The sequence below is a fragment of the Eriocheir sinensis genome, chromosome 7 (assembly GCF_024679095.1).
Source record: "Eriocheir sinensis breed Jianghai 21 chromosome 7, ASM2467909v1, whole genome shotgun sequence".
NCBI lineage: Eukaryota > Metazoa > Arthropoda > Malacostraca > Decapoda > Varunidae > Eriocheir > Eriocheir sinensis.
The window spans coordinates 13776316-13848404 of record NC_066515.1 but is presented as its reverse complement, the minus strand read 5'-3'; the positions used below and the strand labels follow the sequence as shown (position 1 = coordinate 13848404).

At 43.6% G+C, this 72089-nt stretch overlaps 1 protein-coding gene across 4 annotated transcripts; it reads right to left on the bottom strand.

Annotated features, from left to right (window-relative positions):
* Positions 1-19042: 19042 nt before the first annotated feature.
* LOC126992715 (uncharacterized) lies at positions 19043-66723 on the bottom strand. 4 transcript variants are annotated; one of them, XM_050851537.1, is made up of 6 exons: positions 66356-66723; positions 46930-47670; positions 39819-39974; positions 27000-27182; positions 25877-26156; positions 19043-19734 (listed from the first exon to the last, which is right to left on the bottom strand). In XM_050851537.1, the coding sequence occupies exons 1-6, from the start codon at positions 66356-66358 to the stop codon at positions 19559-19561; spliced, it is 1539 nt and encodes a 512-aa protein (XP_050707494.1). In that variant the 5' UTR covers positions 66359-66723; the 3' UTR covers positions 19043-19558. The 4 variants fall into 4 exon arrangements, with proteins under 4 accessions (XP_050707494.1, XP_050707498.1, XP_050707484.1 ...); XM_050851541.1 differs by lacking the exon at positions 19043-19734 and adding an exon at positions 53626-53739 and having other exon boundaries at positions 25150-26156; positions 66356-66722; XM_050851527.1 differs by lacking the exon at positions 19043-19734 and having other exon boundaries at positions 25150-26156; positions 66356-66721.
* Positions 66724-72089: the final 5366 nt, after the last annotated feature.

Genomic DNA, 72089 nt, shown 5'->3' with positions numbered 1-72089 from the left:
GCGAATTTTTCATGCAACATGAAACTTGCGTGGCGGTCGTGACCAACTGTCAATAGTCGCGTGGTGGACGCAGACATGTCCCCGAACGGCCAAGAAGAGGCAAGAAATATGCCGAACTTGTCCGCGACACAGGATGACTTGCATATTCGCGCACATTCGTGAACCAAAATTCGGCAGTGTATTTGGGGCTTTAGGAAGATACTCGGCTGATTGGCTTGGTTTAAGGTGATTAGGATTCGCTCAATACGACTATTGGGCGTTATCGATAGCTGTGCGGACAAAGATTCAAATGTTTGAATGTTCCCTGTCTTACTGTATGTGTGTGGGACATGGACACGCACTTGAGGCTTTGGAGAGGCGTGTCGATGCCTTTGGTACCAAGGGCCTTCGCATGACCGATGGAACTTTCCGTCAAATTAGTTTGTGATTCGGGAAAGTTTTGCGCTTTTTCTTGCTTCTATGACATACACTCACTCACACACACACACACACACACACACACACACACGCGCAGAGTGAGTGAGGGAAAGACAAAGAGAAAAAAGAAAGAGAGACAGGGGGGGGGGAACAGAGAGAGAGAGAGAGAGAGAGAGAGAGAGAGAGAGAGAGAGAGAGAGAGAGAGAGAAGGGAAGAGAGGACTAAAGTGAGTGTGTGTGTGTGTGTGTGTGTGTAATTTCCACCACGGCCTGATTGCGAGTTGGACTCGCTTTCGCCAGCAAGTACCCTCCCGACACGAACAAGAGCATGCTCATTATCGTCGATCTCTGGGTACTGCCAGGACCTCACACACCACACCCCCCATCCCCCTTGCTCAAGGCGGGACAGTAACCACTCCTAATCAACGGAAAGAATCCGGCTTGAGCGGGGTTCGAACCGCCGCCTGTTTGACCGTGAAGCCTTGCAGTGCGGCGCTCTAGCCGATTGAGCTACCGGAGCGGTGTGTGTGTGTGTGTGTGTGTGTGTGTGTGTGTGTGTGTGTGTGTGTGTGTGTGTGTGTGTGTGTTTGAGTGAGTGTGTGTGTGTGTGTGTGTGTGTGTGTGTGTGTGTGTGTGTGTGTGTGTGTGTGTGTGTGAGTGGGTGGCTGTGTGTGTGTGTGTGTGTGTGTGTGTGTGTGTGTGTGTGTGTGTGTGTGTTAGACAAGCAGAGAGACAAACATCCACACAGATGAACACAGATAATTATAATTGATTAGGATATGGAAAAAAATATATAATATAAACATTTTGACGTTATATGTTGTTTCTAAAGACAATACAAAGCATACATATATGAGAAGCCAGGAAATGGTGATAAAGGAGGAGGAAGAAAGTGTGGAAGACTGGTAGGTAGTGGAAGACGCCCCTCACCTGGCTGACAAATGAACGTGTGGGGCCCTAAGGCAGGTGTCGCGGGAACAATGGAGCTCTGGAACCCACGCCACGCACCTGGTGACACACTTAATTATCTTTTCTTATCCTCTGTGGTCCTTTCTACCCTAAAACCCCACCTCCTGCAGCACGGGAGACAGCGGTGCCCTGAGGTGTCCTGTCGGGCTACATTTGACGTAAAAAAAGACCAGTCGTGTTTGGTCATTGTGGCTTTTGTTGGCATGCCAGAGAGATTTATTAATAAATGTATTTTTTGTTCTGACTGTTTGGCTTTCCGCCTGTGTGAGTATATGTTTTCCTACACCCATTAAATTAATTTGTTTCTTTGTCTCTCATCTCGCTTGCCTGTTTCATGTTTTTTTTTTGTGTATTTATGTTTCTATGCCTCTCTCTCTCTCTCTCTCTCTCTCTCTCTCTCTCTCTCTCTCTCTCTCTCTCTCTCTCTCTATCTATATATCTATATATCTCTATATATATATATATATATATATATATAAATATATAAATATATATATATATATATATATATAGCCACAAAGTGACCAAATTTACCTTGTCCATCCAAGTTGAACACAATTTCACCTCTCCCACTGACTGCTATTAGGCCTTGGCAGGAAAGTACCAGACAGCATGTCTGGGATTCCTCTCTCCCTCTGACCTGTTCAATACTTGTTGAGACACGTCAGCGGACGGTCCCTCACACATCACAATGGGCATGGTTTTACTTGTTTTTTTTCTTGACCGCCTCTGTCACCCCATTACCCCACAGAAAAGAATAAATTACCCCGCAGGGGTAATTTGCCCCTAACTGTATATATATATATATATATATATATATATATATATATATATATATATATATATATATATATATATATATATATATATATCCGTAATGTCGTGATTAATTCGCCGCTATGTTCGCCGAATAGTCTTGGCCATTTGGCGACATGTCGGCGACAAATTTAATAAAATTTAAATTCCAACGGTCAGGAAAATTCGGCGACAATTCGCCCGAACACCGCGAATCGGACGCCGAATGGTCTGCAACATGTCGGCGACATGTCGGAACAATTCGATGTCCATTTTGCATTCGTGCACATTCGGCGAAGGGCCGCGAATTTTTCATGCAACATGAAACTTTCGTGGCGGTCGTACCAACTGTCAAGAAAGTCGCGAGGTGGACGCAGACATGTCCCCGAACGGCCAAGAACAGGCAAGAAAGATGCCGAACTTGTTCGCGACACAGGATGACTTGCAGTATTCCCGCACATTCGTGAGCCAAAATTCGGCAGTGTATTTGGGGCTTAATGCAAAATGGACGCCGAATTGTCGCCGAAATGTCGCCGACATGTCCCGGACAATTGGGCGTCAATACTTCGTATTCGGCGAATTGTCGCCGAATTTTGACCGTTGAAGTTTTAATTTTGTTGACGAATTTGCCGCCGACATGTCTAAGGACTATTCGAGACATGTCGCCGAATAGCCAAGACTATTCGGGGACATGTCCGCGAATATTCGGCGAACATTCGGCGAATTAATCAGACACGGCAATCAGGGTCGCGGTGGAGAAGGTGTACAGGGGTTCTATATCATCTATCTATCTATATCTATATCTATCTATCTATCTATCTATATCTATCTGTATCTATCTATCCATCTATCTATCTATCTATCTATCTATCTATCTATATATATATATATATATATATATATATATATATATATATATATATATATATATATATATTTTTTTTTTTCAGTGGAGTAGGTAGGAAGACACCTACCGAACATGCAACCACTCCCGGTGAGGTATATATGGGAGGTGAGAAGGAGCTGAAGCCTCCAAAGACCCTTCCCATGTCCTCACTAACCGTTTCCTATTGTCTCACCAACACCGGAGAGTAGTTCAGCATGCTCTCTAAAGACAGATCCTCTCTATCCACACCACACTACATTCACAACATATACACCTTTTCAAATTCAAATTTCAAAATGGCACACCCATCATGCCTCAGGACCACAAATTGGAGGATTCCCCTTCTGGCTGCCGAAGAGGTGTCTTGATAACTCCTCGAACCTCTTTCTTCTCAATTTCTGCAACATTCGCGGTCTTCGTTCTAATTTTCATTCTGTGGAACCTCTCTTCCTCTAAACCCACCTTCTCTTCTCACCGAAACACAGTTTTCTGAGGCTACTGACAGCAATCTCTACTCTGTTCCCTCCTACTATCTCTATCCTAAATTTCAAAAGCTGGATGACGTGCGCAACGACGCTCTCGTGCCCCCTTGATTCTTCAGAATTTTCCACCATCTGGCTAAGACTTCATTGCCATTCTATTACTAAATACAGCTGTGGTGTTTACCTCTCACCTAACTCTACTAACTATGTAAAATTCTTTGACTATTTGAACTCTAATGTGGAGCACATCTTGTTTTCACTGAAATCTCATCCTAGGAGATTTATGTTCTCAATCCTGATGATACTCAACGATCTAGAGCAGCTTCTATCGATATTTCCACGCTGACTGCTCTTCTGAACTTGCTAACTGCATGCCTCCCCCCCTCCCGCGGCCCCGCTGCACACGTCTTTCTACTCATACTCATCCCTATACTGTCCAAACCCCTTATGCAAGAGTTAACCAGCATCTTCACTCTTTTATCCCTCACGCTGGTAAACTCTGGAACAATCTTCCTTCATCTGTATTTCCTCCTGCTTACGACTTGAACTCTTTCAAGAGAAGGGTATCAGGACACCTCTCACACCTCCTAAATTGTTGATTCTTTTTTTATGAGCAGCGAGTAGCAGGCTTTTATTATTATTGTTTCCTTTTTTTGTGTGCCCTTGAGCTGCCTCATTTGTTGTTAATAACAAAAAAAAAAAAAACAGGAACTAAATGATTCCAGGCTGGAGGCGGCAGAACGTTTAGCCTCAGACCTTACTATTATTTCTGATTGGGGCAAAAAGAACTTGGTATCCTTCAATGCCTAAAAAAACACAGTTTCTCCACCTATCCACTCGACACAGTCTCCCAAACAACTATCCCCTATTCTTTGACAACACTCAGATATCACCTTCTTCAACACTAAACATCCTCGGTCTATCCTTAACTCAAAATCTCAACTGGAAACTTCATATCTCTTCTCTTACTAAATCAGCTTCCTCATGGCTGGGCGTTCTGTACCGTCTCCGCCAGTTCTTCCCCGCACAGTTGTTATCCATTTACTTTTGCCTTGTCCGCCCTCGTATGGAGTATGCATCTCACGTGTGGGCTCTTCGTCTCATCATCTCTCCTCCTCTTACTAATAGTCTTCTACCTCTTAAATTTCGCTGCCATGTTGCCTCTCTTTCTATCTTCAATCGATATTTTCATGCTGACTGCTCTTCCGAACATGCTAACTGCATGCCTCCCCCCCTCCCGCGGCCTCGCCACACACGACTTTCTACTCAAGCTCATCCCTTACGCAAGAGTTAACCAGGATCTTCACTCTTTATCCCTCACGCTGGTAAACTCTGGAACAATCTTCCTTCATCTGTATTTCCTCCTGCCTACGACGTGAACCCTTTCAAGAGAAGGGTATCAGGACACCTCTCCTCCCGAAATTGACCTATCTTTCGGCCACTCCTCTAACTCTTTTTAGGAGCAGTGAGTATCGGACTATTTTTTTTTAATATCTGTTACCTTTTTTTTTATGCCCCTGAACTGACTCCTCTGTTTAAAAAAAAAAAAAAAAAAAATATATATATATATATATATATATATATATATATATATATATATATATATATATAGATATATATATATATATATATATATATATATATATATATATATATATATATATATATATATATATATATACACACACACACACACATATATATATATATATATATATATATATATATATATATATATATATATATATATATATATATATATATATATATATATATATATATATATATATATATATATATATATATATATATATATATATATATATATATATATATATATATATATATATATATATATATATATATATATATATATATATATATATATATATATATATATATATATATATATATATATATGTCTTTCCGGTAGGTCCTGATGGTCACCCAGCCTATCTTGGCGCAGGCTGAGTGTTTATAGTGGCGCCATCTTGCATTGGCTCATGCTGCCTCCCAGAGCTCATCTTTGATCCTAGAATCTAGAGTCCCTGATAGGAGGTCTTCTGGACAGCATGGGTAGTTTTAAGCCACTCGGCGGCGGCTGAAAATCCCAGCACTTGGTAAGACCAATGATTGAACTCATGTCCTCCTGAACACGAGGCCGTTATATCTGACGACTCAGCCACTGCCTCTATATATATATATATATATATATATATATATATATATATATATATATATATATATATATATATATATATATATATATATATATATATATATATATATATATATATATATATATATATATATATATATATATATATATATATATATATATATATATATATATATATATATATATATATATATATATATATATATATATATATATATATATATATATATATATATATATATATATATATATATATATATATATATATATATATATATATATATATATATATATATATATATATATATATATATATATATATATATATATATATATATATATATATATATATATATATATATATATATATATATATATATATATATATATATATATATATATATATATATATATATATATATATATATATATATATATATATATATACATATATATATATATAATGAAAAAAGCCCGCTATTTGCTGCTCCTGAAAAGAATGACAGAGTGGCCAAAAGAGAGGTCGATTCGGGAGGAGAGGTGTCCTGATACCCTCCTCTCGAAAGAGTTCAAGTCGTAGGCAGAAGGAAATACAGATGAAGGAAGATTGTTCCAGAGTTTAACAGTGTAAGGGATAAAAGAATGAAGATGCTGGTTAACTCTTGCTTAAGGGGTTTGGACATTATAGGGATGAGCATGAGTAGCAGTCGTTATATGATAGGGGGGGAGGGGGAGTGCAGTTAGCAAGTTCAGAAGAGCAGTCAGCATGAAAATATCGATAGAAGATAGAAAGAGAGGCAACATGGCGGCGGAATTTAAGAGGTAGAAGACTTTCAGTATGAGGAGGAGAGCTGATGAGACGAAGAGCCTTAGACTCCACTCTGTCCAGAAGAACTGTGTGAGTGGAGCCCCCCCACACGTGAGATGCATACTCCATACGAGGGCGGACAAGGCCCCTGTAAATGGATAGCAACTGTGCAGGGGAAAAGAACTGTCGGCGACGGTACAGAACGCCCAGCCTCGAGGAAGCTGATTTAGTAAGAGAAGAGATATGAAGTTTCCAGTTGAGATTTTGAGTTAAGGATAGACCGAGGATGTTTAGTGTTGAAGGTGATAGCTGAGTGTTGTCAAAGAATAGGGGATAGTTGTTTGGAAGATTGTGTCGAGTGGATAGGTGGATAAACTGTGTTTTTGAGGCGTTGAAGGACTCCAGGTTCTTCTTGCCCCAATCGGAAATAATAACAAGTTCTGAGGCGAAGCGTTCTGTTGCCTCCAGCCATGACTCGTTTAGTTCCTGTTGGGTGGGTCTTCTATTAAAAGAAGTTGAGTAATGCAGAGCAGAGTCATCGGCGTAAGAATGGAAAGAACAGTTCGTTTGGGAAAGAAGATCATCAATGAACAACAGAATGAGAGTGGGAGATAGGACAGAACCCTGCGGGACACCACTGTTAATAGGTTTAGGGGAAGAACAGTGACCGTCTACCTGGTGACCCTGCAGTGTTGCTATTGTTCAAGGTGGCTTTTAACCGGTGCCGTTTTTAGGGCACTCTCTCCCAGAGTGGAGAACCTGGGCAGGGAACTTGTCCATTCGTCCGCCCTCTCCTGGGGCAATAAACCTCACCACCCCTCGGGGTTCGTGAGGTTGAGCCCCAGGTCAGGAGAAACATTACGCCCTTATGGCGTAATTGCCACCTCCAGGGTTTGTCCCCCGCCCTCCCCCAGGCAGCCTCTGTGCCCTCCTCCAGGCGCCTTCTGCGCCTCCTCCAGGCACCCTCTGTGACTCGTCCAGGCACCCTCTGTGCCTCCTCCAGGCACCCTCTGTGCCTCCTCCTGGCATCTTCTGTGCTCCGTCCCCAGGCGCCTTCTGCGCCTCCTCCAGGCACCTGTGCCCCCTGGTGCTCCTCCCAGCGCTCACCCACCCACCCACCCCCACCCCTCCTCCTCCCTGCACTCCCGCTGGTACGGCGACTGAGACACGCACACCGTGTGACACTACACAGACTCAGTGAACACTCAAACACAGTGCGACACATTACTGAGACACACAGTGACACACAGACTCAGTGCATACGCCACCACACGCCACACACAGACTTAGTGAGACAAGTACACTATGACACCCTACTGGGATTACTAGCTGCCCCCTGGATTAGCCACCGCCTCCTGGATTTACCACCGCCCTCTTGGATTACCGTACGCCTGTGGATCCTTATGTACAGTGCAGTGTGATCATTAACAGTTCAGTGCAGTGAATTCCCATCAACAGTCTGTGTCACAATGCCTACTAAGCGTGCAGTGTTGTGTTACAGTGCCTTCTTGGACACTGTGGTTCGCTCCCAGAGCCACTGAGGCCCCTAGCACGCGCCGGCGCCGATAATACGCAGTTCGACGCTTTCACGGACTGCCGAGGCCCCTGGCACGCGGGCAGCTAGCGCCTTCACACGCAGTTCCCTCGACGCTCTCTCGAACTGCCGTGGCCCCTGGCCCGTTTTACGCCAGCGCCCTTGTCAATCTGCTCCACACTGTTCACCTTCACCATGCCTAACGACGACAACTCTTCCGCTGCGGCGGCGGTGTCCTTCAAAGCGCTGCCCTTCTGCTTACAGGACCCGTCCATCTGGTTCGCGATTTTGGAGTGCGGATTCAAGACTTCCAAAATTATTATAACAGCCTTACTCAATTCACTCACGCTGTTAGCCTCCTGCCCGCCGACGTCCTCCCACAAGTCTCCGACGTCATCGCCTCAGCCTCCAACTCCGACCATGCCTATGAAGACCTGAAGACTGCCCTACTCCAACCCCTTCAGTCCTCTGTTGCCACCCGCCTCCGTGAACTTCTCTCCAAGGAAGAGCTGGGTAACAAGAAACCGACAGACTTCCTACGCCGCATGAAACAGCTGCTCGGCGACAAGCACCAGTCTTTCGACCCCGACTTGTTCAAACAGCTGTTTTACCAACGTCTGCCCCCTGCTGTCCAGCGCAGCCTCTTCAACGTTAAGGACGACCTGAAGCCTGACGCCATCGCCAAGTTACCAGACGAATTCATGGCGACTCTACTTGAACCGCTAGCTTCTTTAGTGTCTTCCGTCACTTCCCAGGGGACCACTCAACTTGACAAACTCATCAAACAAGTTTCTCTGCTCGCGACCAAGGTCACCTCTCTTGAGGAGTGGCTAGACCGCCACCGCTCTCGCTCCCCCACCCCTCACCGACGCCAGCGCCGATCCAGTTCGAGGAGCCCAGGACTCTGTTAGTACCACCACAACTTCGGCGAGAAAGCCACGATGTGTACCACCCCGTGCACTTACAAGGCGTCAAACTCCAAAGGGCGAGCATAAGGCGTCAAACTCCAAGGGCGAACATTAGTGCAGCATAGTGCTCGTCACCAACCCTCAGCGCTGCTCCACCTCCACGAATGCCGTTCCAATACTAAGTTCCTGATTGACACCGGCGCTGACGTCAGTATTATCCCAGCAACCGCCAGTCAGCGAACTCTACCTCCACTCTTGCACCTGAACGCCAACAACGGTACCAAAATACCTGTCTACACGCGACGCACCATGCAAGTGGACCTTTACCTACGACGTTGCTTCGAATGGACCTTCTACGTCGGGAACGTCTCGCAGGCAATCCTCGGAGCAGACTTCCTAAGGCACTCCAACCTCTTAGGGTTCGTTCACACAACAAGCAGAGCAGGGCAGAGCAGAGCAGAGCGGAGCGGAGCGGGGCGGTTAGGTGTTCACATAATAAGCAGAGCAGGGCGACCTGCACACGAATCATTCGCAGGCAACAGTCCGAAAAAAACTCCTTGGTGTTTATCTGGAAGGATGATGAAAAATGTAACGATTTACAATGGAACATGAAATTTCGTTGTTAAAGCCAGGTCCCATGGCTGTGTGGGTCACTGATGATTGAGTATAGGATCAGAATATCACCAAATTACCTTTTCTAAACATACGGCTATTATATATCGTTAAATTGTACCTCAACAATGCACAATCTGGTCAGTTTTTGTAATTTTGGCTTCAGCCTAAAAATTCACCTATGCAGATAGCTTCTTGGCCATGTTGATTGAAGGGTGGAGCCTTGGAGGGTCGCTAGCTGCGAGCAGCAAAAAATACGACCAAATTTCCCGAGCGTGCCGCTCCGCTCCGCGCTGCGCCGCTCTGCTTGTGGTGTGAACAACTGAGCGTCTGTACATTAAAAACTATGTAAAAATTAATGCCGCCATTAACTGTTCTGTTCTTGTTTCTGCTTAGGTGAACGAACCCCATAGTTCGTTCACACTACAAGCAGAGCAGAGCAGACCGGAGCGGAGCGGGGCGGTTAGGTGTTCACATATAAGCAGAGCAGGGCGACCTGCACAAGAATCATTCGCAGGCAACAGCCCGATAAACTCCTCGGTGTTTATCTGGAAGGATGATGAAAATGTAACGATTTACGAAGGAACATGGAATTTTGTTGTTAAAGCCAAGTTCCATGGCTGTGTGGGTCACTGATGATTGGGTATAGGATCAGAATATCACCAAATTAGCTTTTCTCAACATACGGCTATTATATATCATTAAATTGTACCTCAACTATGCACAATCTGGTCATTTTTTTTGTAATTTTGGCTTCAGCAATAAAAATTCACCTCTGTAGATAGCTTTTTGGCCATGTTGATGGAAGGGTGGAGCTGTGGAGGACCGCTAGCTGCGAGCAGCAAAAAATACGACCAAATTTCCCGAGCGTGCCGCTCTGCTTCGCGCTGCGCCGCTCTGGTTGCGGTGTGAACACCTGAGCGTCTGTACATTCAAAACTATCCAAAAATTAATGCCGCTACTAACCGCTCTGCCCTGCTCTGCTTGTAGTGTGAACGAGCCCTTAGTCGACGTTAAAGGACGGAGGTTGGTTGACCCGCTCACCTCCATTTTCTCCAATGCACAGCCAGCACCAGGCGACAGCTCGCAACTCGCCGTCGTTCATAATGACCACCAGTTCGCTGCCCTGCTCAAGTCCTTCCCCACTCTGACTGTGAGGGCAACTACCAACTTAGCAGGCGAACGACCGGGGCACTCCTGCCGCCCGCCCGCATCTTGCCGTTCGAAGCCGTTCAACTACCGAGGCGCAGCACACCTCCTGCTACACTCCCGCTGCTCGTTCGGCTGACGCCGTTCGACGCCTTCGGTCGACTGAACGCCGAGGCTTCTCAACCCGCTATGGGAGGCGACTTGGTGGGCGCCAGCGCCTTCCTCGTCAGACAGCGGCCGGGCCTCGCTCTGAACACTTGATTCTACTCCGGTTCCAAGCCCTGCTCTCACTCGGGTTAACTCAGATACCGTGGTCTCGTTCTGGGTGCCTTACTTCTCCCCTCTCCACGCCCTGGACTCCCGTTACTGTCGTGAACCTGACGCTCCTTCTCCTCCTGCGCCTCCCTCGTCTACACCACTTCAAGGACGAAGCTGTGCTGCCTCGTCATTGCCACTCTGGACGGGACGCCCAGAAGAGGAAGAAGCCGTGCAACGGGTCATTGCTGAGTCCGGCGTGCTGAAGCCTTTGTGTTGGAGACTTCAGATTGTGAGGCTGTTTGGGGGTTTCTACTTTATTTAAAGTAAACTGGTGTCTAACCATTTATCTTGTTGTTTGTTATCCCTTCCGATTACATCACCCAACTCTGGAACCTTGACACTGACGCAGCCCTATTCAGCCAGCGTGCCCGTCATACACCACGTCACGCATCACATCGAGAATACAGGACCTCCAGTGCACGCCAAGGCCCGTCGCTTAGCTCCTGAACGCTACCGTCAAGCCAAGGCCGAGTTCGAGTCTCTGTTGCGTCAAGGTATTTTACGGCCCAGCAGCAGCAACTGGTCATCAGCCCTCCACGTCGTCCCCAAGAAGAACGGCGACATACGTCCCTGTGGAGACTACCGTGCCCTTAACTCACGCACTAAGATGGACAGACACCCGGTGCCAAACATCCAAGAATTCTCGTCCCAACTTGCTGGCTCCACCATCTTCTCACGTGTAGACCTCGTCAAGGCCTTTCACCAGATTCCACTCCATCCTGATGACATATCGAAGACCGCCATCATCACGCCCTTCGATCTCTTTGAATATGTCAGGATGCCGTTTGGACTCATGAACGAAGCCCAGACCTTTCAACGCTTCATCGACGAAATTCTCACCGGCTTACCCTTCCGCTTCGCCTACATAGACGATTTACTCATCGCTAGCCCGGATGAAGCTTCTCACAAACAAACCTTCACCAAGTCCTCACCCGCTTGCAAGACTACGGAGTACAGATCAACGTGGACAAGTCTGAGCTCGGTGTTACTTCCCTCACCATCCTTGGCGACTCTGTAACTCCAGAGGGCATCGCTCCACTCAACTCGAGGACTGAAGCCATCCAGCAGCTCCCGAAGCCGTCCACCCAGCGCCAACTCAAGGAATTCCTTGGTGTGGTTAACTTCGACAACCGCTTCGTCCCACACTGCTCCCTCATGCTTCAGCCTCTCTACGCCATGGTGAAGCCCTGCAAGCGTGGCCAGTCTGTCACTCTCGTCTGGACTCCGGACGCTGACGCCGCCTTTCTCGCTGCTAAGAAGGCCCTCAGTGACACGGTTATGCTGTCCTTCCCTGCCCATGACGCGGAGATCTCCATAGCAACAGACGCCTCCGACACTGGGACTGGTGCTGTCCTACAACAGTTCGTCGACAACGCCTGGAAGCCGATTGCCTTCTTCTCCCGTAAGCTCACCAAGTCTGAAGCCAAGTACAGCGCTTACGACCGGGAACAACTCACCATCTCCAAGGCTGTCAAGCGTTTCCGCGACTTCATTGAAGGCCGTCGTTTCCGTGTTCGCCGACCACAAGCCCCTCACCACTACCTTCCTGAGGAACAAAGACTCCTACACACCACGTCAACTTCGCCACATGGACTACATCTCGCAGTTCACCACCGACATCCGTTACATCAAAGGTGCAGACAACGCTCCAGCTGACGCCCTCTCCCGCAACATTACCGCTGTGACGTCCTCTTCACTCGATTACGCCGCCATAACCGCCGATCAGTCCGGCGACGCAGAGCTGGAAAAGCTTCTGAACAACCCGGCGCTTCAAATGAAGAGAATCACACTCCCAGGCACCAAGGTCACTCTCTACGCTGACATCTCCGCGGCCACCGTCCGTCTCTACCTGCCACAGCGACACCGCTACCAGGCCTTCCGTTAGCTTCACGATCTCTCTTACCCTGGCATTCGAGCCTCGCAGCGCCTGAGGACGTCCCGCTTCATCTGGGAGGGAATTAACAAAGACGTCAGACTGTGGACCAAATCCTACACCGACTGCCAAGCCTCCAAGGTGACGCGACACACTCACTCTCCACTCGGCATCTTCACCCCCGTCACGGAGAGGTTCGACCACGTCCACATAGACCTTGTCGGTCCCCTGCCACCCTCCGCAGGCCACCGCTACATCTTCACCTGCGTGGATCTTTGCACACGCTGGCCCTAGGCCGCCCCTGTCGCTGACATCACTACGGACACCGTCGGCCACGCCTTCATCGCTACTTGGGTCTCCAGGTTCGGCGTCCCTCTCAGCCTCACCTCAGACCGCGGCGGCCAGTTCGAGGCTAACGTGTGGAACAAAATTATGACCCTCCTCGGCATCCGCCGCTACAGAACTTCAAGATATCACCCGCAGGCTAACGGTATGGTCGAGGGCTTCCATCGGCAGCTGAAGTCCTCCCTCATGGCCTCCACCCAACGCGACAACTGGTCCCTGGCTCTTCCCTTGTTCCTCCTCGGGATCAGGTCCTCCCTGAAGGAAGACCTGCACCACTCCTCGGCTGAACTAGTTTACGGCACCAACCTCCGGCTCCCAGGCGAACTTCTAGCGCCCACACCTGACACCGCCCCCTGCGGCGTCCAGGACTTCGCCGCCCGCCTCAAAGGTGCCATGAGGAGCCTTCAGCCGGTGCAACCTCGCTCTTCCCCGAGGAAGACCTTCGTCAACCAGGACCTCGACACTTGCACCCACGTCTTCGTGCGCGTGAATGCCGTTCGGCGGCCCCTGCAGCAGCCCTACCAAGGACCCTACCGCGTCCTGAGACGGACCAGAAAGACTGTCACGATCGACAAACATGGTGCTCAGGACGCGGTCTCCATAGACAGAGTCAGGCCGGCATACCTGCTGGCCCCAGACCAGACGCCCCAACTCTCCGTAGCCGAAGCAACACCGTCTGTGTCACAACATCCCCGCACCAGGAAGATTTCGTTCCTTCTCTGAAGTCACTGGGAGGGGAGTGCTGTAGCGGGCGAGTCCCCGCTCAAAGCACTTACCAGTCACCAAGGAAAATTGAATGCTGCAGCATAGACTGTATTTTTGTCATTTATGTTTCTCTCGTCGCGCTCCCTGTTGTCCGTGTTGCGTCTCAATTGTTTATCTATTGTTAATCTTCCACTGTCTGTCCTCGTCCTCCTATTGTTAACTCATACATATTGTTCTTCATTCACACCGATACATAAATGTTATCAACACTAAACAACATTCACATACAAGCACGTACACTTTAACAACGTCTCGTTTGTGTTGTGTTTGTCTTAGTGACCTGTATGATTTTTTATCAATAAAGTAACCCTGACGGATATTGCATTTCTCTATCCGTGAACCAGTTAGCCTTAGAACACTCGCTACCGCCAACAGCCCTACGCCATGGCGTTCTTGGCGTATAGGATGATCCGTCCCTGAAAAAGACAGGAAAGTAAAGTAGTTTGAGGGACTGGATCGGTCACCCTTCTTTGGCACAGGCTATATGTAGGCGTACTTCCAGCAGGCGGAAAAGGTAGATGTTGAAAGGGAAAGACGAAAGAGTTTGACCAGGCAGGGTGTCACCACGGAAGCACAGTTTTTAAGGACAATAGAAGGCACTCCATCAGGCCCATAAGCCTTCTGAGGCGGAAAAGAGGGAAAATAGAGGGCATAGTAAACATCAATCTTAAGAATCTTAATAACATGCATAGTGGTGTCAGAGGGGAGTTGAGTCTGAGCGAAGAGTTCAGCCTTAAAGACAACCTTAAAGGCAGATGTAACGGAGGTGCTGCTGTCAGGATTAAGTAGAGAAGAGAAAGATGAAGAAGTGAAATTGGAGGAGATACTTTTTGGCTAGGTGCCCGAATTCTCTGGAAGAATTAGAGAAAGCAAGGTCGCGGCACTTTCTATTGAGGAAAAAGGTTTTGCTTGGTCGGAGAATAGATTTGGCACGATTCTGGGCGGAAATGTAAAGATCATGATTAGCAGGAGTGCGAAGGCTCTGGTATCATTTGTAGGCCGCCTCTCTATCTTTAATGGCAGGAGAACAAGCGTGATTGAAAGAACGTGGAATATGTGCCCCCATTCCAGAGACAATCACCTCAGTGATGCGCTGGGCACACACAGAGGGATCTCTCACCTGTAAGTAGTAATTACTCCACGGGAAATATGAAAAGTATATCCTCAGGTCATCCTATCGAGCTCAAGCAAAATGCCAGAAGTATGACCTCTTTGGTGGGTCCAGAGGCTGTACAGAAGCGAGAGGACAAAATAAAGAATAAGATTGTGATCGGAGGAGCCAAACGGAGAGAACAGTTCAGCAGAGTAAGCCGAATAGTTAGAGGTTAGGAAAAGATCAAGAATGTTGGGTGTGTCTCCATGGCGGTCGGGAATACAAGTAGGGTGCTGAACCAACTGCTCTAGATCACTGAGGAGAGGAACGTTGTCGGCTTGTTCAGCATGCTGGTCAGTGAAGGAGGATAAAGGCCAAAGTTGGTGATGAACATGGAAATCTAAGATGGAGATTTCAGTGATTGGAAAGTGCGTCAAGATTTGTTCTACTTTAGAATGTAAGTAGTAAAAAAAAAATACATAGTTGGCAGAGTTAGGTGAGAGATATACAGCACAGACGTATTTAGTAATAGAATAACAAGTCTTAGCCCAATGGTAGGAAACCCTGAAGAATCAAGGTCGTAGGCACAAGAGCAAGTGATGTCGTTGTGTACGTAGACGCAACATTCAGCTTTGGTTTGAAATTTAGGATAGAGATAGTAAGAGAAAACAGAGTAGGTCAGTGTAGTGCTGACTTGCCTGATGGGCGAGCCTCCCATAACCCACTTAGCCAGGGGGGTACCTCTTTGGCAGACTGGTAAAGGAGTGGCTCTTCCGTTACGCTGGTCGCGGGTTCGATCCCCGGCGCCGGCAAACCTTTCCTTGTCTGGATTAATTTCTCGTGTGTTTCGTTACACGCAGAGGACGTGTGGGAGTGTAGTAAAGAGTAAAAAAAAAATTCAGGCATTTCACTGGTGGCTTAAGCGGTGGGCATCCTCTCCTGTGGTTCTGTTGTGTCACCCCGAGAGGGTAAGAGGTAGAGTGATGGTCCATGTTCTCCGAAGTTCATAGGAAATGGGAACTCAACACACATAAATTAATCTGAATGGGAATGGGGAGACGTGTAGTGCTGACTTGCCTGATGGGCGAGCCTCCTATAACCCACTTAACCAGGGGGGTACTTCTTTGGCAGATTGGTAAAGGAGTTGCTCTCCCGTTACGCTGGTCGCGGGTTCGATCCCCGGCGCCGGCAAACCTTTCCTTGTCTGGATTAATTTCTCGTGTGTTTCGTTACACGCGATGGTCGTGTGTGAGTGTAGTAAAGAAAAAAACTCTGGTATTTCATCAGTAGCCTCAAAAATTTGTGTTTCGGTGAGGAAGAGGTGAGGTTTAGAGAAGAAATGGTGTTCCACAATTAAAATTGGAACGAATGCGAATGTTGCAAAAGTTGATGAAGAACAAGTCTGAAGAGTTATCAAGACAACTCTCTGGTATAGAGCCAAAAAGGGAGTCCTCTCTGGGAGCATTTTGCCCCCCCCTCCGCCACCGCCCCAGATGGGGAATCCGGGGCAGTAATAGTATTATTCGCCATTTTGAATTTTGAAATTTCTTGCAGACATGGTGTGTGTGTTGCATGCATAGTGTGTGGTGTGGAAAGTAAAAGTATTTGTCTTTAGAGAGCATGCTGCACTACTCTGGTGTCGATAACACAATAGGGAAACGGAAAGTGAGGACTCGGGAAGGGTCTTTGATAAGCTAGCAGCTCCCTCTTCGCTTTCCGTATATTCACCGGGGGTAACTTACGCCTGTTATGCATATCAATAACAAATATAATATGACCATGTTAAATACCTACCATGGGTAGGTTAGGTTAGGTACCTTTAAAGGTATTATAGGTACTACCATTTCATTTTTATTTTCAGTTATACTGGTATTTGTTTTTTTTTAATGACAATTCCAATTATTTTAGTTTAGTTTTAAGCCCCTTTGAGTGCTTTCAGGCATCAATTATTTTGCAAAAAATAACCACCATAATACAACCACATCAAATACTTACCATGGGTAGGTTAGGTCCGTTAGGTTAGGTGGGTTATCTTTGAGCAGAGCTACTCAACTGGCGGCTCGCGATACGAATCCGGGCCTTTGAGTGTTGTAGCTGGACTCCAAGCTCCAAGAGTGGAAAAGTAAATATCATTTAGGTCTTGGCGATGGATTCTTGCAAGTGTATTTCCTCAACTGACCGTAGGACCTACAGTCATCGAGGAAATACACTTGCAAAAAAACATCGCCTAGAACCTAGAACTTCATTATATTTAGTTATATTTTTCCACTCCTGGAGCCAGGTGCCCAGCAATAATATTTATCCGGACCTCTGCATACATTTGAACTTGTCTATTTGGACCTTTGCTCATAATACTAGAGTAGTCATGTCCATGAGGTTACCTTAAAGTTTATCATAGAGGAAGATTACCAAAAATGATTCTCACCCGGTGGTAGATTAGTCGGTTTTCTGAGGGCAAAGTACAGACACAGCAGGAACAGGATAAAGAGGAGCAACCCAGTCAGCATCTCGACGGCTTGTGAGAGACTGTCCGTTTATCTATCATAGCAGCGCACGCACATGGAATCAAGGTCGACTTAATCACTACAATTCTTACTTCGTCACGGTGAGGGGTCTCCCTTTTCTACTCTCATTTTTATTTCATTTACAATCTGCTATATCTCACTCGACCTCAAATCTAGGGCAACTGTTCTATCTTGTAGAGCCTCACATAAAACATATGAAAGACATGAAAAGTTAAATAAATAATTGGTAAATTATTAAGGCGACATAATTTTCAATAAAATTTGTATAAAAGAATACTTGCTCCCTAGTAACACACACACACACACACACACACACACACACACACACACACACACACACACACACACACACACACACACACACACACACACGTGTGTGTATATATATATATATATATATATATATATATATATATATATATATATATATATATATATATATATATATATATATATATATATATATATATATATATATATATATATATATATATATATATATATATATATATATATATATATATATATATATATATATATATATATATATATATATATATATATATATATATATATATATATATATATATACATATATATATATATATATATATATATATGCTGGTGACCACTTAGGAAGTCAAGGAAACAAGAGGATCCCGAGCGCTTTTGTGTATTACATCATTAGGGGAAAGATACAGAAGTGGGGGGGGGGGGGGGGGCGATTGTTCCCTCTTGCACGAGGGAGCACGGGCCTTTGCCAAAGGCGGCCCTTAGCAGGGAGCCGACAGACCGACTCTATCGGCGATCGAAATCTAGCCGACCAAGTCGGTCTGCCGACGAGGACTGGCGTGTCTCTACCATGGAGGTAGGATTAGGAGGAGGCGGCGCGCGGTGGGAAAATGTGAAGTAGAGTCCGCCATCTTGGGATTGGCAAGAAGCAGGTGTCTGCCGCTCCCAGCCTCACCTAGGCATAGGTTTGACCTGACTACGCCCTACCTAGACCTCACTATAGACATGAATCACTGCATTCAGTCATTCGTCAAAGTCAATGGACTGTGTGGACGTGCCTCGCGGGCTGCTCACGATGCCAGTGTCCTGTGGTGCACGCGGCTGCAGCGCGAGGTTTGATAAGGAAAAATACCCTACACTTACATTTCACAAGTAAGTAATATTACTAGTAGGTGTAATCTGAAACTAAACTGAGTTGAAGATAAACTACGCAGTAACTGATAAATGGAGTAAGATTTCATTATTAAACTATACAGACTTCAGCCTACTGAGTGTGGTGTTATAGCTTCTTATTAGGTCTTAAGGAATGAAATCTTCTTAAAAGTAGTTGTCTTAGCAATGGTGAATATAGATAAAAAATAAACTTCTATCGTCAATATAGGTTAACATTTATTATAAAATCTTAGTTATATGCGACAAGTGAAAGTTGATCCGAAATTCATGACACAAGTAACGCTTAATAATAAATTAGCAAGTAATATTAAGGTAAGGAGCCGTCAGTTGTACACGAAACTTATTAAATTTAGTGGCCAATAAATACAAACCAAACCTACTTCCAATTTCTCTTGCTAAATTTAGGATGGATAATTGTATAATAGTGTACTTAAGATTATGTACTTTACAATTAACTAATAAATCAGGTAATATTAGTTGTGCTATGAATATTTATTATCCACAAAAGATATAAAATCAGGGTTTAGGTTACTTGACAAATGGTCGTTAATGCATGTACGTATATTTGTATTTCTAGTATGTAGCTCATCGCACTGAAAATACTTATTTTCGCGCATGAGTACTTGTTTTAATACAATTAAATATTAATTTGAAAAGTACTTGAAATAATAATAAAAATGTCTTAGTCTAAAAGCAAGAAAAAAATTGTAGTACCTTAGCAGATAGCGAAATAATTGATAAAAAAACATTTAATAAAGCTACTGACATTTAGGGTTGGCGCGGCCATCCTGCCAGTCCAGGGCGTTGGCCAGCGCGGGGAAACTGGCTTCACTTTCCTGGGATACCTCACCCAGCTCGCGCCGTCTCCTCCTAATCCTACCTTCATGGTCTCTACAGAAGTGGAGAGTACAAGAGCTTGAATACAAAAAGAAAAACATTTGCCTGGTTCCTATATGGCAACTCCGCCTAATCCTATGGTTTCCTGTTTTTATTTAATGGAACAAAATCTAGTACAGTTTATTTCGCAGGATACTAGAGAATAGTAGAATATTACTTTAATATACTTATAAAATTATAATAACAATGCCACAAGGTAGAATATTAAATTGTTTAAATATATAGGCTAGACTACCAGTTCATCACCTGACAGTCCAGAAATATGGGCGTAGAAAATCTTTAGGGACAAGTGAGGTCAGATGGTGATCCCAGATGTGTCTGTTTGTACGTATGCATGTATGTATGTGTAATAATAATAATAATAATAATAATAATAATAATAATAATAATAATAATAATAAAAGGTTTATTAATGTATGGCAGCCGTTTGGCTGAAAATATACCAAAAATTAAAAATACAATAAACTAATGGTAAATAGGCCACACTAGAGGGAGGGAGAGGGTGGGAGGTGGTTTGGGAGAGCTAAAAATAGAGACAAAAGGGAGAGCGATGGTGGTGTGAAGGGGGCACCTAGAGGGTGGCGGCGAGGTGATAATCTGCACCGCGGCCCTTTGGGTTTGACTATCACTGCTGGACATTGTTTATCATCCGCACTATCGCTGGCACTGCGCTTCGTTTGTAACGGTCAGTTCGCGGCGCTCTGAAGGGGGTGAGTTTGTTGTGGTGTCTGGTGAAGCGGGTGGGGGGAGGCGCGTCGGGTTTTAGGAGGTGGCGGTGGCGAGGATGGTGAAGCAGGGAGATGCCGAATTTACTGAGGGCGTCCTGGTGCCTGTCAGAGAGCCTCGGGAGATTCAGGGTGGTCAGGGCAATGTCGTAGGTGTGGTAGTCATGGCCTAAAATGACTCTGAATGCTCTCTTTTGAACCCTCTCAAGCTGCTGTTGTTGGGTGAGGGTAAGTGACGATGACCTCGCTGGGGAGGCATACATGAGTTTTGGCAGTATGAATGATGTGTATATACTGCACAGCTCAGCAGCCGATGCCCCCAGCGTCCTGAGTTTACGCAACATGTACAGCTTGTAGGAGGCTGCTCTGACGGTGTTGGAGACGTGGAGCTTCCAGTTGAGTAGGTTATTCACAGTGATGCAGAGTAGTTTGGTGGACTGGACAACCTGGAGGTGGTGGGAGCCAATTGGCAGCAGCGGAGGTGGCACATCTCTTTTGGACGCGCAAACTTGCATCACCACGGTCTTGGTGTGGTTGATTGTGGCACTGTTGTCAACCGTCCATGCCTGAAGGTTGTCGAGCGACGCTTGAAGAGGTGCATAGTCTGGATCCCTGTTGTTGACGGGGACGCCCAAGGTGCTGTCGTCAACATATTTCCAGCGATGTGGTGTGTCCATGAGGGAGTTGTTAATGAGCACCAAGAAGCAAAGCGGACCAATTTTAGTGTCTTGCGGGACGCCACACGTCATTTGAAGAGGAGGGGAGACAGAGCCCTGGGAGCGAACTATTTGCTGGCGTACGCTGAGGAAATCAGTCAGCCACGATACAATATTAGGGTGAAGCCCCAGCTCAATGGCCTTAGTAATGGCAACCGTGTGGACTACAAGGTCAAATGCTTTGCTGAAGTCGACAAAAGCAACGGCAAGGGAGGTGTCTTGTTTGTCCAGGTGGCTGGGTATGAAATCTAGAAAGCTGACCAGGCAATGAGTGGTTGAGGAGTGCTTCATGTTGCTAAATTGTTGGATGTCTATGAGGTTACTAATATCATCATAAGCCCAGTTAAAAATAAAATCCTCACAAATGAAGCTGGGAATGGGCGTGATGGCGATTGGCCTTAGGTCATTAAGGGACTGTGGGCTGGAAGTTTTGGAGATGGGAGTGACATAGGACGTTTTCCAGTCGCTTGGGCAGGTGTTTTGTTCAAGTGAAGCATTTATTATGGAGCAAATGGGGGTGGCAAGTTCAGGGACAAATTCCTTATAGATTTTGATTGAGAGGTCAGTGGGCGTGGTAGGTGTGTGCGTCCTTAATTTCTTTAATTTATTGAAAACATCAACCTCCTGGACGAAGGGGGGTGGGGAGGGGAATGGTAGGTATGTGGGGAGGGCGGTGAGATCAAGTTTTGGGAGGCTTTGACAGATACCCGCGAAATGGGTATTTATCTCCTCGGCCGCTCGGTCAGGTGATAAATGTGAAATGCAAGGGAAGGACGGTGAATGTTTGCCGAGTCCACAAAGAGACCTGACCTTGTGATACTACTTCTGTTGTTGGCCTGTTTAAGATGGTGTATTTTATCTGGATAATAGTTTGCTCTGGTAGTTTTGATCTCCCTGATGACGCTGTTCCTGAGCTGTCTATAGCGGGCAGGGTCTGTGTTGTGAGCCCGTTTTCTCTGCGAGATGAGCCTCTTGACGGTGGGGTTAATCCAGGGGGCGTCAGATGGATGGACTGGGAATGTCTTGACGGGGAAGAAGGTGTGGTAGGCGCTGGTAATTGTGTGCTGGTACTGCTCCCATTTGTGGTTGACGTCTGCCTCATTTGTCACCTCAGTCCAGGGGTGTTGAGTAATCCACTGCCCGAAACGTCTGATGGCCGAGTCGGTCAGGTTGATTGGGAGGTCAGTGGGCGTGGTAGCTCTGTGCGTCCTTAATTTCTTTAATTTATTGAAAACATCAACCTCCTAGACGGAGGGGGGTGGGGAGGGGGATGGTAGGTATGTGGGGAGGGCGGTGAGATCAAGTTTTGTGTATGTGTGTGTGTGTGTGTGTGTGTGTGTGTGCACACACACACACACTGCCTTAGCAAGAGAGGAGATATGAAGCTTCCAATTCAAAAATTTTGAGTTAAGGATAGGCCGAGGATGTTTAGTGTAGAAGAAGGTGACAACCGAGTGTTATCAAGGAATAGGGGATAGGTATTTTGAAGATTGTATCGAATTGACAGGTGGAGAAATTGAGTTTCTGAGGCACTGAAGGACACCAAATTAATTGGAAATGATAGCAAGGTCCGAAGTTAAGCGCTTTGCAACCTCCAGTCTAGAGTCTTGTAGTTCCTGTTGGGATCTATATTAAATGGCATCTCCCATCTAGCAAACCAAGCTGATTCTTTTTGCAAATCTTCTTGAAATCTTTGTCTACGACAGAGAGGACATACTTTGTGTCGTCAGGAAATTTGCTAATAAGATTATCAGGTCCAACGTCAATGTCATTGATGCAAATTGTAAACAAAACTTAGCCCTGAGGTACACCACTAGTGACAGGGAACCACTCTAAGTTAAATCCATTGCTTACCACTCTTTTTCTGCCTGTTGGTCAACCAGTTTGCGAACTATTGGTGTACTTTACCTTCAATACCTAGCTGCTTGATTTTATAAAGTAATGTATTGTGTGGAATTTTATCAAACGATTTCTGAAAATCAAGATAAACTACGTCCAGTTATAAACTGAAAGTAGGTCGTTATAAAGTGTCAGTAAGTTTGACAAGCAGGATCTCTTGTTACGGAAACCATGTTATGAATTCTCAATCAATGCGATGCTTTCAAGTTAATTAACAATTTTGTTTCTACTGTAATTATGCTCTCGAGTAGCTTACCTGCTACTGAAGTTAGACTAATAGGCCTGTAATTATCCGGTACTTTTTTTACTCCTTTCTTTAAAAATCGGTGCTACGTTAGCCATTTTCCAATCCGAAAGGACGATGCCTTGTGAACATTTAAGAATTCATCGGAAATTATTATAAATTCGGGTAAGGTCTGAGTGCGATTATGGTTAATACTATTGTCATCACTGATGTTGGTGGTATTGGTGGTAAAACTGGCAGTATTAAATACCAAGGAAAATTGATTGTTCAATAAGTATGCAGTGAGCTAGCTTTCAGGTACTAATTTACCATCGCTGTCGGTTAAGGGTTCAATTCCACTTCGGATTAGTTTTACAATTTGCGGCTACATTTTCTTCGTATTAATGCCTGGCCTGATTTACTATTCTTTTCACTTGTAATATATATATCGTCATATGTATATGAATGTATGACTGTACGTGTGGCGACACCCGGTCGGTGTCGCACAACAGGATGTTTAACAACACGTCGTGCTTTTGGCCGTGGGAAGCTGTGATGAACTGACACTAGGATCAGCAAAGGATGACTTTCATCAGCAGTCATCAACCGGAAGCCACACCCTTCCGGACGAACTACAAGCATATAAAACGAGCGAACAACGCGAAGACGGGAAAGAAGACAACGGGTAGCGGGCGGTGATCAGCCGCTCCTCTCTGGGTGTGGCTGGCTCTCATTTCGTGCGACTCGCTCACGTAAACTGTTGTGTAAAGCTGTTAATATAGTTAAAATACATTCATATGTTTTAATGACCATGTGAGAGAGAGAACTAAAGTGAACTAAAGTGAACTTGTAACAGCTACCGCTCGGCCACACCTCACTTAAGTAACGGCTATTGTGTTATCTCACCTACTACAATCAACTTGTGAAGCAGGCCACGGTAACACCGGCCCTGTGACGAGTGGGATAACAGTTCGCGCCTTAAACTTAACACTTAACACCAACTACTTTAAAAAGTAAAAACACTTATAAACGGGTAACACACTCGTCGCCTTGCTTCATGATAGTTTAGTGTTCAGGCGTGTTTTGCACTTTCTTTAGCATGTATAACAAATTTCTCCCCTTAACAGAATGTGTGACTTCGCTGTTAAACCACGGTGGATTTTTGTTGCTTCTCTCAAAAGGGGACAAATGTATTCTACCGAGTGAGTAAAGCATTTTTATTTTATTTTTGCCGGTCTTCCTTTACCTTGTAATCATCTGGTAATTACATTTATGTCAATTTACGTAGGATTTCTGCGACATTTATACTTTTAAAATATGCCCCATTATTTTGTGTTCAGTCACTTTTGTTTTTTGTTTGAGCTTTAGTGTTAACGCGCATTCATTTGTGATCGCATTAACTGAAATGTTCTCCTACCGTAACTCTGCTGACTAGATTATCTTGGGTTACTTAAACAAGGTATAGTTTGTTATCTTCTTGAGTTGTTTCAGGAACCATTTGCCTTCAGCACCCGAAAGTGACGCCCGGTCAATATGATGGAGATTAAGTCTCCTATATCATTGAGTCGCAGAGAGAGAGAGAGAGAGAGAGAGAGAGAGAGAGAGAGAGAGAGAGAGAGAGAACTTGGAGTGATGCGACAGCGCTGGGAAGAGGTGCGAGCCACACCCACACGTTCTTCATAGTTATTTGAGTGATTTTAGTAGCACACCAAAGAGGGATTAAGCTCTGTTCTCTTGGATGACAGCCATAGGAGTGGGTACCATGGGCCTGAATATTTTGTTTTCATCACAACTTTGCAAGATTTTCTAGCAATTGTATCAGAATGCAAACTGAAAGTAGATGGTATAATATTACTAATTGTATTAATTAAATGCGAATTTGAACTCCTAGGAAATAGTTTCTTGACAAATGATTACCATTAGGTTTATTACAATCACGCATAACAATGCAAACTCTTATGCATGTAAAGGAAATCTATTAAACAGTTTAATGTGCTCAATATTAGTCAAAATGAATTTCTATGCTGTAACGGATCGGAATATTGATAATCTCTGGGAGGGAAGGGATGGCAATGGGTAGTTTCGCTTCGAATGTTAAATATTCTGGAAACACCTCTGGGAGAACTGCGATTAATGGCCACTTTGTCTGGAGCTAGGAACTCAGATAGAGGGACCGATTAGCAAAAGTTTTGCCCTCTTCAAAAAAGCAACCTTGAGAGTTCACTGTTGGTAATGACGAAATTATCACGAGTAATGAATATCTCCCAACATATAATGGAGACACGCTAATTTATTCATCTGTATTAACTCAGGGTTGTCTCTTGGTTTCACCTAGGCAAGTCACTGCCTCTTCAAGATCACCCCACAGTCCACCACAATCACCTCCGTAATGTCGCTGTGATTAATCGCAGCCCTCAAACAATTCATACCTTCAACCACCTCACCAAAGACATCACTCCAAACACCACCCACTCTATCTCTGGTGGTGATGCCAAATTGAGCACCTCGGGTACGGCCGCCCCACTGCCACGTCCCCCACAATGCCCCCGCACTGGCAGATTTCTGGTACTTACCTTTACTTAGGTTGGGCAGTAGAGCGGCTCCCCCTGTCCCATCATTATTCTCGTAGTCTCCAAACCACAACCTCTCTCCAGGCAACCCCTTGTCCCCAACCCCCCACAACCTGGTGTTAGCATAAGAAGGGCCGCGCTCCCCAGAGCACAGCAACACGAACTGTCGGGCCATCGGAGTATCGGGGCTGAGACGGATGATGACCCTCTGATGCATGCTGGCTGGCCAGCACAGGTCCAGGAACACCAGACAAGGTGGGCAGGCTGGCACAACCTCACTGAGCTGTACACACAAAACACAACAGGTAAATAGATCATTCGATCATGTTTTTGTCAATGTCAGGTGATTTCCTTTCTTTTGCACAGCGTTACTTTTAGTTATCTGAATACTGGCATGACATCAGTGTATATATGCTAAAACAACTTTATTTTTCCATACTGTACCATCATTCGTTTTGCACAGTCTGGTCTGGTAATCATCAACACAATGTTCAACACCCTTGAATACATCCTGAATACTTTAGTTTTGAACTGCCATAATATTACGCATTACTGGTTTGAAAGTTATCTCCCCACCCTGTTCATGCGTAGCGTAATTTTTATAAACCTAAATTGATTCTGCCGACAAGAGGTGAGGCAGGGGAAGAGGCAGATCCTGTAAAGTGTAGACATTAGTGAGAGTGAGAGTCATCAACGGCAAGCCTACAAGATGACCAAAACAAGTTGATCTTCATAAGAATTCATGAAAATATAACATGATCATTTATTTTTATAAATGAGTCATCATATTTCCCATCCAAAAAAACTTTAAGTCGTAAGAAGGAAAACATATAATAGAACAGCAGAAGGCTCAAAACAATGAAGATACCGAGTAACTCTTCCATTAGTAAAACAAAGACATTGAAGGAGGAGTGTTTAGAAGTTTAGAGTAACAGTGAGGAAGATAACAGCGATGAAAGATAGCACGAAAAAAACATTGCGTCGGAGGGGTTTTAATGAGGTGAAAAGCCTTTACTGTTCTTTTTGAAAGAGCTGTGTCAATGGAATTCCATAGCATACGTGATGCTAACCAATAGTATTTATGGGCTATGGTAATAAAAACAATACAACAAGTTCCCTCCATCACCTGCAGTTTGGCAGCTCCAAGGGGCAGGGATAGGTCCTGCAGGGCGTGAAGAAATAGCCGGTCGTCTTCAATGGTTATCCTTGCGAACCGGTGACGACCCTCGACCTGGTGCATGGCAAACACCCGTTGAGCCAAAAGCAGCCAAATAGATGGCCGAGTCGTACTGTGAAGGTCCTCGGCCTGCTAGGAAAGAAACACCAGGTGGAGAGAATAACAGTAAAGTGAAAGTAGATCCTCTGACCAAGAACAAAAATAACAAAAAAATGAGTCTGACCCTCTCTTTTGGTTATTCTAGCTGCCCATTGTTTGCTTTAGTAGCGATTATAACGGGAATTTTGTACCTTTTTTTTGCTCTTTGCCCATGAGCTGCCTACTGTACTCTAATAAAAAGCATACCAAAAAAAAAGACAGCAGCATCAACAAAAAAATACAGCTACAAATATCGCAGGAACAACAATAATTACCACTACTGCAACTACAACTACCACAACTACAACTACTACTATCACAACTACAACTAATACTAATACTACTTCTACAACTGCTACTACTACAACTACAACTGCTACTACAACTACTACTACAACTACTACTAATACAACTACTACTACAACTACTACTACTACTACAACTACTACTACTACAACTACTACTACAACTACTACTACAACTACTACTACAACTACTACTACAACTACAACTACAACTACTACTACAACTACTACTACAACTACTACTACTACTACTACTACTACTACTATTACAACTACAACTACTACTACAACTACTACTACTACAACTACTGCTACTACAACTACAACTGCTACTACAACTACTACTACAACCACTACAACTACTGCTACTACTACTACTACTATTACTACTACTACTACTTCTACTACTACTACTACTACTACTACTACTACTACTACTACTTTTTTTTCTAGAGGCCTCCATCTATTAGAGTTGCGTTGTGAACGGTATATTTTCTCATATCCTTTCACAAAGCAATTCATTGGCCCCACCCCGCCAATGACTGTGGCCGACAACTATCTTTATTTAGTATTACAAACCTTACTAAACATATTTTTCTTAAGCTAACAGAGCTTGTGGTTGATACGACTATCAACCACCGTCGCCTCAAAGTCCAGGTCGGCAATGCGGGTGGTTTTGGGTGCAGGTGACCTGGTTCCTCTCAGGCAGACCAAGGCTGACTTCAGGAAGGAGAAGGACAGCCTGCATCTCATCCAGGCGACCACACTGCTTCTTGGGTGCTGTTTCTTATCCGCCAGTGTTTCGGCAAGTCGTGCTTAGAAGCTCTGCGCCCTTGGTCCCATCCCTCCTGACGTCGTGAATACTACCGGGGTGAAAGAGCCCTGGTCCACAGTCTGTATTCTTTCTTCATATGCTCTGCTCTTCTCTTGTTCGTTTCTTCTGTGGGCTGCATCAAGGGTCAGGTCTCTGTGGCAATGGGCCATGGAATCAAAGATCCTTATGTCAAAATATGCCCTTTGTCCACGAGTCCAAAACCCTCTGGCGTTAACATCCACTCGTGCTTCGTTCAAAACATTAGCGGTGGGTCTGGCGAGGTGTTCGCCTTGCAGAGGAGCAGCATGGGTTCCACAGTCACGTCGTGACAGACTTCTTTCAGCATTTGAGCTGTCACATCCCTCACTTCATCATGTCTCATGCAGACGAAACCTCCTCTCTTGCATGTCATGGCATGGTTTTGGTTGAAGGGTGAGCCACAGTTACACATGTTTGGGAGCCCATCCACTGGCCAGCCATACCTGAGGGCAAGGGCATCAGTGAATTCTTTTTTGTTTAAGTTGAAGCCTTTTGCCCTGATAGGTAGTGTGGTTAGCCAGTTTGAAGCGCCCACTTCCTGTGCAATATCTGTCCTCCTCCTTGTGTCTTCTGGGAGTTCTCTCATTAGGTCACTCAGAGTGTCTCTCTGTTTTTCTTCTCTGTTTATGGAGATTTCATTCCTTAGTGACCTAATATCTTGAGGGTTGTCTTCTCCCCTTTCATTTTGGTTGATAATATATCCGGTCAAGGAGGCTGTGATTCGGAGTGAGTTCTCGAATTCAGACTCTGCCAGATTTTGCGGGTTGGTGATGCCGAGCCCACCCATTCTTGGCGGCAACTCCAGCAACCTCCGCTCCTTGTCGCTGGGACATTTCATCTCCCATTTGCTATCGCCGGTATGAAGGCGTTTCTGATAGCATCTTCCAGAGGTTTTAGTAGCTGAGCAACAGCAGGAACTGTCCTCATGAGGTAATTCCATTTATGCTTGACACCGTACGTAAATGCTGCGTAGGCTGCCTGCGGTTCTGTTTTGGCGATCTCGCTCAGCCTCTGCAGTTCGGACTCCCAGCGCTTTACATCTGTTTTAACATATTCGGTTCTGTATTCAGCTGCTCCAATGACTGCCCCGAGGTGTCTTTCGCCAGTCACTGACAGCTTCACGTTACTGCCCTGGAATGCGGTTTTGGCCCGATCGTATGACTCTGGTTTTACAATTACCACAGACTTCGTGGCGTTGGGACGGTACCCTATTTTAGGGCCGTGTTCATTGACGAGGTCCCACCATTTCCTGAGGTCTGCAGACTTTCCTACCCAGGTGAGGTCATCCGCATACGCCACCTGTTTGACGTTGGTGTTTTCATGGCGGATGATGTCCTGCAGCTTCATCATTCCCAGGGCAAATAATGCCATGGCCACTGGGTCGCCCTGGGTGGTGCCCTCTGAGGATTGTATGGCCATCGGGTCTCCAAGTCGTTGGTCATTATGACTGCTGATGAACAGTCTGGCAGGCTCCTTGTATGTATTTTCAGTATATTGGGAGAATATAGGGCACTTGATTTTGATGTTGTGCAGTGCTGTTTCCCTATTGATGTTGAACGCATTAGCAGCGTCCACCATCAGCACCGCCTCACATTCTGGGTCTTCGAACATTTTCCTGACGGCGTGAATGGCAGCCTCACACCCAGCCTGCTGACCCGCACACGCTTGGAGGTTTCCCACCGCATTCCTCACGTCGTCCTTCACCACCTCCATGACAGCCTTGCCTATGATCCTCCCGAGCACCTCCTCCATCCCGATGGGGCGACAGCCTGGTTTTTTATCCAGCGGGATGAGCCGGCAGGCCATCAAAGGCTCGAGGTGCTGGCAATTCTTTGACGCTAATTTTCTTGCTAGGGCGGCTATTGCGTCGCGAAGATCCACAGCTGGATTACCAAAGACGTTCTTACTGAGGTGTTTCCACCCCTTGGCATCCAAGCCTGACGGTCCAGCCGCTTCCTGTGTGTGAAGGGCGTGCTTCCAGATCACGTCAAAGACAGCTCGATGCGGGGGGGGTGTAGTCCCCAAGGAACTTCATTTCTGGGTGTGCAGGTCTAGCATCTGGATGCTTGTCCTTAAGGATCTGGCGTGTCTCTTCCGTCATGGGAAGGACTCCCGCTGCCTCATCTTCTAGTGACAGTGACCTATTTGCCATGGCCACTTTGCCTTGTCTCATCTTGTCAGCAAAGTTTCTAGCCCTGTCGTTACTGTCATTCTTGCGAATGTTACGTCTGCGTAGTCTCTCCTGCACACTACTACTTCTACTACTACTACTACTACTACTACTACTACTACTACTACTACTACTACTACTATTACTACTACTACTACTACTACAACTACTACTAATACTAATACTACTACTGCTACTACTACTACTACTACTACTACTACTATAATGACTGTGGCATCCAACAATTTCACTAATACTACCTGACACTAAATCACCTATCATCTATTACGTCTAGATCCCCCTTTCCTTCCCTACTCAAGTCACTCCCGACCCACCCTAATGTCACTCTCCACCACTGTGGCTTCATAGTCCATATTGGAGATGGTGGTGGCTTTTGGGCCAGAGTGTCTGGTGCCCCTGAGACATAGGATGGCCGACCTGAGCAGGGAGAACGAGAGGCGGCACCTCATCCAGGCGACAGCGTGGCTCCTTGGCTGTTGCTTCTTTTCTGAGATTAGTTCCGCGAGGCGTGCGTAGAAGCATTGGGCCCTGGGACCCATCCCGCCGGATGTGGTGAAGACGAGGGGGATGAAGCTGCCCTGATCCACATGTTGGATTCTTTCACCGTATGCCCTTGTCTTCTCCTGCTCGTTCCTGTGGTGGGCGGCTTGCAGGGGCAGCTCACGGTGACAGGCAGCCATCGGGTCGAATATGCGGATGTCCATGAACGCCCGCTGTCCGCGCACCCAGAATCCGCGGGCACTTACATCAACCCGTGCCTCCTGTGAGGTATTGGCTGTCCTGTACCGAAGGTGTTCGCCGTCCAGGGGAAGCAGTGCCGGCTCGGTAGTGACGTCTTGGCATACCTCCCCGAGCATGCTGGCTGTCAGATCCCTCACTTCATCGTGTCGAATACAGACGAAGCCTCCTTTTTTACATGTCATGGTGTGGGTGACATCATTTGGTGATCCACATGCACAGAGATCAGGCAGTCCCTCAATCGGCCAGCCATATCTCAGAGCAATGGCGTCGACAAATTCTTGTTTGTTGAGGCTGAAGCCCTTTGCTCTGATTGGTAATGACGTTAGCCAGTTAGAGGCGCCTGCCTCCTGTGCTGTGCGTATTTTTCTACCCATTTCTGTGGACAGGTAGTGTGTAAGACGGTCCAGCTCGTCTTTTTGGGCCTGTTGCCTTTCTTCTGAGATTTTTCTTTTAATATCTCTTATTTCTGTTTGGTCTATCTCGCCCTCTGCCTCCTGAGCAATGATCCTGTTGATGAGTGACCTGATAAGACTACTACTACTATTACTACTACTACTACTACTACTACTACTACTACTACTACTACTACTACTACTACTACTACTACTACTACTACTATTACTACTACTAATGCTACTACTACTACTACTACTACAACTACTACTACTACTACTACTACTATTACTACTACTAATGCTACTACTACTACTACTACTACTACTACTACTACTACTACTACTACTGTTACTACTACTATAATTGCATCTCTTTTTTTTCACAACAAAGGAAACAGCTGAAGGGCACAAAAAAAAAAGAAACAATAATAAAAAAAGCCCGCTACTCGCTGCTCCTAAAAAGAATCCAAAGAGGCGGCCGAAAGAGGGGTCAATTTCGGAAGGGGAAAAGTCCTGATACCCTCCTCTTGAAAGAGTTCAAGTCGTAGGCAGGAGGAAATACAGATGAAGGAAGATTGTTCCAGAGTTTACCAGCGTGAGGGATAAAAAAGTGAAGATGCTGGTTAACTCTTGCGTAAGAGATTTGGACAGTAAAGGGATAAGCTTTAGTAGAAAGTCGTGTGCAGCGTGGACGCGGGAGAGGGGGAGGCATGCAGTTAGAAAGTTCAGAAGAGCAGTCAGCGTGAAAATAACGATATAAGATAAAGAGAGAGGCAACATGGCGGCGGAATTTAAGAGGTAGAAGACTATCTGTAAGAGGAGGAGAGCTGATGAGACGAAGAGCCTTTGACTCCACTCTGTCCGAGAGAGCTGTGTGAGTGGAGGCTCCCCACACGTGAGAGGCATACTCCATACAAGGGCGGACAAGGCCCCTGTATATGGATAGCAACTGTGCGGGGAAGAAGAACTAGCGGAGTCGATAAAGAGCGCCCAACCTCGAGAAAGCTGATTTAGTGAGAGAGGAGATGTGAAGTTTCCAGTTAAGATTTTGAGTTAAGGATAGACCGAGGATGTTTAGTGTTGAAGATGGTGACAGCTGAGTGTTGTTGAAGAATAGGGGATAGGTGTTTGGAAGATTGTGTCGAGTTGATAGGTGGAGAAATTGGGTTTTGAGGCAATGAATGACACAAGGTTTCTTTTACCCCAATCGGAAATGATAGTAAGGTCTGAGGTTAAGCGTTCTGCAGCCTCCAGCCTGGAGTCATGTAATTCCTGTTGAGAGGGTCTTCTGTTGAAAGAAGTTGAATAATGCAGAGTGGAGTCATCAGCGTATGAGTGGATAGGACAGTTTGTTATGGAAAGAAGATCATTGATGAATAATAGGAAGAGAGTGGGTGATAGAACAGAGCCCTGTGGAACACCACTGTTGATAGGTTTAGGGGAAGAACAGTGACCGTCTACCACGGCAGAGATAGAACGGCTGGAAAGGAAACTGGAGATAAAGGAACAGAGAGAGGGATAGAATCCGAAAGAGGGCAGTTTAGAAAGCAAAGACTTGTGCCAGATTCTATCGAAGGCTTTCGATACGTCTAGCGCAGCTGAGAAAGTTTCACCGAAAGTGCCAAGAGAGGATGACCAAGAATCAGTTAAGAGAGCAAGAAGATCGCCAGTAGAACGCCCCTTGCGGAACCCATACTGGCGATCACATAGAAGGTTATAAGTGGAAAGGTGCCTTTGAATCTTTCGGTTAAGGATTGATTCAAAAGCTTTAGATAGACAGGAAAGTAAAGCTATAGGGCGGTAGTGTGAGGGATTGGAACGGTCACCCTTCTTAATCACAGGCTGTACGAAGGCGTACTTCCAGCAGGAAGGAAAGGTAAAAGTTGGTAAGCAGAGACGAAAGAGTTTGACCAAGCAGGGTGTCAGCACGGAAGCACAGTTTTTAAGGACAATAGGAGGCACTCCATCAGGTCCATAAGCCTTCTGAGAGTTGAGGCCAGAGAGGGCATACAAAACATCATTCTTAAGAACCTTAATAACAGGCATAAAGGAGTCAGAGGGGGGATGAGTAGGAGGAATATGGCCAGAATCGTCCAGAGTGGAGTTGTTACAGAAAATTTGAGTGAAGAGTTCAGCCTTAGAGATAGATGAGACGGCAGTGCTGCCGTCTGAGTTAAGAAGAGGCGGGGAAGAGGAAGAAGTGGAATTGGAGGAGATATTTTTGGCTAAGTGACAGAAGTCTCTAGAAGAATTAGAGAAAGCTTGGTGTTGACATTTGCTATGGATAAATACATTTTTGGTAAGTCGAATAATAGATTTGACACAATTCCGGGCAGAAATGTAAACATCATGGTTAGCGGGAGTTCGTAGGCTCTGGTACCTTTTGTGAGCTGCCTCTCTATCTTTGATAGCACGAGAACAAGCGTGATTAAACCAAGGCTTTTTATCATAGGGAGTAGAGAAAGTATGTGGAATGTATGCCTCCATTCCAGAAACAATCACCTCTATGAAGCGTTAGGCACACACAGAGGGGTCTCTCTCCTGGAAGCAGTAATCATTCCACGGGAAATCGGAAAAGTACATTTCCGACTAACTGCATGCCTCTCCCCCTCCCGCGGCCACGCTGCACACGACTTTCTACTCGGTGGGTCGTCCCACCGAGCTGAAGTAAAGTGCCAGAAGCATCGCCTCTTCAGTGGGTCAAGAGGGTGTACAGGAGCGATAGGCCAGGATACAGAAACAAGCTTTTGATCGGAGGAGCCCAACGGAGAGAACAGTTTGACAGAGAAAGCAGAAGGGTTAGAGTTAAGGAAGAGGTGTAGTATGTTGGGCCTGTCTCCAAGACGGTCGGGAATACGTGTAATGTGCTGAACTAACTGCTCTACTGTAGATCGTTGAGGAGAGCAAAGTTGCAGGCTTGTTCACCAGGCTGGTCAGTGAAAGAGGATGAAAGCCAAAGCTGGTGGTGAACATTGAAATTTACCAAAATGGAGATTTCAGCGAAGGGAGAGTGAGTCAAGATGTGCTCCACTTTAGAGTTCAAATAGTCAAATAATTTCACATAGTTAGTAGAGTTAGGTGAGAGATAAACAGTACAGATATGTTTAGTAATGGAATGACAATGAAGTCTTAGCTAGATGGTGGAAAATTCTGAAGAGTTAAGGTCGTTGGCACGAGAACAAGTGATGTCGTTGCGCACGTAGACGCAACATCCAGCTTTGGATTGAAATTTTGGATAGAGATAGTAGGAGGGAACAGAGTAGAGACTGCTGTCAGTAACCTCAGAAACCTGTGTTTCGGTGAGGAAGAGAAGGTGAGGTTTAGAGGAGGAGAGATGGTGTTCCACAGAATGAAAATTAGAACGATGACCGCGAATGTTGCAGAAAGTGGTAAGAAAGAAGTTTGAGGAGTCATCAAGACACCTCTCAAGTCGGCAGCCAGAAGGGGAGTCCTCCCTGGGGGAATTTGTGGTCCCCCCCAACCCCCCCATGCGGGGACTCCGAGGCATGGTTATAGTTCGCCATTTTGAATTTAGAATTTTGGGAAAAGGTGTGTATGTTGTGTGAATGTAGTGTGGTGTGGATAGAGAGAGGATATGCCTCTAGAGAGCATGCTGAACTACTCTCTGGTGTTGATGAGACAATAGGGAAACGGTTGGTGAGGACCTGGGAAGGGTCTTTGGACGGCTTCAGCACCCTCCACGCTTCCCATATATACCTCACTGGGAGTGGCTTGCGCCCGTTCGGTAGGTGTCTTCCTACCTACTCCAGCTAACTGGAGTTCTACAATCTACAAAAATCTACAAAATCTACAACTACATCTACAACTACTACTACAACTACTACAACCGCAACTCCTCCTCCTCCTCCTCCTACTACTACTACTACTACTACTAATACTAATACTAATACTAATAATACAAAAAAAAACTACTGCTACTACTACTTATCTTACTACTACTACTACTACTACTACTACTACTACTACTACTACTACAACTTTTCTTTTTTACAATATACGGCCTCCATCCGTTGAGCTGCGTTGTGAGAGTTGCGTTTTCTCATGTTCTTTCACAAAGTAATTCATTAGCCTTAGCTTCGCAAAAAACTGTGGCTAACAACCAGCAAATTAGTTTAATGGTCAGTATTACGAACAACGTTATATTTAGTTCTTAGGCTAACAGAGTCTGTGGTTGATATGGGCATCAACCACCGTCGCCTACTACTACTACTACTACTACTACTACTACTACTACTACTACTACTACTACTACTACTACTACTGTTTTTTTATATACTACTACTACTACTACTACTTTTTCTGATCGGCGAAAGTTGCAGCCACTCTATTGTGAGGCTGTGTGAGGGACTGACAAGCAGGAAGTGGTTGTATGAGGGGCTGAGAGATTACAGAAAGGGGCTGTGTGATGGGCTGAGAGAGGACAGGAAGGATATTGGGGTGTTGTGATGAGAAAAGTGAAATATAATTAGAAAGGGATGTGTGAATATGACTGGAAGGGTGATAGGGCTGTGGGAAGGATTGAAAGAGGATCGAAGGGAGGGTGGGGCTGTGCAACGGATGGGCTCATAATCTTACATCTAATTACATCTCATGGTAAAGTTCCATTGGTACAAAACAAATGAAAACATTTTTGATACATGACAAATGAAAATATGGAGTTGCCAAATTTACTGTAGGTAGCCCTAAAAGTCGAACAATGAATTTATATGCATATATATATATATATATATATATATATATATATATATATATATATATATATATATATATATATATTTTTTTTTTTTTTTTTTTTACAACAAAGGAGACGGCTCAAGGGCAACAAAAAGAGTGTTGGAAAAAAGGCCCGCTACTCACCGCTCCCACAACACACAAAAGTAAAGAGTGGCCAAAAGAGAGGTAAATTTCGGGTGGAGAGGTGTCTTGATACACTCTTCTTAAAAGAGGTCAAGTCATAGGCAGGAGAAAATACAGGTGAAGGAAGGCTGTTCCAGAGTTTACAAGTGTAAGAGATGAAAGAGTGAAGATGCTGGTTAATTCTTGCATGAGGGGTTTGGACAGTACAGAGATGAGTTAGAGTAGAAAGACGAGTGCAGCGGGGCCGCGGGAGGGGGGAGGCATGCAGATTGCAAGTTCAGAAGAGCAGTCAACATGAAAATATCGAAAGAAGATATAAAGAGAGGTAACATGGCGACGGAATTTAAGAGGATGAAGACTGTCAGTATGAGGAGGGGAGTTGATGAGGCGAAGAGCCTTTGACTCTACTCTGTCCAAGAGAGATGTGAGAGTGGAGCCCCCCCGACATGTGATGCATACTCCATACGAGGGCGGACAAGACCCCAATATATGGACCGCATCTGTGCGGGGGAGAAGAACTGGCGGAGACTATATGGAACGCGCAACCTCGAGGAAGCTGATTTAGTGAGAGAGGAGATATGGAGTTTCCAGTTACAATATTGACTTAAGGATAGACCGAGGATGTTTAGTGAAGGAGAAAGTGACAGCTGAGTGTTGTCAAATATTAGAGGATAGGTGTTAGGAAGGCTGTGTCGAGTTGATAGGTGAGTTTTTGAGGCGTTGAAGGACACCAAGCTCCTCTTGCCCTCCAGCCTGGAATCGTTTAGTTCCTGTTGGGTTGGCCTTCTATCAAAAGAGGTTGAGTAATGCAGAGTAGAGTCATCGGCGTAAGTATGAATAGGAGAGTGCGTTTTGGAAAAAAAATATATTATCAATGAACAACAAAAAGAGAGTGAGAGGTAGGGCAGAGTCCTGTGGGACACCGCTGTTGATAGGTTTAGGGGAAGAACAGTGACAGTCTACTACAGCAGTGATAGATCGGTCAGAGAGGAAACTGGAGATGAAGGTACAGAGAGAAGGATAGAAACCGTAAGAGGGCAGTTAAGAAAGAAAAGATTTGTGCCAGACCCTATCAAAGGCTTTTGATGTTTCTTGCGCAACAGCAAAAGTTTCACCGAAACGGCTAAAAAGGATGATCAAGAGTCAGTTACGAAAGCAAGAAGATCACCAGTTGAACGCCCCTTGCGGAACCCATACTGGCGATCAGAAAGAAGGTCAGAAGTGGATAAATGCATAAGAAACTTCTGGTTAAGGATTGATTCAAAAGCTTTAGATAGTCAAGAAAGTTAATATATAGGACGGTAGTTTGAGGGATTGGAACAGTCACCCTTCTTAGGCACAGGCTGAATGAAGGCGTACCTCCAGCAGGAAGGAAAGGTAGATGTTAACAGGCTGAGGCGAAAAAGTTGGACCAGGCAAAGTGTCAGCACGGAAGCACAGTTTTTAAAGACAATAGACACTCCATCAGGTCCATAAACCTTCTGAGAGTTGAGGCCAGAGAGGGCATACAAAACATCATTTTTAAAAAGCTTAATAACAGGCATAAAGGAGTCAGAGGGGGGATGAGTAGGAGGAAGATGCCCAGAATCGACCAGAGTGGAGTTTTTGCAGAAGGTTTGAGCGAAGAGTTCAGCCTTAGAGAGAGATGAGACGGCGGTGCTGCCGTCATTGTTAAGGAGATGAGGGAAAGATGAAGAAGTGAAATTGGAGGAGATATTTTTGGCTAGGTGCCAGAAGTCTCTGGAAGAATTAGAGAAAGCAAGGCTTTGACATTTCCTATGGATGAAAGAGCTTTTGGTAAATCGAAGATAGATTTAGCACGTTTCAGGGCAGAAAATGTAAAGATCGTGGTTAGCAGGAGTGCGAAGGCTCTGGTACCTTTTGTGAGCTGCCCCTCTACCTTTGGTAGCACGAGAACAAGCGTGATTAAACCAAGGCTTTTTAGCATGAGGAGTAGAGAAAGTATGTGGAATGTGTGCCTCCATTCCAGAGACAATCACCTCTGTGATGCGCAGGGCACGCACAGAGGGGTCTTTCTCCTGGAAGCAGTAATCATTCCACGGGAAATCGGAAAAGTACATCCTCAGGTCGTACCACCGAGCTGAAGCAAAATGCCAAGACGGTCGGGAATACATGTAGGTTGCTGAATCAAATGCTCTAGATCACTGAGTATAGCAAAGCTGTAGGCTTGTTCACCAGGTTGGTCAGCGAAAGAGGATGAAAGTCAAAGCTGGTGGTGATGGAGATTTCAGCGAAGGGAGAGTGGGTCAAGTGTGCTCCACTTTAGAGTTCAAATAGTCAAATAATTTTACATAGTTAGTAGAGTTAGGCGAGAGATAAACAGCACAGATGTATTTAGTAATAGAATGACAATGAAGTCTTAGCCAGATGGTGGAAAATTCTGAAGAGTCGAGGTCGTGAGCACGAAAGCAAGTGATGTCGTTGCGTACGTAGACGCAACATCTTGCTTCGGAATGAATGTAATTGTAATATGCTCCTCTCAATATTTAATTGAATTAATAGTGTTATTATGGCAAAACAAATAGAGATGTTCTTATGTACAGATGGTTTGAGTACCGTGCTACGTTTTTGTCAGTGTGTGTGTGTGTGTGTGTGTGTGTGTGTGTGTGTGTGTGTGTGTGTAATTTACCATGGCCTGATCACGAGTTGGACCCGCTTTCGCCAGGAGGTACCCTCCCGACGAGAGTGAGTGATCATTATCGTCGATCTTACGGTACTGCCAGGACCTCACACACCACACACCCCATCCCCCTCGCTCAAGGGGGGACAGTAACCACTCTTAGTCAACCGAAAGAATCCGGCTTGAGCGGTGCTCGAACCGCCGCCTGTTTGGCCGTTAAGCCTCGCAGCGCAGCGCTCTACCGATTGAGCAACCGAGCGGTGTGTGTGTGTGTGTCTGTGTGTGTGTGTGTGTGTGTGTGTGTGTGTGTGTGTGTGTGTAATTCACCACGGCCTGATTATGAGTTGGACTGGCAATCGCCAGCAAATATCCTTCCGATAAGACCAAGCTCATTATAGTCGATATCTGGATGCTGCCAGGACTTTCACACAACACACATCCCATCTCCCTTGCGGGGCTCGAACTGGGCCTGCCAGGCCATGAAGCCAGGAAGCGCAGAGCTTTTACCACTGAGCTACGGAGCAGGGTGTGTGTGTGTGTGTGTGTGTGTGTGTGTGTGTGTGTGTGTGTGTGTGTGTGTGTGTGTGTGAACAGGAGGCACCGTTGAGGCCAGCTCACTAACTCACCGTCAAATTTGGCTGCGCTAGCATATCCTTGAGTTTCTCGGTGATGGTCCAAGCTGGAGGCTGGTGGCGGGGCTCCTTGATAGCGCTGGCCGAAGTCTCCTGTGCTATCCAAACTTGTTTTGCAGCCTCCATAGCTGCAGTTGATTCATCCATCGTCTAATAGATGAAAAAGGATGTTAGCTCTACTCTGATCAACGTAATTGTTTATATTACTGTTTCTGGCAACATATTTAGATTAACAGGCTTGCATTACTTTATATTACCGATCAAGCAGTAGTTTATGATTATGCACTTCACTTGGGAGGTATTCACTTAGTTTAGTTGTTCTGTAACTGGAGAAGTACAAAGCCATATCTTAGTGAAGTAGTCCATTGAAGATCACTATGCGTTTTAGCAGTACCAGCAGCCTCTCTCTCTCTCTCTCTCTCTATTTTATTTACCAAGCATGATTACATGAGGCGGTACATGGAATTGGCATCATGCAACTAAAAGTTACAAGAGAATGAGCAGTACAGTGGCAAAGTCAGTTATGTACATTGGACAATAACCAGGTGTTCACCTCTTTTTTTAAAAGTGTGGAGTGTAGTGGATGTGTGAATGTCAGTGTGTCGTTTCAGGCAGTTCCAGAGTTTGGTGTACCGGGGCACGAAAGGGCGGAAGAAGGTCTTTGTTCTGGTGAAGGGCACGGTGAGCTGGTGATCCCTCGACAAGGCATCCCTGGTGGCGTGGGGGTGTGGTGTTGCCCACTGTTGCCGGAGAGTTGCGAGGTGCGGAGCAGCCTGCTTGTGTACCTTGTACATGGTACATAGGCCATCCACATCTCGCCTATGCTGAAGAGGATGTAGTGGAGTGGGTTGCTGGTGGTTTGGGGCGGTCCTTTGAGAGATGAGCCGTTGGGCGCGGTGTTGTACCTTGTCGAGAAGATCCAGGCATGAAGGAGGGCAGGATGACCATGTCAGGGGGACGTATTCCATAAGGGAGCGAACCTGGGCAGCATAAAGGTTCGACACTCCCTTCGCATCGAGAAAGTGGGAGTCACGCCTGACACAGTTTAGCCGACCTGCTGCCTCGGAGGCAGTCTTCCTGACGTGGCTGGTGGCTGTTGTTCGCCTCCTCGCCGAGGACAGTGATAGACTGTTGCAAAGACAGCACCTTCCCTTGCAGAAATGTGGGGGGAGTGGGGATGGCTGGGGGGCAGCGTCGCCTGGAGACCAGCATGAACTGTGTCTTGTCGTGTGCCAGGTCAACCTGCCAACGATGTCCCCACGATGAAATAGTCTGTAGAACCTGGTTGATAAGGGCGACGGTTGCACAGTGATCTGTACCGTCGTAAGGGAATGTGAGGGTACAGTCGTCCGCGTAGGCGTTTGTTTCAGGGATGAGGTGGAGGAGGTCATTAATATACACGTTCCACAAAAGTGGTCCAAGGACACTTCCCTGTGGGACGCCGGCATTAATAGGATATTCCTCCGAGGTGTGACCGTTCACCACTACACTGAGCGATCTGTCCTGGAGGTAGTCGTGAAGGAGATGAAGGAGCCTGCCACTAACACCCACACTCTGGAGTTTGGAGATGAGTCCGAAGTGCCACACTCCATCAAACGCTCCCGTGATGTCCAGGGCGATGAAGAAAGTGTCGCGTCCTCTGTCGAGATTATGCTGCCAAGCAGAGGACATGCTGAGGAGGATGTCGTTGGCAGACCTGTTGGTGCGGAAGCCATACTGTCTGTCGCTGAGAATGTGGTGTGTGTTGAAGAAGACTGAAATCCTCTTGGCAAGAATGGAGAGAGATTGGCCTGAAGTTACGAGGATCTGTCTTCTTCCTTTTTTTGTGTACGGCCGCCACGTTAGCAACTTTCCAAAGGGAAGGCCACTTGCTGGTGAGGCAGCTCTGAAAAATTGTGGTGATGTGGCCTGCAAGCTGGGCGAGCGATCACTTAGCACCCTACAGGATATTTTTGAGTAGGCGAGGGGGGAGGGCCTGTCATCAGTGGCTATGCATCGCAGACTGGGACTAGGGGACACAGGAGTAATCGAAAGGATGTAAGAAAGGATGGGCTAACGGCTTATTACACCAACAGTAGGAGTCTCAGGAACAAGATAGATCTACTGAGGGGGAAAGCATGTGTCGAGAAATTCGACATTATAGCTATCACGGAAACATGGGTGGATACTGCAAACAAAAACTTCATGTCGGAGTATGAAATAGATGGTTATCAGATGTGTCACAAAGATAGAAAGGGAAGAAGGGGATGGAGGGTGGCACTTTATGTTAAAGACACACTTAAATGTTCCGCTAACAGCTCTCTTCAAACAAATGGCGACTCAGAATCAGTTTGGGTGGACGTCCACAAAGGGAAAGACAAACTAACTCTAGGGATTCTTTACAGGCCACCCAACCTTAGCAGGCAGGACACCGATATATTACTGCAAGAGGTAGGCGGGGCTAGCAGGGGCAAAAATGTCTGCATAATGGGGGATTTTAACCATAGGAATATAGACTGGGAAGGCGTGGTGGGTGATAGGAATATAGACTGGGAAGGCGAGGTGGGTGATCTAGAATCTGAGGATTTTCTGAAAGTAATACAAGATAATTTTCTCAAGCAGACAGTGACTGAGCCCACCAGAGGTAACAACATTTTAGACTTAGTCGTAACTAACAGCGAGAATATGATCAGCGAGCTAGATGTTGGGGGAGAATTAGGTGGCAGTGATCACAAGGAAATTAGGTTTAAATTAGACTGGGCGGTGACCCATGAACTCAACCCTGTGTTGGTGCCTGACTTTAGAAGAAGACGCCTTGAGGAGGTAAACTGGGGAGCCTTAGGGCTGGATGAGGGCCAGATCTCAGGGCTGGAACCGGAAAGACAGGAGAACAAATTAGTATGTCGTCCAGATAGACCGCTACTCCATCTTACCCCTGCAATAGGTCATTCATGGCCCTCTGGAAGGTTGCTGGACTATTTTTAAGGTCGAAAGGCATCACTGTATATTGGAATAATCCAAAGGGTGTGGTGTAGGCGGATATTACTTGTGCCTCCACCGACAACGGTATCTGGCAGTAACCCCTCAACAGGTCCATTTTTGTTCAAAACTGTGCGTTTCCCACCTCATCAATGAGATCGTCTACCCGTGGAAGAGGATGGGCGTGTGAAACCGTGACTGAGTTGACTCTGCGGTAGTCGGTGCAGAGCCTTAGCTGGCCATCCTCTTTGGGTACGAGTAGACATGGTGAGGCCCAAGGAGATTTGCTGGGGACTGCTAGGCCGTGTTCCAATAAGTAATTCACCTCCTTCTGCATCTGTGCCCTCTTCTGTGGATGTAACCGATAATAGTGTTGTTTTAAAGGAAGGGTTCCATTCTGCAGGTTGATGACGTGACTGATAGTGTGGCAATGGCCATGATTATCCTTAAGGACCGAACTGAACTGTCTGAGTATGTGATTCAGATCATCTTGTTGTGAGGAGGAGAGGTGCTGGAGAAAGTGAGGAAGACTTAAGCCCCGTTCACACTGTGCCGACTCTGGGCCAAGACAACCCAACGACTACTGCATTTGACAAGTCGGCTCCCACGCTCCAAGATTTTTTTGGCGTCTTGGTATCGGCTACCATGATTGCCGACTGTCTGGGACATTCGGCCAACTAGTTGGCAGAATGTTTGCGGCATGCTGCCAACTAGTCTCAAGACGAGTCTCAACGGTCTATTTTTGAAATGGCGCCATGTCTATGACAACCACGAATCTGCCGACCGATTGGCCGACAGTCTTGACGACAGTCTTCCAGACTGTCTGTCAACTGGTTGGCCGACGAGCTGGCCGACTGTTGCCAAGGAGTTGGCCGACGGTCTTCCTGACCGTCTTCGCGACTGTCTTGGCGACTGTCTTGGCGGCAGCCTTGCCGTTCCTTAAAATACGGAATCGCTCTGTATTCGAGAATGAAATGTATCGTTCCGTTTTCAACCTATACGGAACGGCATTTGTTCCGTACGGTATTTTATTATCTGAATGGTTAAGCTGATATAATTTAGTATCTTAAAATTGTAGTGAGCGCATTTTTCGGTTAATCACAAAACCAACCCGTAAAATTTGTCAAAGGTTCGTCCTAACATACGTGTAAAAACGCGACGTAACGTCCCTCCCTCCTCCCTCTTGCCTCCACCAGCAGCGTGCTGCGGCTGTCACCCGTTGCATGCTCGAGAAATTTTAGGGTTTCCACCAGTTCCTTTCAATATGGATCCATTCCGTATTGGAGAGTGAGATGCTGCATTCCACATTTTTCTGACCTCAACACAAGAGAGATCGAGGCAAAAGGAGTGCGTGGATGCGTACTGTGCGGCTCCCAAGTTTGTGCCAGCGAAACATAACCATGCCCAGTTGTTATTGTGCTTGTAATTGCAAAATAAAAATATAAATTTCTTGATGGCGGCAGTGTTAGCCAGTATTTCTGAGCCGACAGCCGTCACGAACGTTCTTCATTAAGCGAAGACTGTCGTCACGACAGTCCCTCATCATTCTTAAGTAGTCGGCATAGACGACTGTGCCGACAGGAAACGGTAAAAAATTGATAAATGACCCCGACAGTCGTCACGACTGTCTCAAGACAAGCCAAGACTGTTGACGACAGACGTCACGACTGTCTCAGACCTCCCTCAGACCCCAACCGGAAGTGACGGTTGGTCCAGACTCTTGCCGACTCTTGTCGTGAAAGTTTAGCATGGAATACTTTTTTGCGCTACCCCTCACGACTCCAGACTCCCGACACGACGTCGGTACAGCAGTCTCAAGACCTCTTTCAAGACATGCCCGACCCTTTCACATCAACACTCAAGACCTCGTGTACCCTAGAGTCGTGGGTTGTCTTGGCCCAGAGTCGGCACAGTGTGAACGGGGCTCAACAAGAATCTCAGAGTTCGACAATGGAGCCGATGGAATGATGTGGGTCAGCTCTGGTTCCTGAACCGTAGGCGGAACACAAGGGTCCTCAACCACGGGTATGGAGGAATCAGAGCTGACTGTACGAGTTACACATGACATGGGTCTGGGTCTCTGAGGGTTGTCTGGTGAGTTCTGGTGCTTATAGGGCTTTAAGTTAACGTTAACTAGCTGAGTAGCCTTACGGTGGTCTGGAGTCTCAATTATGTAATTATATTCAGACAGTTTTCTCTGAACTTTATAAGGACCATAATACTTGGCTTGCAGAGGAGAGAGTTTGAGAGTTTGATGTTGCCTCTCAAGCGCTCCCTGTGACTGGGGATGGTATGCTTTTTATTTATTTAATTTTTTTTTTTTTTACGTCGTGGCCTATTGCGCCGGTAGGCTTTTTCCCGGTGGATCCTGAGTTCCTGATGGTCGGTCCAAGGCTTCTTCCCGGTGGGGCCTGATGGTCGGCCCAGCCCGTTCTGGCACAGGCGAGTGTTTATAGTGGTGCCATCTTGCATTGGCTCAAGCTGCCCTCCCGGAGCTCATCTTTAATCCTAGAATCTAGAGTCCGGGTTGATAGGTGGTCTTCTGGACAGCATGTGGGTAGTCTTAAGCCACTCGGGGGCGGCTGAAAACCCCCAGCTTGGTGGCACCGGTCGGGGATTGAACTCGCGTCCTCCTGAACGCGGGGCCATCTCGCTATCCGTTCACCCACCGCCTCCCCTGCTGTTGACAGAGACTGCTTTATCCTTAGTTGCCTTAAGTATTGTTTCCGCCAATTTTTCCCCCTCCCAGGCTCTATCCATATATAAAGGCATTGTCCGTCCTCGTATGGAGCATACATTTCATATAAAATTATGTGGGGAGATCCACGCACACACTTTTTGAACAAAGTTGAGTTAAAGGCACTTCGTCACATCAACTCTCCTTTTCATACTGATAATCTTTTACCTCTCAAGGTCCCTCGCAATGTTGCCTCCCTTTCCATCTTCTACCGATATTTTCATGCTGACTGCTCACGTGAACTTGCTAACTGAATGAATTCACCCCTCCTACGGCCCCGTTGCACACGATTTTCTACTCTAGCTCATCCCTATTCTATCCAGTTATTTCCATCATTTTATCCTTTTCGTTGATAAACTCTGGAACAGCGTTTCTCCGACTGTATTTCCTCCTGCCTACGCCTCCGTGGTCTAGTGGTCAGTGTGCCTGGCTTCTACTCCGCGGGCCCGGGTTCGAATCCCGGCCCAGGCAGTCAGCGTGCAGCTCACCCAGCTGTTCATCCTCCCTTTCGGGCTGGTCGATAAATGGGTATCTGAGGAAACCTGGGGAAGGTAAACTGTGGTAACCCGGATGTCACATTGACCCTGTGTTCCGGGGTAATGGGCATCCTCCCACCACAGGCTCAATGGCCAATGTTACGGAGATGAGCACCTAGGCCATGCGCTGCTACAGCGTATGCCCCCAACTTTACCTTTACCTACGACTTGAACTCTTGAATTTCAAAAGGAGCGTATCAAGACACCTCTCCTTCCGAGACACCTAACCTTTCCTCTGGCCACTCTTAAAGGAGCGCCTATAGCAGGCTATCTCTATTTTATTTTGTTTTTTGTAGCTGCCCTTGAGTTGTTTTCTGTGCCGTAAAAATACTTGCAGAAAAATCACTTGGGTAATGAGGGGTTTTATCTTATACGAGTTACATGATAAAAATGGCTTCATGCCAAGTATATATAAATCATATTATATGGACATGTCTTGAATATTACTTTACAATGCTATAGCAATCATTATTAAATTTTCTTTGCAAACTGGAGTTGAAAAATAGTTATCAGCCCCCTTTGCATGAACACACCATACTGCGAATAGGCCGATTGTCTGCTGCACCAGCCAGGCGGGAAATTTACGCATGTGCACCGGCTGAGATGACAAAGACTAGCCTTGGTGGCATCACCCTCACCTTCCTAGCATCGGCGGGGATGTTACAACGGTTGACACAGATACACAAAGACTGGCCGCTGTGGCGTCACACTCACCTTCCTGGCGACGGCGATGGTAGTGTGACGGTTGTTGTAGATACACAAAGGCTGGCAGCGGTGGCGTCAAACTCACCTTCCTATCGACGGCAAAGATGGTGAAAGAACTAATACATGCAGACACACAAGACTGGCCGCGGTAAGGCGCCGTCACACTTACCTTCCTGGCAGCTGCGGCAACGACTACGTCGGGGAACATCTCTCGGCATTCCCCCGCCCTCTGCTCCGCTTCGTCAGTGCTGTGGTTGGCGTCGTCAATAGCCGGCAATGCTTCCTGTGCTGAGGTGACCCTGCGCAGGGCTTCCAGCGCAGCATGCAGGTGCCTCTCTCTCTCCTTCGTCTCCTCCTTCTTGGCCACCGCCCTAGACTCATCCTGCAACACGAGCATCCTGGCACTATGGCTCTCGTCAATCACCTTCTGTAAGCCATTTTCCAACCACTGCTGCTGCTGACACCAGCCCGCCAGTGTTGTCTGATACTCGTCCAGCTGTGCATGAATCTCCTGGCAGGTGCTGATGGCGGCCAGAATTTTTGCCTCCTGCTCCTGCAGCAGAAAGAGAACGCTGGGACTGAGACCTGCGGCTTCCCACTGCCTGCCACCTATTCCAGTCCACTGACCCCCAAGATCCTTGGGTGGCAATGAGGCGGCTGCAGCAGATTCTGCCGCCACTGTAAGATTCAGCCTTTTGATAAAAGCTTCAGGAGTGTAACTTAAATGGAACTGCAACCCCTCAGGAACAGCGTGTCTGACACGGCAGCTGGGACAGGTGACGTGACTCCGATCCCTTAGGCCATCGATGCAGCGTGAACACAGCGAGTGCCCGCAGGGCATCGTGTATGCCCGCCGCAGGGCGTCGTCGTAGGTCGTCAGGCACACCGGGCAGTCCTCAGGGTTGTCGCCCTGAAAGAGAGAGGACGTTTATAGGTGGTAGTATTGTAGGAAGACACCACTCGCAACGCAGCTCCGCCATACAGTTCCTGTGGACAATGATTATCTACAAAATGTATAACAATTAACTTGTAGTGGTTGGAAAACTATCTTTTAGGAGGGCAAATGAACAAGTCCAGTGGAGCAAAAACATGTCCCAAGTGACTGGTGGTGTACAGTGTTACTTGGGATGACTGTTAAGTGTGTAAGGGGAGATGAGTGGGACAGTTGTGAGAGAGCCTCTGTAATAGTAAATGGTCTACTAGAGGCATAACTTACGGGGCATGACTATTGAAGGTGTCAGAGTCAGGAAAATGACGAGTGGGTTGCACCAGAGAGAATGATCAGCTCGACAGGATATTAACTTTGCAGAGTCCATATTTTAATGTATTTATATAAGTATTACAGGTATCAGGACTCTCGGCCACTGTATCCTTCTTGAGGAGAGTGGCTGAAGGACACTCATCCCGATACTAAGGTCAGCGGATGGTTGCATGTCACCTTCTGATGCCGCAGAAGGTCTACAAACTTGACATTTTCTGTTCAGGCAAGCCAGAACAAAAGATGATTTAGTTTCAATGCAAACTGACGCCTATCAACATCTACCTTTAATTCCTGCTGGAAGTACGCCTTCATACAGCCTGTGCCTAAGAAGGGTGACCGTTCTAATCCCTCAAACTACCGTCCTATAGCTTAACTTTCTTGTCTATCTAAAGTTTTTGAATAAATCCTTAACCGGAAGTTTCTTAAGCATCTATCCACTTCTAACCTTTCTGATCGCCAGTAAGGGCTCCGCAAGGGCGTTCTACTGGTGATTTTGCTTTCCTAACTGACTCTTGGTCATCCTGTCTTAGCCGTTTCGGGGAAACTTTTGCTGTTGCGCTAAACCAGTGACATCTCAAGTAATGGACGCCGGATTCTTTTTTTTTTTTTTTTTTTTTTTTTTGCGGCGCCATTGTCAATAAGCCGCGAATTTTGGAAAATCAACCGCTTTGGTGAGAATCGCCATAACGCCCTTATTTCTGGGGCTACAGAAATATCTTTGTTATCAATCGACGGCAAAATAAAAGGGCTATATTATGTAATAAGCGACCGGGCTCAAAAACCGACTCGACAGGGTAAAAAACGAATAAATTCGCAAAAAAAGACTGAAAAAAAAACTATTTTTGAGTTCCCAACCTTAAAACCCACTCATTTTTTAGAATTTCAAAAAAACTTATTTAACACATAATTCAGCGCTACCACTATGCTTTACAACATGATGCATACCATTTCCCTACTCTCAGTAGTTTCGTCGCTTGAGCTCGAAACGTAAACCCTTTTGATCGAAGGATGTTTTGATAGGTCGATTCCAAGTTTGTCGTCGAGCCGTCACAATATAGCCTGTTTTTCGGCCCTTTTGCCGCGATTTGGACACGTCCTAGTTTTTTGCTTATAACTTTTTTTTATTTATTTACTGCTTTCCACTTTTTCATGATTATTAATCTGTATTAATTACAGAGCTTTCATTTGCCACCAAGCACGCTTTCCTAGCCTCAGTAGTTTTTGATCAAGCTTGACCAGAAGTCGCGACGAAAATTCGCCGAATCTGACTCCTTTCACGCGCCGCGACGAAAAACCTTCCTGACGCCACAAAAATTAATATATCTGCATAAACATTTATATATGAACACTTCAATATGTTGACTATTTTGAATCAAAATCATTTTAAGATATCTATATAAAAAAAGTTACTATATATATATATATATATATATATATATATATATATATATATATATATATATATATATATATATATATATATATATATATATATATATATCTATATATATATATATATATATATATATATATATATATATATATATATATATATATTTATTTGTTTATTTATTTAGTCAGCATATTGAAGTGTTCATATATAATTTTTTTATGCAGATATATTAATTTTTGTGGCGTCAGGAAGGTTTTTCGTCGCGGCGCGTGAAATGAATCTGATTCGGCGAATTTTCGTCGCAACTTCTGGTCAAGCTCGAGCAAAAACTACTGAAGCTAGGAAGGCGTGCTTGATGGCAAATGAAAGCTCTATTAATACAGATTAATAATCAGAAAGAAATTTGGAAAGCACTTAATATATAAAAAAAGTTATAAGCAAAAAAACTAGGACGTGTCCAAATCGAGGCAAAAGGGCCGAAAAACAGGCTATTTTGTGACGGTTGGACGACAAACTTGGAATCGAGTTACCAAATAATCCTTCGGGCTGGTCAAACTCCATTGCCAAGAGGAGCTACATGCCAAAAGTCGTTTTTTGCAAATTTATTCGCTTTTTTACCCTTTCGAGTCGGTCTTTGAGCCCAGTCGCTTATTACAAAATATAGCCCTTTCATTTTGCCGTCGATTGATACCTAAAACATTTATGTAGCCCCAGAAATAAGGGAGTTATGGCGATTCGCACCAAAGCGGTTGATTTTCCAAAATTCGCGGCTTAATAAGAATATAAGAACGTAGGAGTCTGCAAGAGGCCGGTAGGCCTGTACAAGGCAGCTCCTTAATGACAGGGCTGGGGCAAGTTTCCGGTCCATACTGTAGGGTTCACTGGCTAGACATATCAAAAGCCTTTGATAGGGTTTGGCGCAAATCTTTGCTTTCCAATCTACCATCCTACGGTTTCTATCCTTCTATCTATACATTTATCTCCAGTTTCATCTCTAACCGATCTATCACTGGTTTAGTAGACGATCACTGTTCTTCCCCTAAACCATATCAACAGTGGTGTCCCACAGGGCTCTGTCCTATCTCCCATTCTCTGTTGTTTACTGGTGATCTTCTTTCCTAAACGACGCCGATTAATCTACTATGCATTATTCAACCCCTTTTGATAGAAGTCCAACCCAACAGGAACTATACGATTCCAGGCTGGAGCCTGCAGAACACTTAACTTCAGACCTTAATATCATTTCCGACTGGTGCAAGAAGAACCTGGTGTTTTTCAACGCCTCAAAAACTCAATTTCTTCTCCTATCAACTCGACACAACCTTCCAAACTCCTATCCTCTATTCTTCGACAACACTCAGCTGTCAACTTCTCCTTCACTAAACATCCTCGGTCTATCCTTAACTCAAAATCTCAACTGAAAACTCCGTATCTCCTCTCTCACTAGATCAGCTTTCTCGAGGTTGGGCGTTCCGTATCGTCTCCGCCAATTATTCTCCCCCGCACAGATGCTGTCCATATACAAGGTCCTTGTCGGCCCTCGTATGGAGTATTCATCACATGTGTGGGGGGGCTTCACTCACACAGCTCTCTTGGACAGAGTAGAGTCAAAGGCTCTTCGTGTCATCAACTCCCCTCCTCATACTGACAGTCTTTTTCCTCTTAAATTCCGCCGCCATGTTGCATCTCTTTCTGTCTTTTATCTATATTTTCATGCTGACTGCTCTTCTGAACTTGCTAACTGCATGCCTCCCCTCCTCCTGCGGCCCCACTGCACTCGGCTTTCTACTCTAGCTCATCCCTATACTGTCCAAACCACTTATGCAAGAGTTAACCAGCATCTTCACCCTTTCATCCCTTACACTGGTTAACTCTGGAACAGCCTTCCTTCGTCTGTATTTCCTCCTGGAAGTGTGTATCAAGACACCTCTCCACCCGAAATTGATCTCTCTTTTGGGCACTCTTTACTTTTGTCTGTTGTGGGAGCGGCAAGTTGCAGGCTTTTTTTCTACACTCTTTTTGTTGCCCTTGAGCCGTCTCCTTTGTCTGATCAGGTGAGTACATTCACCAGTCAGTGAGAATTTGGAGATTATTACCCGATCTATGGGTACAACTGGAACTTCATAGACCACACACACACATCCCAATTTTCGTCGAGAAACCCTTTTCGGCCAGACCATAGCGCTATCTTCAGCCTGCCTCAGCGGTGTGTGTGTGTGTGTGCGTGTGTGTGTGTGTGTGTGTGTGCGTGTGTGTGTGTGTGTGTGTGTGTGTGTGTGATTCAACATTGTCTGACCACGTAATAGACTCGAGATCGCCAACCAGTACCCTCCCCAAATGAGCATGGATTTCTCAAGTGACGGATCTTGGTTCGGCTGAAACCTCACATCCACACCAGGAAGACGGATACGACCCCCGACTGATACCCAGTACCCATTCATTGCAAGGAGACTGCTTATCTGCCTCAGGGAAGCCGGGGGATTAATCCTCCCAGGGGTCCTGTGTCCCTGCCTAATGGTGAGCAGTCAGTCTAGCCCGTGATCTGGGCTGGTTATGGGACTGTTTCCACCCCCTTCCCCAATAAAAAAAATCCCCTAGCCAAAAACAAAATAAGAAGAAGAGATCAGGGCAAGGGCAAAGCCTACGGGACCCCTACACCTCGAAGGAGGAAGGGCCCCCTTGCCCGTGGACGGGCGGTGCAGAGGCTGCGCCCGCCCGCAGAACAAAGCCCGGGCTTAACTTTCGGAGGGCTGTCCGGAGCCTCTCGGACGATGATCGACTACCCTATCAAATGAGCTCAGAGGGCATTGTGGACATAGTGGGATCCTCTGAGACGAGGAGGACTGTCAATGGCGAGATCAGTTAGGAGGGATTCACCTTCTACTGATCCGGCATGGGCAATGGCCTCGTCTCAAGGGGGTAGCTATGGGCATTTCCAGCCAACTACTGCCATTTGTGATTGAGGTTACTCCGGTTGATGAGCTGGGCTTAATGCCTCTTGTTGCCGAGTACGCTTGAGGACCCTGTAGAGTGTAGAACTGTGGGATACCTTTAAACGTGAGACTCTTCGAGCTGCTAAGGAGTGCATTGGTGAGCGCCTGAGATCTAGGAGTGGCTTAGACTCGGCGGAGACGGTGGAGAATATTGAGGAGAGGTATGTCAAAGGTCTCAAGGGCCATTTAAATGCAAATGACCTCCGACCTGCTTAACGAACCCTGAAGAAGCTCCGCTCCAAGTCTCCCTCTCAGATGAGCGCTATCCGAACACCCTCCACGTGGGCAGTTTCCAGTAGCTGGGTTGCAGGTGGTGGATGCTGGTCCACCCATTGACGAAAGCCCACCCTTTCTTCACGAGGTCAAAGAGACTGGCAAAGTTGAGAGGTGGAAAGGCACCTGGTTCCTGTAACATCAGTCCGGATTTGATCAAAGCTGGAGGTGAGGCCATGATCCGCAGGTTGCATGCGGTCTTGAGTGACGTATTGCAAGCTGGTACTACTCCTCCTGAATGGAATAGGAGGCTGGTCGTCCCTATCTGGAAAGGAAAAGAGGACCGCCAAGACTGCAACAACTACCGTGGTAATACACTGCTCAATGAGCCAGGCAAGGTGCTAGCCCATCTATTGCTGATGCGAATTTGCAGCCAGCTGCTGAAGCTAAAGAGGCCTGAACAGTCTGGGATCACGTTGGGCAACTCAACAACTAACCGTATCCTAGCGCTTCGCGTACTGGTAGAGCGCCGACATGAGATTCGACAGGGGATGTTTGCAGTCTATGTCGATCTCAAGGAGGCGTTTGAATCAGTGCTCTGGGATCTTTTGTGACTCGGTGGGATTACTGAAAAGACTATTGGTTTGCTGACTGGCCTGTATTCCGGGACTGAGAGTGCTGTGAAGTGTGTGTGGGGGGAGGGGGCTTGTCCGGCTTCTTTCCCGTGAATGCGGGAGTGAGGCAGGTTTCTTCATTGTGGAGCATCCATTGGCAATACCAGGGTCACTGACCTTGATTTTGCCGATGATGCAATAATCCTTGCTAAGTCGCTGGAGATGTTGGTGATGGCTCTCGAGGCAATGCATGAGGAGGCAAAGCTCTTGGGACTTCAGGTATCCTGGGCCAAGACCAAAGTACAGGTGTTTGGAGGCTTGCTAGATGAAACGGTACAGTCTGGTCCACGCGTTTGGCGAGGACATTGAGATCTCTGAAAATTTCACTTACATTGGTAGAGTAGTTCAGAACAACGGCGAGTCACGCCAGAAAGTTTTACGGCGGATTGATTTGGCCGACGATGTAATGGATTCCCTCAGCACGAGTATATGGCGTTGTCGATACCTATGAAGAAGGACAAAGATCCGGATCTTCAAGTCCCTTGTACTCCCGATCTTATTCTATAGCTGTGAGACATGCACACTTAATGGGGACTTGGAGAGGCGGAATGATGCTTTTGGTAATAAATGTCTACTCATAATCATGGGATATCGCTGGAATGACTGTGGTAAACCAGCGACTACTCTGTGAGACTACTTCTACACATATTACCTGCATAGTCCGTCAACGCTAACTCCTGCTATACGGGCAAGTGGCACGTTACCCACAGGCTGATCCCGCTCATCGGGTTGTCTCTTCATGTAAGAGACAATCCTGAGTGGAGGCCAAGGAGACGCCCACGGTGTACGTGGATCGAGCAACTCAATAGATCTTGGCAGGAGGTACTCAGTATGGGAAAGGGGCCTGCATGGAGACTCGCTTGGAGGGCCCCCTGGACTTGGCAACGCAGGGTGGGCGAAGCGACGCGCCCCCCGGCGTATTCTTGCATTGATTGATTGATTTTCTGTCCCCGTTCCCCCCAGTAATCGAGCCCGGGACCTCTCGGTTGTAAGGTAAGCACGATAACACAGGTCCACGGTGTGTGTGTGTGTGTGTGTGTGTGTGTGTGTGTGTGTGTGTGTGTGTGTGTGTGTGTACTACTACTACTACTACTACTAATAATAATAATAATAAATGGTTTATTAATTTCTTGGCAGTCATAAGGCTGAAAATACACAAAGTACAATGAGATTTATGTGATGAATAATTGGGGACGTGGGGAATGGTGGCTGGGGTGTGTGGAATGGACCGTGTGTGTGTGTGTGTGTGTGTGTGTGTGTGTGTGTGTGTGTGTGTGAAGGGGTGTGGGGGGCCATGTGATCATGGAGGTATTTATGGCCTTTACAAGTGCCATTATAGTGGTAAACCGGTTTCTGTCCGTGCGAGCTCTGACAGGGACGAGAATATTGAGGTGTCTTGTGGGTCTTGTGGATGGAGGGTTTACCACTATAATGGCACTTGTAAAGGCCATAAATACCTCCATGATCACATGGCCCCCCACACCCCTTCACACACACACACACACACACACACACACACACACACACACACACACACACACACACACGGTCCATTCCACACACCCCAGCCACCATTCCCCACGTCCCCAATTATTCATCACATAAATCTCATTGTACTTTGTGTATTTTCAGCCTTATGACTGCCAAGAAATTAATAAACCATTTATTATTATTATTATTATTATTATTATTATTATTAGTAGTAGTAGTAGTACACACACACACACACACACACACACACACACACACACACACACACACACACACCGTGGTGGGATTAGGTTTCTATGGCGGGGGATGCGGAGGAGGGACTTGCCGAATTTCGTTAGGTTTATGTGGTAACGGTCCTGAAGGGTGGGCAGATTCAGCTCGGTGAGTGCGTTCTCGTATTTGGTGTAAGAACCGCCAGAATCTGTCTGCAAGCCCGCTTCTGCGCTCTCCAGTTAGCGCTGCTGGGTCTTGTTGATGGAGGAAGCCCAAGTAGGAGAGGCGTAGAGGAGTCTGGGGAGGATTAAGGTGGTATACAGGTCCTTGAGCGTCCTTTGGGGGGCTCCCAGTGCTTTCATGAGCCTCAACATGAAAAGTTTGTAGGAAGCCACCCTGATGATGGTGGTGACCTGTTTTTTGCCCCAGATAAGCTTGCTGTTCAAGGTAACTCCAACTACTTTGGTGGATTCAACGACCTGTAACTGGTGAGGGCAAACCTTCAGTGTGTGTGTGTGTGTGTGTGTGTGTGTCCCACCTCGCAAACCAAACAACCTGAATGATGCCTCTCATTATCAAAACGAAAGGTTTCCTTGCTGCCTGCTCACCACAACACTTTTATTTTTCTACTGAAAAGGAGGCAGCTAAAGGGCGCAAAACAAAAAAAGAAATATAAAAGCGCGTAGTGGCTCTACCCCCACAGTATTCGGAGCCGTACTTCATACTCAGTTTTGAGAGTGTTTGAGTCGTAGGCAGGAGGAAATACAGATACAATAAGGCTAAGGTAAGCGTCTCACTCCATGTCAAGGTTCCAGTGTTGGGTGCTGTAATCGGAAGGGATAACAAACAACAAGATAAATGGTTAGACACCAGTTTACTTTAAATAAAGTAGAAAACCCCAAAACAGCCTCACAATCTGAAGTCTCCAACACGAAGGCTTCAGCACGCCGGACTCAGCAATGACCCGTTGCACGGCTTCTTCCTCTTCTGGGCGTCTCGTCCTTTGAGTGGCAATGACGAGGCAGCACAGCTTCGTCCTTGAAGTGGTGTAGACGTGGTAGACGAGGGAGGCGCAGGAGGAGAAGGGGCGTCAGGTTCACAGCAGTAACGGGAGTCCAGGGCGTGGAGAGGAGAGAGGTAAGGCACCCAGAACGAGCCCACGGTATCTGAGTTAACCCGAGTGAGAGCAGGGCTGGAGCCTTAGTAGAATCAAGTGTTCAGAGCGAGGCTCGGCCGCTGTCTGACGAGGAAGGCGCTGGCGGCCACCAAGTCGCCTCCCATAGCGGGTTGAGAAGCCTCGGTGGTTCAGTCGACCGAGGCGTCGAACGGCGTCAGGCGAACGAGCAGCGGGAGTGAAGCAGGTGGTTCGCTGCGCCTCGGTAGTTGAACAGCTTCGAACGGCAAGATGCGGGCGGGCGGCAGGAGTGCCCCGGTCGTTCGCCCGCTAAGTTGGTAGTTGCCCTCACACAGGCCCCCATACAAGAATCTAATCCAGGTAGATTCCACAAACAACTACCAAATGCGAAAGAAAGGAACATAAGCCAGTAAACTAAAACAGAAGGGAAACTGACGAGGAAACACAGGAGGAGTGACTTATGCAGGAAGTCTACTCAATAAATCGGGCCCCACATTATCCTTCCCGGCCATATGGACGACACGGTACCTGTAGGTCGGTAGACCCGAGGCCCATCTCAACACCCGGGCGATGTAATGCTGAATCGTTGAAGTACAGCCAGGCGGGGTGGAGAATACATCCCGGTCGTCCATAAGTGGTCCATCGATGGGAAGTTCTGTGGAGCTGGCGTCAGGTGATGGCTCCTCCACTACGGGGACGGGGCTGACAAGAGGTCCTTTCGTAGCTGGTTGAGACAAGGGTCCAACGAGGTCGATGGCAACTTGCGGAAGAAGTTATGTGACGACAGGTAACGGTTGGAGGGAGACAGGACATACACGACCTCTCCCCGACATCCGTTGGCACTTATCACAGAAACGACAGTAAGTACGGATGTCTGCTCCTATACCTGGCCAGAAGAAATGTTGAAAGATCTTCATCTCCATCTTATGACGAGAGAAATATCTGGCCTAGGGACTCTGGTGGGCCGCAGAGAGGATGATTTGACGGGAAACCCATGGCACAACTAGACAGCGTTGGCCTACCTTGTTGGAAAGCGGGGAGGTGAGGCACTTCCTGTAGAGAAGTCCGTTGCGATACAGGTACTGGAAGGAGGATCCGTTCCTTGCTTTGTCGACGTGTCCAGATGAGGCTTTCTGCCGTATTGCTGCTAAGGAGGCACAGGAGGCTTGGAGCTGGGAGAAGTCTTGAGGGGTTACTGAAGGAGGTAGCATCCGGAAGGACAAGCGAATGAAGCCTCTTCAACCTACCAGCACGAGTGGTAACGGCGTGTACCTGGATGGCTGCCGGGGACGTCGGAACACGAGGAGTAGAAGTCCCTCGCGGCAACTTTGAAGATGAGGATGTTCTGGAAGAATCAGATGGAGATTGAGAAGAGTCAGGGTCATGGGGATCCCTTACCCCAGGGACGTTTCCGATGAGGGCCCCAACAAACTTAATAGGAGCTCGTACCACCTCAGTCCAAGCGGTGAAGTAGGGACAGCTTAATAGGAACCTCACCACGGGAAACTTGTCCACTCGTCCTAGGTAGTCAGCAAGAGAGACCTTTTGACAACTCTCAACATCTACATCAGGTAGTAAGTCTTCAGAGACGATCACACAGGAACAGCCAGTATCCCTGATGATGTTGGAGCTCCAAGACCCGTTAACAGTGCCCGAAACGGAAAACTTCGGGACACTTTTGTCACTAAGGCAAAAGCCTACCTGATAGGATGGTTTAGCAGGTTCGACATCTTTGAAGGCGCGGGGATTCTTTGGGCAGCGCGGACGTAGATGGCCTTCCTCCCCGCATTGGTGACACCTCAGGGTTGCTGTACTGGGCTGGGCAGATATCTTGGCGGAGGCTCCCGGAGAGGACTCTGAAGATTTCGTGGGCGAAGCCGTCTTAGAGGGGTCTCGGGAATTAGGAGATGAAGCTTTAGGGTAGGCGTTGCGGGCAGACGACCAGTCGTCGGCAAGTCTCACTGCGTCGGGAAGATGTTTCGGCCGGCGCTCCTTGATGACGATCCTCAAGTCTGGGGTGAGATTAGTTAGAAACTGATCCAGGAGCATAAACTCCCGGAGCTCTTCATAAGTGCAGGGGACGTCAGAGGCTTCCAACCATGCCTGGAACAACCGAGTCAGATGGATGGAGAACTACTGGTAGTTTTCCCCAACTCTAATCCTGGCGTGACGGAAGTCTTGACGATAGTTGTCCGCCGTTTTACTAAACCCCGTGAGGAGAACTTTCTTCAAAAGAGCGTAATCTTCGGCTATGTCAGCTGACAGGGAAGTATACAGTTCAGTGGCCTTACCCGTGAGGAGACAACCTAACCTCGCAGCGTAGCTATCCTTGTCGATCCGCAGAAGTTCAGCCACCTTTTCAAAGCGGACGAGGTAGTTGATGAAGTCCTCTCCCTCTTGGTAGGTGGGCAATTTCGGTCCTCTCACGTTCTCGCGGGAAGGAGAAGCCGTTTTCCCCTGGGCGACGACACGGGCGAGTTCTATTTATATTTCCACTTGCATCTTTGCCAGTTGGAACTCTCTCTCGGCAAGGAGACGTTTTTCTTCTCTCTCTGCAGCCCGCTCTTCTTTCTCCCTCTCGGCAGCCCGCTCTTCTCTCTCCCTCTCGGCCAGGAGGCGCTTCTCTTCTTTCTCAGCTAGGAGACGCTTTTCTTCCCTCTCAGCTAGGAGACGTTTTTCCTCTCTCTCGGCAGCTCGCTCGTCCCTCTCGATGGCTTGCTGCTGGGCGACGTAGCGACCGAGATCCTCACCCTCCAGCGCCAAGGCTACAGTACAGCCTGAGCTTTAAAAACATCAAAACTAGACATGATTAATGAAAGAGAACAAAGCAAAATATTCCGAACAAAGACAATGACACAAATAAACAACCCAATAAAGAACAAAAACCCAACAACAAAACAAGACCAAGAAAATGCTACACAGAACCAAACAAACAGGAAGAACCTAAACACAATAAGAAACAATGAAGAAAGATTAGAAAATAAAACCCTCCAAAAAGGGTACTAAGGGGCGTAGAAGCCCACCCAATACTCAAACGAGTGATTGGGTGATAAGGGCAGCACAAGGGCTGAAAAAGTGCTATGGCAGCACCAACAAATCCCACCGTGGGCATACAACAGCCCAAAAGAACGGTGAAGGATTAAACACTCATTTCCGGGCCGCAAACTGCAAGTGGTGCGCAAAGGCGACTTAACCAGCCAACCCTTCCGATTAGCAGTTGACCCAATCCTGGCGAGGTCGCCACATGTCAAGGTTCCAGTGTTGGGTGTGTAACCGGAAGGGATAACAAACAACAAAATAAATGGTCAGACACCAGTTTACTTTAAATAAAATAGAAAACCCCAAAACAGCCTCACAATCTGAAGTCTCCAACACGAAGGCTTCAGCACGCCGGACTCAGCAATGACCCGTTGCACGGCTTCTTCTTCTCCTGGCCGTCTCGTCCTTTGAGTGGCAATGACGAGGCAGCACAGCTTCGTCCTTGAAGTGGTGTAGACGTGGTAGACGAGGGAGGCGCAGGAGGAGAAGGGGCGTCAGGTTCACAGCAGTAACGGGAGTCCAGGGTGTGCAGAGGAGAGAGGTAAGGCACCCAGAACGAGCCCACGGTATCTGAGTTAACCCGAGTGAGAGCAGGGCTGGAGCTTTAGTAGAAAAAAGTGTTCATAGCGAGGCTCGGCCGCTGTCTGACGAGGAAGGCGCTGGCGGCCACCAAGTCGCCTCCCATAGCGGGTTGAGAAGCCTCGGTGGTTCAGTCGACCGAGGCGTCGAACGGCGTCAGGCGAACGAGCAGCGGGAGTGATGCAGGTGATTCGCTGCGCCTCGGTAGTTGAACAGCTTCGAACGGCAAGATGCGGGCGGGCGGCAGGAGTGCCCCGGTCGTTCGCCCGCTAAGTTGGTAGTTGCCCTCACACTCCATTGAACCGCATTATAACATATAAGCCTACTACTTCTCAGTATGGAACAAAAGGCAGTTCCACTGTACTTAGCTTTAAAATTCAACCTTTTTTTATAATTTCCTTGTTCTAGAATTTGAGATTTTTACTTTTTTCTAATTTTTCTATTTTTTTTTTTTAAAGGGGGTACACTTAAAAAAAAAATACTTGAAATTCTTAATCTTAAATTTCAGGACAAGGAAGTGTTAGGGAAATGGCTGAATAAGAAGTGTTTGGGAAATTGTTCACCTTGGAAAAGAATTAAAGTTGTCATTAATTATTTTAAACTCAAAAAAGTTGATTTTTGAGAAATTAGCGTTGAATTTTTTTTTTACATATTACCCCATATCTCATAAAGTATTAGACTTGTATGGATGAAATTTGGTAGGCGTCATCTTTCTCATGTGGTCATCTAACCCTGAAAAAATGGCTGTTGTATCTGCAGTATCTCACAAGTATGATACTGATATGTTTCAGGCCTTTAGCGGTAATATTTTACCTTATCTCTGGGGATCATCAGAACATAAGTTTATCATGTGGGGGGTTTGTTTTACAAGAGGTAGGCTACTTCCCCATACCCCACCTATTTATTTAGAAGTTTCCTGTAGCATAGTCAGCTGCAGAAGTTTTCTTTACCCGCCCCGATGGTATTTCATGCCCCTCGGCTATGCGTTTGCCGTTGCTGTCTCTCAAGTCTCTATAATAATTTTCAAGGGTAAAATATTTATCTCCAACATAGCTCTGGATGTCATAATAAGCACTCCTTGTCATGGACTTGGTGGTGATGGTGGTTGCTGCCATAGAGTACAAATTATATCCACCACCTGTTTGCAAAGAACTGGCAAGTTTGACATTATTTTCAGAAAAATTGCCATCTCTGACTGTCTTCGAAGAGCAGTAGAACACTTCATAGTGGCATATTTTGCACTTTACAGGTAATTAAATGTCTGCCTGCTGCCTTGAATATGATGCTATGATGGATATGATATGATGGCTAAGCCAGCTGGGCATGCTACACTGTCAGCCTCAAACCGCTCCTGCAGTACATATTTATCAATAATGCAATTTTCTGTACTTACAACAGATGTTTTTTCACTGCAGTCCTGATATAACAGCTCAATTCGTCTAGCCAGGGTGCTGGTGGTGGCAGGCTGGGTGGTGGGTGGGTGGCGAAGTGGCTTGCCCATCTCACCTGATTCTCACTGTGGCAGTCTTCTGTTCCTCTCTCTTTCTCTTCCTGACCTCTCTTACCTCTGCTAACCTTTCAGATCTCTCCTTGAGTGCTCCAGACTTACGTGGCACATCGAAAAATGGTGTAAAACGCATCAGATTACGAGTAACGAGTGCTCCCCAACACGTAAACAAACAATACTCTTCTTCTTCTTCGTTCTTCCTAAGAAAAATCTACGTTTTCTGAGAAAAAAGCCTGACAGAGCATGCTGTCTTGAAAAGGTGGACTAAATCAAACTAAAGGAAGTCAAAAAAGACGATCGAAAAATCATTAAAAACTCATGATATTTCAATCTCTTGCTTCTTAGCGTCAAAGTTAAAGGACTAGCACGTGCTCGTGACCCTTCAACAATGGATTTTAAACAACTTTTCATGAGCAGGATAGCCTTTTTTTTAGGCCTTTAACTTGAAGAATCGCAAAAAAAGTGAAAAATGATTTTTTCAAAGATAATGCCTTGACTCTTGCATAAGGTATTTAGATAATGTAGAGATGAGCGAAAATAGAAAGCCATGTGCAGCTCCGCGAGAGGGGTAAAGGTTTACAGTTAGCAAGTTCTGAAAAGCTGTCAGCACGAAAATATCGATAGAAGATAGATCGAGGCAACATTGCGGCGGAATTTAAGAGTTCTACGTAGGGGGGAAGTTTATGACACGAAGAACCTTAACTCTGTGTAAAGGGCTGTGTGTTGGAACCCACTCCCCCCGATCACATATGAGATGCATACTTCATACGAGGACGAACAAGGCCCTTGTATATGAATAGCATCTGTGAGGAAGAAAAAATGGTGGAAACGATACAAAACGCTTAACCTCGAGGGAGTTGTTTTAGCACAAGTTGAAATATATAATTTTTAGTTGAGATTTTAAGTTAAGGATAGACCGATAATGTTTGTTGTAAAAGCGGATAGGTGTTTTTAAGATTGCGTCGAATGAGATATATTCAGCGTTGCCAGCCATGGGGTGTCGCCAGTGAATAGGCTGGTGTGTCCCAAAAAGCTTGATATGTTCTTTCAATTATCGTAAATTACCTGTGTTTCCCAGGGACTTGTAACAATTATACTTCAATACAATAAGTTACACTGTTGTTAATAAAAATGTAACTGATCATTCTCGTTGTTTTATTTTATTGTAAACCAGAGAAAATAAATGCCGTGCGGAAGCCTATCCTCACCATAGGTCGTTCTTGCATGAAAGACCTGCGAAATCAAGGAGAAATGGGCTTCTTAATAAATTTTATTTACATTACATTATTTGATGAGTATCTGCTTAGGGGGTATCAGTGTCGCCTTCGGCGAAATTTGTCAAAAACATCAGGGCATCAGGCATCTCGACAAGCCCCACCCCCCAACACTAGGAAGACCAGGTATTTGGGTGTCCATGAGGTCACTAGCTTCCGCTTCCAACATATTATACTCAGCCCTCACCTGACTGATGGTTGTTGTGTGAGATGAACCAACACCTGGGGTGGACGCCTGCCGCTACCAGGAGCTTGGGAAGGTCAAAAGTGATAACGTTTAAGGCCAGGAGTTGTGGGCGGAGCAAAGCACTATTGGAGCGGAAACAGGTGTTGCACACGGATATCAGACAATGGAGGCTACGCTTTCTGTCGAGATGCCTGATGCCCTAATGTTTTAATAAATTCCCCCGAAAGCGACACTGATACACCCTAAGCAGGCACTCGGCAAATATTGTAATGGAAATAAAAAAAAATTAAGAAGCCCATTTTTGCTTGATTATGCAGAACTTTCATGCAAGAACGATTTTTGATGAAGATAAGCTTCCACACGGCATTTATGTTCTCTCGTTTACATATAAATAAAACAACGAGAATGATCATTTACATTTTTATTAAAAATAGTGTCACTTATTGAAGTTTAATTGTTACACGTCCCAGAGAAACACAAGTAATTTACGATAATTAAAAGAATGTTCAATGTTTTGGGGGCACAAAAGCCAAATCGCTGGTGACATCTGGTAAGGATGAATATACCTCATTGACAGGTGGAAAATTTGCAGAGCTGGGCGCAGTACTGAAAAATCTGTAGCGCGGTTGCGGTAGTGCGGTACTTTTTCCGGAGTAGTGCGGTTGCGGTCGTGCAGTCCCATTTTTTTTCTTTCCCAGTGTGGTACGGTGTGCGGCACTGCGGTAGCAGTAGTCACTAGTCAATATAAAAAAATACTTCAGTGCCTATCATGGCTATCCATTGACTTACTAATAACTTTGAGATACAAAAAAATAAAGGAGGACTGGGGAGGGAGAGAGGGAGGTAAGGGAGGAGGAAGGGGGACAGGCCGGGAGTAGAGGACAGGAAGGGAAGAGGGGAGGAAGGAATGCAACTTTCCGAGGGAGGAGGAGGGACAGGGAAGGGGAGGAGGAGATCAACGTCATGTGGGAGAAGAGGAATTGGGGAAGGAAGGAAAGGAAGGAAGGAAGGAAGAAAGGGTGGTGCGAGCTGCAGTAGCCCTAGCCAGGGATATGGATGAGTGAAGGGGGGGGGGAGGAAAGGGAGGAATTCTCCAATGTTTGAGCGAAAACGAAAGATTACTAATATAGGAAAGTCATGACGGGAAGAATGAAACATTATTCAAACTGTCCAACATATTATGACAAAACATCAACTGCAGTTGGTAATAGCGGGACCGTGGGAAAGCTGTAAACTGGTGTCTCAGGCTCAGCGAAGAAACCACGTGGAAATTTCAACGAGGAGATAATAATAATAATAATAATAATAATAATAATAATAATAATAAATTATTATTAATATTATTAATAACAAAGTATTATTATTATTATTATTATTATTATTATTATTATTATTATTATTATTATTATTATTATTATTATTATTATTATTATTATTATTATTATTATTATTATTATTATTATTATTACTATTATTATTATTATTATAATCAAACAATATTGATCTTGGCTACATTGAGAGAGAGAGAGAGAGAGAGAGAGAGAGAGAGAGAGAGAGAGAGAGAGAGAGAGAGAGAGAGAAAATAGAGAAGTTACAATGAAGTAAAAAAAAAAAACAGATATAGTATGTACTATGGTCTATGTTATGCATCAAAGAAATTTTTTTACGGGACATGAGATTGAGCGGCGATCATGTTAGTTTTTGCTTGTACTGTTGTTCACTGCCATGTAGCTATAGTCATCGTCAGAGGCAGTCATGGCGCGCCGCCTTGGGTTGAGTGACGAACAGATTTACCCTGAGTTATTCATTTAGTATTTAATTTTGAACAATAACTGAATTTAATTTTGAACAATAACTGAAAAGTTAGAATGATTGAATCACTGATTCTGATGACTAATACCGATTGACCGATTGAGTCCCATTCACTGTAAAATTAAAAAAAAGACATTTCTGTGAGCATGCCGCGCTGCAAACGTCTTCGATAGTTTTCCAAGTACCGCAAAAAGTACCGCAGGATTTTTTAATGCGGTCCGCGGTAGTACGGTATTTTCAGAAAGTTTGCGGAAGTGCGGTACTTTTTTGTGGTGCGGTACTACCGCACTACTGCACTAAGTACTGCATTTGCCCACCTCTGGAAATATGATTTTTTGACCCATTGAAAGACACCAAGCTCCCCCTGCCTTATTAATGAATTATAGCGATGTCAGAGTTCAAGCGTTCTGTAACGTCCTTTTTTTTTTTTTTTTTTTTTTTTTACGTTTCCGCCTGTAGCGCCAGTAGGCTCTCTTGGTAGGCCTTGATGGTCAATCACTGCCCATTTTGGCGCAGGCAAGTGTTTATAGTAGCGCTCTCGTGCCTGGCTCATGCTGACCCCCGAAGAGGTTGACAGGTGGTCTTCTGGACAGCAAGAGAAGATGGCGCCACTATAAACACTTGCCTGCGCCATGACAGGCTGGGGCCGAATACCATCCAGGCCCTTCAAGCAGGCCTACCGGCGCAATAGGCGGAGACGTAAAAAAAAAAAAAAATGTGGGTATAGCCTTAGGCCACTCGGCGGTGACTGAAAAATCCCGGCTTCTGGCACCGGGCGTCGTCCTGGACGCGGCAACGTCACTCTATCCACCACCTACCCTATACTTCATTCCTTTAATTTCAATTAGGAGGGTCTTATGCTATAAGATGGTGAGTAGCAAGAATAGTTATCGGCGTAGGAGTGGATAGAACAGTTTGTTTTGGATAGATCATTAATGAACAATAGAAAGAGAGTGGGAGATAGAACAGAACTCGCAGTCGTAGGGCCACCACCGTTTATATATTTAGGGATAGAACAGTGACAGTTTACCAGAACAGATGTAAATTGGTCTAAAGGGAATAATAGAAGCAGGAATCACTTAGGAAAGCAAGATAGAACGACCCTTGCCGAATCCGAACTGGTGATTAGAGGTCAGGAGCTGATAAATGCTTAATAACTTTCCTGTTAAGGACTGTCTCAAAAGCTTTAGAAAAACAAGAAAACAAAGATGGCGGTGTTATGAGGGATTAGAGCGATCACCCTTTTTAGGCACAGGTCGCATGTAGGCGTACTTCCAGCAGAAAGGAAATACAGATGTTGAAAGAGACAAGATTGACTAAGCAGGGTGACAGCACGAAAAGACAGTTTTTGAGGATAACAGATGACACTCCTAGTGATTCCGGCCAGAGAGGGTATAGCAAACTTTTTTTTTTAATTCTAATAAATGTCATAGTAAATTCAGAGGGGGAATGAGTACGATGAATATGCTCTGAATTATCCCGAATGGAGTTCTCTGAAAGTTTTTGAGAGAAGAGTTCAGGTTTAGAGACATGTGATAGCTGGGCTGCCATCAGTACTGCGGAGAGGTGGGAAAGATGAAGAAATTAAATTGTCAGATATTTCTGGCTAGATGGCAGAAGTCTCTGGCAGAATTGAAGCAAGCAAAGTTTTGATATTTTATATTAATGAACAAATAAAATTGGCGAATCGGGGAATTGCTTTGACGCGATTCCAGGCAAAATTAAGGATATCGTGATTAGCAGGAGTTCGAGGGCTCAGGTACCTTTTTTGAGCTGCTTACCTATCGTCTAGTACTGCACGATAACAAGCGTTCAGGTACTCACCATCGCTTCTTCTTTCCAGTGGCGTCGCCTTCTGTGGGTCAGTCTACACCTTGCCACGCAGAACCACCACAAGAACCAACGCAAAATGTTGAGTCAGCAAGTCAAGACACAGCACAGTTATCATCAACAATTGACCAACAGCAGGAACTGTTAAGGCCGCATGTCAAAATGCAGCACAATAAGCAGTTGCAGGCGCCATCAGGAAGTTTTGAGCTCCTGTCTGTTATCACAAGGTTGGGTCTGTGTCGACTGTCGCTTCAGCCCACGGTGGACGCCCAGTTACCATCCATGTGTGTGTGTGTGTGTGTGTGTGTGTGTGTGTGTGTGTGTGTGTGTCATTGTAAAATAAAACAGGTTCGTGTGTGTATGTGTGTGTGTGTGTGTGTGTGTGTGTGTGTTGTATTGGTGATAATGATTTTGTTAATAATAACGTTAAAAATACGGACAAAATATCTACTGAAAATGTCCTTGAACATAAGAGGTCATATCACTGTTATCTGTGTAGTGTGCATGTTATCAGTGGCTTTGTGAGTTTGTTATCATTGTTGTATGCGTGATGGTGGTGGTGGTGGTGGTGGTGGTGATATGATTATCATTATTATCATTGGCCAGATATAGACAAGTTGAATTTAATTCAGCCATTATTCGAACCTCTTAGACGGTGTCTACGCCTTAAGTAAGTTGATCGAATACAAGTAGGATTATATATAATAACGTAAATTTCCCCAAAAAATATATGTACAAAAATACATATAAAATAAATTAATTTCTTATGAAAATAAATATACAAAATATACATAAAATACGGCAAATTTGTATTCAAATAGATATAAAGAATACACATAAAATAATGTAAATTTGTATCAAAATAACAATATAAATGCACATAAAATAACGTATATTTGTATAAAAATATATATACAAAATACACATTAAATAACGTAAATACGTTTAAAATATATAGAACAACAGACCAATGCTAACTGTTCCATTGTTAAGTTCGAGTATTTTTTATATACAAAATACACATGAAATAATGTAAACTCGTATCAAAATAAATAAACAAAATACCAATAAAATTAAGTAATTTATATATATATATATATATATATATATATATATATATATATATATATATATATATATATATATATATATATATATATATATATATATATATATATATATATATATATATACAAAATACACATAAAATAACGTAAATACAAATACAAATATACACATAAAATAATTTAAATTTGTATGAAAATAAATATACAAAATAAACATTAAATAAAGTATATTTGCATTGAAATATATATATACAAAATACGCATGAAATAATGTACATTTGTATGAAAATAAATATGCAAAATACCCATAAAATAACGCAAATTTGTCTAAAAATATATTTACAAAAATATACATAAAATAATTTAAATTTGTATAAAAATATATTTAGAAAATGCATATACAGTAAGGTTAATTTGTATTGAAATAGATATGCAAAATACACATAAAATAATGTAAATTTGTATCAAAATATATATACAAATACACATAAAATAACGTAAATTTGTTTAACATACATTAAATAATGCAAATATATATATATATATATATATATATATATATATATATATATATATATATATATATATATATATATATATATATATATATAATATACACAGAATATAATCTAAATTCATATCAAAATAAATAAACAAAATACGAATAAAATAATGTAAATATATATATATATATATATATATATATATATATATATATATATATATATATATATATATATATATATATATATATATATATATATACAAATTACACATATAATAAAGAAATGTTTAAATAATAAAAATACACTTAAAATAATTTAAACCTGTATGAAAACAAATATACAAAGTACACATAAAATAGGTAAATTTATATTAAAATTTATATACAAAATAGACATAAAATTTAAATTTGTATCAATATATATATATATATATATATATATATATATATATATATATATATATATATATATATATATATATATATATATATATATATATATATATATATATATATATATATAAATATAAAACAGGTTGAATTTGTAAAAAAATATATATACAAAATACACATCAAATAATGTAAACACGTATAAAAATATACATACAAAATACACATAAAATATTGTAAATTCCTTTCAAAATAAATAAACAAATGCCAATAAAATATTGTAATTTTTTATGAAATTAAATATTTAAAATACGCATAAAATAAAGAAAATTTGTATAAAAATATATATTAAAAAATACACATAAAATAATGAAAATTTATATAACAATACATATACTAAATACACATAAAATAATTTTAATTTCTATCAAATATATATAAAAATACACATTAAATAATGTAAATACGTATAAAAATATATATACAAAATACATATAAAATAATGTAAATTCGTATCAAAAGAAATAAACAAAATACCAATAAAATAATGTAAATTTGTCTGAAAATAAATATTCAAACTACACATAAAATAACGTAAATTTCTATAAAAATATAAATACAAAAATACACATAAAACAAATTAAATTTGTATGAAAAAAATATAAAAATACACATTAAATAAGGTAAATTTCTATTGAATTATGTACAAAATACACATAAAATAATGTAAATTTGTATCAAAATATATATATGAACGCACATAAAATAATGTAAATTTGTATTAAAATAAATGCAAAATACACATTAAATGATGTAAATACTTATAAAAATATATATACAAAATACTCATAACACAATATAAATTCGAATAAAATTAATAAATAAAATACCAATAAAATAATGCAAATTTGCTTGAAATTATATCTACAAAATACAAATATAATAAAGTAAATAGAAAAACAAATATACACATAAAATAATTTTAATATCTGTGAAAATAAATATACAAAATACATATAAAATAAGACAAATTTGTATTCAAATAGATATACAGAATACACATAAAACAATGTAAATTTGTATCAAAATAAAAATATAAATGTACATAAAATAAAGTAAACTTGTATGAAAATATATATACACAATACACATTAATAATATAAATGGGTATAAATATATATACATAACATACATAAAATAACGTAAATTCATATCAAAATAAATAAACAACAAACCAATGAAATAAAGTAATTTTGAACGAAAATGTATATACAAAATCCACATAAATTAACGTAAATACAAATACAAATATACACATAAAATCGTTTAAATTTGTATGAAAATATATATACAAAATAAACATAAAAATAATGTAAAGTTGTATTGAAATATACAAAATACACATAAAATAATGTATATTTGTATAAAAAAAATATATATATATATATATATATATATATATATATATATATATATATATATATATATATATATATATATATATATATATATACAAACACATAAAATAACATAAATTTGTATAAAATATATATATTCAAAAGACACATACAATAATGTAAATTCGTATAAAAATAAATCAACAAAATACCAATAAAATAATTAAAATTTGTATGAAATTAGGGAAATTTGTATTGAAATATATCTACAAAATACACATAAAATAGTGTAATTTTATATTAATATATATATATATATATATATATATATATATATATATATATATATATATATATATATATATATATATATATATATATATATATATATATATATATATATATATATATATATATATATATATATATATATATATATATATATATATATATATATATGTATATATATACAAACACATAAATAACAAATTTATGCTAAAATAAATATATATATATATATATATATATATATATATATATATATATATATATATATATATATATATATATATATATATATATATACAAAATACATACAATAATGTAAATTTGTATCAAAATATGCAAACAAATACATAAAATAACGCACATTTGTATAAAAATATATATACAAAATACACATTAAATAATGTAAATACGTATATAAAATATATACAAAATAAACAGAAAATAATTTAAATTGTATCAAAATAAACAAAATATCGATAAAATAATGTAAATTTGTATGAAAATAAATATGCAAAATACGTAAAATAACGCAAATTTGTATAAAAAGTATATATACAAAATACACATAAAATAATTTAAATTTGTATTAAAAAAATATACAAATGCACATACAATAAGGTAAATTTGTATTGAAATAGACATGCAAATACAGGTAAAATAAAGTAAATTTGTATAAATATATATATATATATATATATATATATATATATATATATATATATATATATATATATATATATATATATATATATACAGATACACATAAATAACGTAAATTCGTTTAAAATGCAAAATACACATGAAATAACATAAATACGTATATATATATATATATATATATATATATATATATATATATATATATATATATATATAGATATATATATATATATATATATATATATATATATATATACAAAATACACAGAAAATAATGTAAACCCATATCAAAATAAATAAACAAAATACGAACAAATAATGTAAATTTGTATGGAAATATATTTACAAATAACACATAAAATAACTTTAATTTGAATGAAAAATGTGTATATATAATAATACCCATAAAATAATTTAAATTTGTATGAAAAGAAATATACAAAATACACATAAAATAGGTAAATATATATATATATATATATATATATATATATATATATATATATATATATATATATATATATATATATATACAAAAAAAATAGACATAAAAAATGTAAATTTGTATAAAATATATATGCAAAATACACATTAAATAATATAAATAAAAAATATATATATATATATATATATATATATATATATATATATATATATATATATATATATATATATATATATATATATATACAAAATGCATATAATATAATGTAAATTCCTTTGAAAATAAAGAAACAAATAACAATAAAATAATATAGTTTTTATGAAAAAAAATATACAAAATACACATAAATTAAAGTAAATTTGTATAAAAATATATATACAAAAATACACATAAAATAATTAAAATTTATATGAAAATAAATAGATAAAATACACATAAAATAAAGTAAAATTTCTATCAAATATATATAAAAAATACACATCAAATAATGTTAATACATATAAAAATATATATACAAAATACTTATGAAATAATGTAAATTCGTATTAAAAGAAATAAACAAAATACCAATAAAATAATGTAAATTTGTATGAAAATAAATATACAAAATACACATAAAATAACGGAAATTTCTAGTAAAATATATATACAAAAATACACATTAAAAAACCTAAATTTGTAGGAAAATAAATATACAAAATACACATAAAATAACGTAAATTTGTATTGAAATATATATACAAAATACACCAAAAATAATGTAAATTTGTGTCGAAATATATATCCGAACGCACACAAAATGAAGTAAATTTGTATAAAAATATATATGCAAAATACACATTAAATAACGTAAATATTTAAAAAAATATATATACAAAATAGTCATAAAATAATGTAAATTCGTATAAAAATAAATAAACAAAATACCAATAAAATTATGTAAATTTGTATGAAAATATTTCTACAAAATAAACAT

Bases quoted from the DNA above. Each gene is read 5' to 3' on its own strand.
- LOC126992715 (XM_050851527.1), bottom strand. The intron at 39,975-46,929 runs GTAAGTGTGACG...TTCATCTATTAG, and splicing joins TTGCCGCAGCTGCCAGGAAG to ACGATGGATGAATCAACTGC. The intron at 27,183-39,818 runs GTGAGTTAGTGA...TTTCTTTCCTAG, and splicing joins TAGCGCAGCCAAATTTGACG to CAGGCCGAGGACCTTCACAG.